Source organism: Phaseolus vulgaris, chromosome 5 (genome assembly GCF_051622355.1).
Source record: "Phaseolus vulgaris cultivar YP4 chromosome 5, ASM5162235v1, whole genome shotgun sequence".
NCBI lineage: Eukaryota > Viridiplantae > Streptophyta > Magnoliopsida > Fabales > Fabaceae > Phaseolus > Phaseolus vulgaris.
The window spans coordinates 20,644,580-20,716,433 of record NC_143502.1 but is presented as its reverse complement, the minus strand read 5'-3'; the positions used below and the strand labels follow the sequence as shown (position 1 = coordinate 20,716,433).

The 71,854-nt window shown below is 44.1% G+C and overlaps 2 protein-coding genes across 2 annotated transcripts; one reads left to right on the top strand and one right to left on the bottom strand.

The window, feature by feature from the left end:
• Nucleotides 1-14,171: 14,171 nt before the first annotated feature.
• Nucleotides 14,172-15,356, bottom strand: LOC137834117 (uncharacterized). Its single transcript, XM_068642180.2, has one exon. The coding sequence runs from the start codon at nt 15,354-15,356 to the stop codon at nt 14,172-14,174; it is 1,185 nt and encodes a 394-aa protein (XP_068498281.2).
• Nucleotides 15,357-49,349: 33,993 nt separating this feature from the next.
• Nucleotides 49,350-54,059, top strand: TLP7 (tubby like protein 7). The gene is made up of 4 exons (XM_068643673.1): nt 49,350-49,957; nt 50,768-50,855; nt 52,418-52,547; nt 53,282-54,059. The coding sequence occupies exons 1-4, from the start codon at nt 49,643-49,645 to the stop codon at nt 53,874-53,876; spliced, it is 1,128 nt and encodes a 375-aa protein (XP_068499774.1). The 5' UTR covers nt 49,350-49,642; the 3' UTR covers nt 53,877-54,059.
• Nucleotides 54,060-71,854: the final 17,795 nt, after the last annotated feature.

The following is a 71,854-nucleotide window of genomic DNA, read 5'->3' as shown; positions in this document are numbered from 1 at the left end:
CCACGTACCAGAGGTTGATGGATCGAGTACTTGCACCGATGCTGGGAAGGAACGTGCAAGCGTACGTCGATGACATGGTCGTGACCTCGCCAGAAAAAAGCAAGCACGTTGCAGACTTGGAGGAATTGTTCACGACGATCGCCAAGTTCAGGCTGAAGTTGAATCCAGAGAAATGCATCTTTGGCGTGGAGGCTGGAAACTTTTTGGGTTTCCTCTTGACTGAAAGAGGAATAGAGGCCAACCCGGACAAGTGTGCCGCCATCTTGGCGATGAGAAGCCCGACCACAGTGAAAGAGGTACAACAGTTAACAGGTCGGATGGCAGCCCTGTCTCGCTTCATGTCAGCTAGCGGAGAGAAGGGACATCCCTACTTCCAGTGCTTAAGGCGCAATAACAAGTTTGCTTGGACGAAGGAGTGCGAGGAAGCCTTCGTCAAGCTGAAGGAGTATTTGGCGAGCCCGCCGGTTCTATGCAAACCGCTAGTGGGAACCCCTTTCAGGTTGTATTTTGCTGTAACAGAGAGGGCGGTAAGTGCGATGCTCGCCCAGGACCAAGATCAGGCTCAAAAGCCTATTTATTTTGTTAGTAAGGTGTTGCAGGGCCCAGAAACGAGATATCAGGCCCTGGAGAAGGCTGCGCTGGCTGTGGTGTTTTCGGCGAGGAGGTTGCGCCACTATTTCCATAGCTTCACAATTTTGGTGATGACTGACCTGCCCATCCAGAAGGTCTTGAAGAAGCCCGATGTTGCGGGAAGGATGGTGAAGTGGGCAGTAGAGCTGTCAGAGTTTGATATTAAGTATGAGCCCTGAGGCCCGATCAAGGGGCAAATCTTTGCAGATTTCATGGTCGAGTTCTCATCTGAGGCGACACAAGTTGAAGGGGATGATTTCCGGTGGGTGCTTTCAGTGGATGGATCGTCGAACCAACAGGGCAGCGGTGCTGGAGTCATCTTGGAAGGACCCAACGACGTGCTGATCGAACAATCTTTGAGGTTTGCCTTCAAAGCCAGCAACAATCAAGCAGAATATGAGGCGCTGATCGCCGGGATCTTGCTGGCAAAGGAGATGGGAGCCAGGGTGCTGATGGCTAAGAGTGACTCGCTGCTAGTCACGGGGCAAGTAACAGGCGAGTTCCAGGCCAAAGATCCACAAATGGCGGCTTACCTGGAGTATGTGCAGGAATTGAAGAGTTCCTTTGCCTCCTTTGAAGTGGTGCATGTGCCCAGAGAGCAGAATGCCCGAGCTGACTTGCTAGCCAAGCTCGCCAGTTCAGGCAAGGGGGGTAGGTAGAGGACGGTGATTCAAGAAACTCTGAAGACGCCGAGAGCATTTCTAGCAGATCACCTGGTTCTTCAGATAAGCAGGTCGACAGAAAAAGCGGCAAGAAGTCACAGGTCTTTGACGCAAGAAAATTAGAGCGTGTCGGGGAGAGAGGGTGAACATGACGCAGGTCTGCGCTACCCATGAGCCAGACACATGGATAACACAGTACAAGCGGTGCCTGGCAGATGGCCTTCTCCCGCTGGATCCGACAGAGGCTAGGAAGGTAAAGAAAAATTCTAGCAAGTACACATTGATTGATGGCGATTTGTACAGGTTTGGGTTCACTCACCCACTCCTGGAATGTGTACATGGCGAGAAGTGCACGAGAATCATGGCAGAGCTCCACGAAGGAATATGCGGAAGCCACGTCGGGGGTCGAGCTCTGGCCGCAAGGACACTCCGTGCAGGTTACTACTGGCCAACGATGAGAGAAGATTGTAAGAGATATGCACAGTGTTGCAAACAATGCCAACAACACGCCGATTGGCACAAGGCGCCTCCCGAGGAGTTGAAATCGATTTACAGCCCTTGGCCGTTTCACACTTGGGGAATCGACATTCTGGGACCATTCCCGCTGGCGATCAGGCAAATGAAGTACTTGGTGGTGGCGATTGAGTATTTCACCAAGTGGATCGAAGCAGAACCAGTGGCCCAGATCACCGCACACAAGATCGAAGGTTTCGTGTGGAAGAACATTGTGTGCCGGTTTGGTGTGCCCAAGCGCCTGGTGTCGGACAATGGGACTCAGTTTGCAAGCCACCTGTTGAAGAAGCTGTGCGAAGGGGTGGGAATTCAACAAGTGTTTGCATCCGTCGAGCACCCTCAGACAAATGGCCAAGTAGAGTCAGCTAATCGAATGTTGCTGAGAGGCTTGAAGAGAAGGCTAGAGAAAGCCAAAGGGAGCTGGGCTGAGGAGGTACCCCGTATAGTCTGGGCATACCACACCACCGAGCAGTCAGGAACCCATGAGACCCCGTTCAGCTTGGTCTATGGGTGTGATGCAATGATTCCAGTAGAAATCCAGGAGAGCTCGCCGAGATTTCAGAACTTCGTAGAAGAAGACTCGAATGAGGAGAGGAGGTTGAACCTGGATCTACTGGATGAAGTCAGGGAAGAGGCGAGATTAAAAGCTGAAGCGGTGAAGAGAAGGATTGAACGGAGATATAATTCGAAGGTGATGCCGAGACAGTTTAGAGAAGGCGACTTGGTGATGAGGAAAGCCCACCAGTACGAGATGGAGAATAAGCTGTCGCCCAAGTGGACGGGACCGTTCAGAATAACCGAGGCGCTCGGGAACGGCGCCTACCGCTTAGAGACATTGGAAGGAGGGGCGATTCCTCGCACTTGGAACGCCACGCACCTCAAGTTGTATTACAGTTAAGAAGCTTTGTAAGTAAAGACAAACACGAAATTATATTACAATGTCTCTGTTAAAACAGTTTGAAGGGGGCACTCTTTTTTCCCTAAGGAGGGTTTTTAATGAGGCCACCCAATAAAGAAGAGTTTTCGAAGCTCAAAGTTGTTTTAGATTGCATGATTGTTGTTTTCAGAAAGTTTTGAAGAAAGACCTTGTCACTTATATGTGATTTAAGGCAAGTAAAGATATATCGCATGCTTTCTAAAAAGTTTTAAGTCCTCATCGTCTTTCGGCGATCGGAGGCACCAGTTAAAGTTTAAGTCCTCATCGTCTTTCGGCGATCGGAGGCACCAGTTAAAAGACCTCAACGCCCACGCGCGTTCTGAGGCGAGATAAAGACCTCCTCGCCGTCGAGCGAGTGCAGGCGAGGAAGAGCGAAAAGTCCTCAGTGTTTCTGGGGGCGAGAAGATGTAACCCCTGGAGCAATGTAGAGGCACCAGTGAAAAGTCCTCAGTGTTTCTGGGGGCGAGAAGATGTAACCCCTGGAGCAATGTAGATGCACCAGTGAAAAGTCCTCAGTGTTTCTGGGGGCGAGAAGATGTAACCCCTGGGGTAATGTAGAGGCACCAGCAAAAAGTCCTCAGCGTTTCCGAGGGTAGAGGAGATGTAGCCCCCGGGGCAATGTAGAGGCGAGTTAAAGACCTTCTCGCCTATGAGCGAGTTCAGGCGAGTTAAAGACCTTCTTGCCTATGAGCGAGTTCAGGCGAGTTAAAGACCTTCTCGCCTATGAGTGAGTTCAGGCAAGATAAAATCCTTCTCGTCTCGAACGAGTTCAGGTATGGTGTAAAGGGTGGAAGAAGTTTGGAGGATGGCTAAGGTAGGTTCGAAGAGAACGCCTAGCCACCCGGTCTCTTGTTCTGAAGCTCAAGGAGGTAGAGAAGGATCCGAAAGGCGCCTCTACCCCCAGATGAAGGAACAATGGCCAAGTTGTGGAGCCAGAAAGAAGCTGCTATCGCCAAGAGTCTTCGGCGACCAGGAAAAGTCCAAACAGTGGCGAGAAAGTTAAAGACCCGTTTTGATGAAGCAGATCGGGTGAAGCGATGTCTTAAGCCATTAGTTGAGTTAAAGTTCGTTGTTTGAAGAGTGATTTTACGCTAAGGTTCGTTATCTTAAGATTACAAGTTGTTGGAGTGATTGTTATTCGAAATCGAAGTGGTTCGAAGCAGTTAAGTATAAGATCGTGCCTACGAAATCGCTAAGTTAATTTCTTGAAGCAAATTGTGCAAGGAAAGTTAAAGCAGGCAAAGAAGTTACAAGAAGAAATACTAAGATCCTGTCGTTAAGTAAATACCAGTTCGGGGCACATGTACAGAAAAAGAAAAAAGTTCATTACAATAATGTGAAAGGAGAAAGCATGAAGGTAGTGGATGGAGGAAATTGATCAGTCTTCAGCGGGAACCACCTTCCCATCTACCACCTCGTTGTTAAGGGACACCATGCTAAGATCCAGATCGGGGAACAAGCAGGCAAACTGTTCCCGTGCGGCCTCGAATCCAGCAGCAAGAATTTGGGCAGAACTCAGATTAAGCTCTTCGATCTGTTTCTGGAGTTCTTCAGCTTGTTTCTTCAGCCCCTCGTTCTGCTGCTCCAGCTCTTCAGCTTGCTTCTTGAGTTTTTCAATGGTTTCCTGAGCTTGAAGAAGGTCTTCAGCAACCTTCTTGGATTCTGCCTGCACCTGGCCCAGTTCAGCGGCGATCTTCCCCTTCTCTTTGTTGGCTTCAGCAAGCTTCGCCATGGTGTCGTCCCTTTCTTTTTCCACCGTCCCCAGGAAGACCTCCCGATCGGCTGACCTTTGCTCAAGTTTCTTCACCTTGGCGGCGTCAGTTTTTATCAAGGCCTCCAGGTCAGCTACTTTCACGCGATAAGGCACCAGCTTGCTCTCTAGCTCGATCTTCTCTTGAGCCAAGAGCTGTACCTTATGGCGGAGATCGGTGGCTTCCTTGCGCGCCACCCGGAGCTCGGTGCTCATTGCATCTTCTACTCGGGAGTGTTCAATCTCCGCGAGTGTCAGATTGAAGGATAACTTCTCCACCTCAACCCTCATAGTGCTATTCTCAGTTCGAAGGGTGAAGAGGTCATCCTGGAGCTTCCTGGTGGAGCTCTCCACAACTCTAGAGATAATGGTGGGGAAGTCCTCTGCCATCATCTTCAGTTTGGCCGAGAAAGGCTCCCACATCCTCGTGACCTCGAGAGAGAGGCTTGCTGGTGGAGGCACCGGGTGGGTTTGTTGTTGGCTCTCGCCACCACCTTCTTTAGTTGGTTGCTCAGCAGGTGCTTCTTGGCGTGGTGGCGATGTCGGGGATTCAGTAATCAGAATCGGAGAGTTGTGGGCAACCTCATCCCCGATTGGAGCAACGTTTGCGGTTGAGGCATTTGAAGGAGGACCCCCTCCAGCTGATACATAAGGCGTGGAGGCGCTCAGGGGGTCCTCCATGAAGTTTGGCTCGGGGGCCTCAACCGCAGGTGGCGCAGACGCCAATGGAATTGCTTGGACTGGTGAGGCAGGAGCTGGCGGAGGGGGCAATGTTGGAGGTGGAGCAGGCGTGGATGGCGGTGTTGATGTTGGAAGAGGGGGTGGAGCAGGTGGTGAAGAAGGTGCCACCCTCTTCCTCTTCGTGACGAGGCCATCTTCAGTTGCCTCGTCGTCTTCCTCTTCCTCCTCGTGGACTACTTGGGGGGCTTTCCTCTTGGGTTTCCTAAGGACAAGTTTTTGGCGTTGGTTGGCGGGTTGGACATCGGGAGGAATTGGGCCTTTAGGTGGCGATCTGCCCTGAGCAGCGGCGATCTCCACCACAGAGTTTGGCACGGTTTGGGAACCCGATGCCAACCCGTGGGTTCGAGCGAGCTTCCTCAGTTTAGTGAGCTTGCCCTGGCCCAACATGTTATCTGCATAAAGCAAAAGTGTGTGGGATAGCTCAGAGAGAAAATAAATGCATAAGGCAGTATGCAGCAAAGCAGATAAATGGTGCAGAAAATAAAACCAAAGTCTTGTGCACAACGCACAAGACGCCCAGAAACAATCAACAGAGATAATGTCAAGGGAATAACTTAGACGATTAAGGTGAGTTCTAACCTATGCGAATTTCGAGTTGATCTTCGAAGAACTCGAAGCAGATGAGCGTGGTGGTGAGGAAGGTGATGTTGGCATCTGCCACACTCTTCCAGAAGAAGCAGAGGTCTCTGTCCAAGGCACCCATGCTATCAGGGCTTCTTGGCCTCCTGAAGCTACTCTTGGACTCCTTGTTCCCCTTGTTTACCCAATACAAGGGGAAACCGTCGAGCAAAGAAGCGTCATTGTCATTGGGGCGCACCTGGACGAACTTGCCCTTCCAGTCTTTGTAGGATTGCTGGAAGATAGAGAGGATCGACCTCCCAGCAATCCCGTTCAAGCTTACCCATAGGCGATCTCCTGGGTGCTTGGCTTCAAAGAGAAATAAGAAAACGTCCACTGACGCTGGCAGCCCCAAGTGGTCGCACATTATTTGGAAAGCCCGTACGAACGCCCAGCTGTTGGGATGGAGCTGGGCGGCGGCGATATCGAGCTCGGTGAGAAGCTCCCTTTCAAAACGAGTGAAGGGAAACCTGAGTTTCACCTTCTTGAACAGGGTGGTGTAGATGAGGCAGAACAACCTGTCGGTGTTCCCCTTATCGTCAACACACACTGGCATGTCGGGAGGGCAAGGTAGCACCGTCATCTTTTCGTCGTGCTCCTTATGGAATGATTGGTGAGGCTCGTCCCCTTTCTTCAATTGCAGAACTGCCCCAGCAGAGTTTACAGAAGATGTTTCCCGCAACAAAGTCGGGGTGGCCCATGGGTACAGTTTTTTGAAGTCTGGGGAGGGAACAGAGGCTCCTCCGGCGACAGGGGGAGTGGCCTGAGCCAAGTTGGGACGAGAGGGTGCAGGCCTCTCAGCCTGAGAAGACGAAGCACCACGTGCTCGCGGTGGGTCGTGTGCTTGTGAGGAGGGGTTTCGTGATGAAGGAGGAGGATTTGGGGTGATCTTTGAGCGAGTCATTGCGGAAGCTGCAGAGGAAAAAGAAAAGGAAAAATGATCAGGGTTCGCAGAGGCTGACTCGATCATGAGAAAAGGGTGAAAAACGAACGAACGTAGGTTCGTTGTGACGCTGACGGAGCCCTAAGTTACGAGAAAGGAGAAATGGAGAAAACAACCCACAGCGTATGCACCAGACAGTTAAAGGATGATGCGAATCGGTTAAAATGCAGGAAAAACCAGCAGAAGAAGGAAAGGGAGTACCTTTTTATGATCGGAAGATTGATGAAGGAAGTTGGTGATTTGGGAAGTTGAGGAACGTTGAGAGCTTTTTTGCAGAAGAGAGTTGGAGCGTCTGAGAATACGAAGAAAGTGATGGAACAGTGGAGCGAAATGGGTTTAAGGGTTTTTCGAAATGGGTTTGGGAAGCGCAAACGTTAACTGAAGGTAACCGTTGATGAAGCCACGTGTCGAACGATGGGGAAATGTTTGGTGGAGCGTCAGAGGAGCAGAAAGTACAACCGCTTGGAATTCTGCGCCAGTGCCACGTGGATGACGTGACTCCTTTAGTCTTTTCGCTGGACAAGTCTTCGCTCAAGACTGGGAGGCTTGTGTACCGCCCTGGTAGTCGGAAGTGATGACGTGGCATCCAGCTACAGTATAGGCGTGTTGACAAGACGCCAGGTTGGCAGAAGGGAAGGAAGTCGGGGGACTCGTGTAGTCGCCAGTTATTAAGTTGGCGTGCTCCGATCTCCAGCATACCAGAACCGGCGATCACCGGGTTAAAGATGAAGTCGCCAGATGTAAACTCAGGCGACCAAGTGATTGGAGATCGCCGGAGCAAGCACATCGCCAAAGATGAAGGTGGTGCAGATTATGAAGGCGGCCGGCGAGACCACAGGGAAGGTGTACGAAGGCACCCTAACTCGCCAGTTCTAGTAGAGATCGCGCTCCCAAGTTAGCTATGCACTGGGCAGCACCATGCATAAGTAACTTAGCCAAAAGAGAGTCAGAAGCAGCGCCCAAGTCAAGGAGGCTCCAGATGATGGCACGTGTACGACTGGATGCGAGCCACGTGTCCAGGTGCGTAACTGCCAGGAGAGAGAAAGTGACCAGGTATAAAAGGGTTTCCCAACGAACTTCTGAGGTACGCACGTTCAGATTGTATTCTTTACGCTTGCGAGTTCTTGAGCATACTGTGAGAGAGAACATTGCACGGTTCCTTGAGAGTTCTTGAGTGTTTGCTCTTGAAGTATTTGGTGGTTCAGTCACTGACTTGGACGTTGGAGTGCGATCAGCCGCAGCGGCGCCGCTCTGTTCTTTTGCAGGTTCTTGAAGTGGATCGTGACGAAGGACGGAGGTAGAAGCGGTGCACACGTCGATCCATTGACAAGGCAAGTTCCAACGTTTTGGTCAACAGGCAGGATCAGTAATTTATAGGGCTTTGTATGGGAGATAGTGGGTAAACCAAGCTTCTCCACTACTTTTGTACTTGCCACATTAGCACAACTACCCCCATCTATTATCATGGAACATAACTTGTTGGTGATAAGGCAGCGGGTGTAAAAAATATTTTCTCTTTGGGTGTCATCCAAAGGTTTTGGAATGGTCCCAAGCATTCGCCTTATTCCCAATATGTCACCTTCATAAGGTATCTCATATTTATTATCACTAGGGGTTTTTGAAGGGGAAGGGGGAGTTAGACCTAAAAGATTGATTACTATGTTCACTTACTACTTGCCCCCCCTTAACCATCATGGTTCGCTTTGTTGGACAATCGGCCGCTATGTGCTCAAAACCTAAACATTTAAAACACCTTTTACTTGAGATTTTGGTAGGAGATTTAGGTGTTATAGTAGAGGGTTTAGAATCCCTAAAGTTGTAAGTGGACTCCTTTACAAGATTGAAGGGAAAAGTCTTAGAAGAAAACTTGGTTTTTGTTCCTGCCGGTTGACCAAAAACGTCTTTGTGCGTCTACGCCACTCTCACACCCAAGTATCCATGCGTTTGTACGTGCTTCCGTTTGAATTCCTAAAAACACAAATACAAAGGGCGCCTTAGAGGCCGTTTGCACTCCGACGCTCAAGTCAGTATTAGGGCTAGGAAACACCAAAACTGTTTAACGTAAGACTGTAACTGTGTGTGCCTTAAGCGGCGCAAATGAATAGCGTACCTTGCTAAGTTTTTACTTCTCTTTACCCAAAATGGGCTTTCTGAGGGGGGTGGGCCTAGCACTGTCGTTACCTTCTCTTAAGATAACGTAGCGCGTAGAGTTCCCTTACTGGAGTGCAACCTCTAACGGGGCGACCACCAGGATGCCTCCTCGTGCTCCTGATCTTTGAGGTCACCCGTCCTTAAAGCGCTCTAGTTGTTCATGTGTCATGCATGTAGCTCACCCCTGGAATACGACCCTCACAAGTCGCATCTTTCCAGTGGCTCGGTACTTGTGTTACGCCTAAACGCGTCATCCACTCTACACACATGGACTCTCGTGACCTGGGCTTCTCCCTTACTGATAACTGGTGTGTGGTCTGGGATCCACCTCCCGTGGCCGAGCTCTGCTATTCGAGTCTCGATGTCTGACCTCTCCACACTAACTAGTGGCACGTCGGTACATCTTGGTGACCGATGTCTGACCACTCTTTGACTCCTTGGTGCTCGTGCCTTGCAGGACATTGACTTACGCCGCTCGTGGGACCCCACTTACGTGGCCCCAACATTATTAGTGGTCAACTACGCCCGAGGACTGGTCGGTACACAAGCCCCCCAGTCTCGAGTTGTAACTTGTTTAGCGAAGAGACTAAGTTCTTGCCCTTGGTGACCTACGTGGCTCTGTATGACAGGACGTGAATAGTGCACCAAAGTGACGTCTCTCTGAGTCTGTCTTAACTGCGCACATGTGTTTTGATCAACAACCAGGGCTTAACGTCGCTTACGCTTCCTCATTTACTTTAAATGTTCGAAAACGCGCGCATCCAATCACTGTTCCATCATTCTCTAAAACACCCTTGATTGCTTCGTCTTCTTCCTCGAGCGCTCTTACGACTTCCCTACAGACTCCAGAACCTTCATCCTACCTGATTGAAAGGTATGAACTTTGATCTTTGATCGCCCTTATCTATCGATTCTAATACTTGATAACTGCATGGGGTTGTTTAACTCCTTGTATTAAGCGTCCCTATTCCTTCTTTCTGGGTTTCCTTCGAGTGTGGGTTTCCCTGAGTTAGGGTTCAAGAAACCCAGGACCCTTGTGGAACTGATTCCTGTTATCGTACTGTTATGCTTGCACATTCTGCCCCTGTACATTCGCATGTTTTATCCCTGTGTTTGCCAACCTTTTGTATCTTGAAATTTGCACGCAGGGATGGTCCTGACTGAGGAGAAGCGGGCCAAGCTAGCTGGTATCCTCACTCGCCGTCGAGGAGTGTCTGGGGGTGCAAACACCTCTAGCCCTCGCGCCCTCTCTTCTGCCACTGTTGTGCCCTCGCATACTCCCTCCGTTCCTGCAGTCGCGGTTTCTCTTGTCGCCGCCCAAGCATCTCCCGCTCCATTTCCTTACGAAAGGAAAGTAGTAGAGATCAAATTTGATGAGGACTTCGCTGAGGGGCCAATCTCTAAAAGGCTTAGGCCTACAATGACGACGACCTCTCATTCCTCCACTATAGGTCGATCGGCATCACCCCGAGTCCAAACGCCAAGCGCTCCCTCGTCCCCTGACCTCTTCGCGCTTGAAGATGGTGGAACGAGTGCTCCTACCACTCCATCTGCCCTCGAACTGCCCGCTGTTCTGCAACATGCCCTTAAAGGCTTTGAGGCGAGGGTGGCTGATAGCTTGAGATCTTCATCTTTGCGTTTTTGATGTGGAATTGGCGGAAGCATCCATGGATTGTTGGTGGACAAGACTCTCCTAGGAGTTATGGTAGCCTTGAAGGTGCATGAGAAGTATGAAAGTGAGAGAGGTGAGGCCTACTCTCTTTGAGGTTGCGGTTTTGGAAGATTAAACACCTAAATCCTAAGAGAGTTTAGGCAAGGAGTAAGAATGGCACATTTTGGCAGCCTTTCATTACTCAAATTAATCTTACAATTTCAGCACCCAAGCTCTCCTTATATAGGACTAGGAGGCCGGAAATGAAGAGTCAAATGAAAGGCAAATGTGAACAAAATGAAATGAAGTTGGCGCCTAAATAAGAGCACACAATGGTGTGTCTCTTAGGTTGCCTAAAGGCCTAAACTGACCGGCCTAAGTTAGCTTAGTAGGTTCTAGAAACCATAATCTAACTTAGGTTGGTTTTTAGGAGCCAAATATCATCCTAATTACAATTTAAACAATTTTACAAAATAAAATTCCTATACTACTTTGGCAAGGATTTAAAGATTATGCTACGCTTGATTTTGGACCTCTTGGAACATGTAGAGATAAGTTTCTCTGCCATCAGTGGCAGTGTCCCAATCTTTATCAAGTCTCTTAGCCAATGCCCTTGTAGTTGGCCCAATATGTCTTTGTGTTTGGCTTTCCTTTGAAGTGGTGCTTGGCCCTCTTCCATCAGTGACGCTGGTAGAGGCCAAGGCTAAGGAAGAAACGACCCTGCTGGCTCGTTCGTTTGCTATCCGCGAGACCGCACTGAAGCAGGAGTTGGCTTGCCTCCGCGGTTCTGAAAAGGATCTCTCAAAGCGACTTCATGACAGGTACCAAGAGGTTCTCGAGTTGGAGGCAAAAATCCTACCCCTGCGAATCCGGGTCTTTGAGTTGGAAGAGGCAGCCGAGGCATCCAAAGCCAAGATGGCAGGGCTTGAAGAAAGGTCCATCAATCGAGAAGTGTAGCTGGGTCGTGTGGAGGCCGAGGTCCGCCAACAATCTAAGAGGTTCGAAGAAACCGACGCTGAGCTGATTGGAGATGTTGTTGATGCTTATGACGCGGGGTTCGAGGACGCCCTCGCTCAGGTTGCCTGTGTGCACCCCAAGATGGACGCTTCACCCTTCGCGGTATCGAAGCGTGTTGTCAACGAGCAGATCGTACGAAGGATTCTTCCTTTTTAGCTTGTAATTGGTTGTCAAACGAACAGTTTATTGTCTGCCTGCAATTTTACTTTCTTAAGCTTGATCTAACTGAAAACTACTCTTTATCTTACTCAACTGTTAACTCGTGGTGCCTGGCACCGTGATGCTTCTACTAGCGCCTTTTGGTACCCCGCCCTCGCTATATGAAGCTAGACAAGAGGGGGGGTTTAACTGTGAACTAGGTCGTTCCACCTTGGCGTTCTCACTCGAAAGGGGAGTTGTTCTCTACGAACCTACCTCTCCACTCACGAGGCCTTTAACGCAAGGAAAACAAGCCCTTAACTGACCTCGGCTTCGCTCAAGGGCGAGAAGGATTTATCTGGCGAACTATTTAGTTCAACCTTGGCGTTCTCACTCGAAAGGGGAAGTATTCTCTATGAACTTACCTCTCCACTCACAAGGCCTCTAACGCAAGGAAAACAAGTCCTTAACTGACCTCGGCTTCGCTCAAGGGCGAGGAGGATTTATCTGGCGAACTATTTCGTTCAACCTTGGCGTTCTCACTCGAAAGGGGAAGTATTCTCTACGAACTTACCTCTCCACTCACAAGGCCTCTAATGCAAGAAAAACGAGTCCTTAACTGACCTTGGCTTCGCTCAAAGGCGAGGAGGATTTATCTGGCGAACTGTTTCGTTCAACCTTGGCATTCTCACTCGAGGGGGGAGGTGTTCTCTACGAACCTACCTTTCCACTCTCGAGACTTCTAACGCAAGGAAAACGAGTTCCTAACTGAATTGTACATAACTCGAGAAAATATTTCAATCGAAATTCATTGGGTAACCTCATTAAAAAAACCCTTATAAGGGAAAAAGAGTGTCCCCTAGTACCATGTACAACGTTACTGCTTAACTGAAATAAAACTTGAAGCCGACCGCATTCCATGCGCGATGAATCGGGCCTCGTTTCAGCGTCTCAAGTCTGCATGCTTCGTTCTCGAGGACCTGCGTTACTCTGAAAGAAATAGTCCATACGGGGAAGATCTGACGTGAAACCAATGGGGCTGCCTTCTCTGGTACCTGGTATCTTTCCTCATGTCCTTGTCGTACTCTGCCCACTAAGCATATGAGTTTTTGAATCTGGTCCTATTCTTGAACAATGACTGAACTGATCGCCTGATCGATCACCGCTAGATACAAACTAAGTGGCGTGCTTGGTTGCGGTTTACACAGGACTGAAGGGCTGGCTATGTACTCCTTCAACTTGATGAACACCTCTTTACCCTCTTGGTAAGGGAGGTCGCCCCCTCCTCCAACTGGTGCAAATCTAGACAAGATAGACATGCGCCTCGTTAGTGCGCACCTTCCTGGGTTTGTTTTCATACCACGCTCAATGAGCAAGAAACCCAAGAACTTCTCTGCTTCTATTCCGAACACACACTTCTCAGGGTCCGGTTTCAGCTTGGACCCGACTATCTTCGCGAACAGACCTTCTAAGTCAATTAGGAGTCGTTCCTTTTCCCTCTAGTGGACGGGTCGGACCTTGTCATTCAGATCCTGCGCCGTTTGGTCGGGGGTGTCGCTAAGCTGAGAGACCTTTCCTCCGATCTCTCTTTCCCCTGGATCGCCAAACAGATTAGGCCTGCTCTCCCAGGCTATCTTTTCGCGGGCAATCCCTGCTTTGGTCCAGGCGGTTTCGGTGTAATTGACCTCGGGCTGGGCGACCTCCTGTGTGTGTGGTGGTCGTGTAGTGACCATGGATACCCCTCTCTTTGTTTTGAGGCTGTTCTCATAACACCTTTTGGCCTCCTTCTGATCTGACTTGATGGTAATCACCTTTCCCGCCAAGTCAGGCAGCTTCATCTTCATGTGCCTCGTCGATGGCACCGCCCCCAGTCTATTCAGCGTAGGTCTACCCAACAACATGTTATAAGCGGAGGGGGCATTGACGACGAGATACCTGATGCTCTCCATACAGGACGCAGTACCATCTGTAAAGGTGGTCCTCAGCTCTAAGTGTTCGGGCACCTCCACCTGGTCTCCCGCGAAACCGTACAGGCAGCTAGTATAGGGCCTTAGCATGTCAGGAGACAGTTGCAGCTTGTTGAAAGTCGTCCAGAACATTACGTCTGCCGAGCTTCCCTGATCCACTTGCACATGGTGCACCTTCCTTCCTACGGTTACCACTAAGATCACCATCGGGTCGTTGTCATGGGGAACAACATCCTGAAAGTTGGCCTTGGTGAAGACAAGGTCGACATCGAAGGCATCGTCGGCCCTTTGTGCTTCTACCGACATCACCACCCGAGCGTATCTCCTTCGCTGAGAGGCGATACAACCTCCTCCCAAAAAACCTCACGCGATGGTGTGAATCTCACCATGCACGGGGACTTCATGCCCCGCGCCGCCGCCTATCGCCATCACGTCCTCGGTTCCCTGCTTTTCTTACAAGTAATCGCCTAGGAAACCGTTCTTCACCAACTCATCTAGTTGGTGTCCCAGTGCCAACCAGTTGCGTATGAGGTGGCTGAATGCTTGGTGGAACTCACACCAGGCGTTCTTGTTGGGCCCGAGCCTCTTGTTGGTCTTGGGAGGTACCTTCAGCCTCTCCGCTACGTTTGGGATAGCGATGAGGTCCTTTAATTCTACCACGAAGTCGTGCCTTGGTGGCACATTCTCCCTCTCGCGTCCCCTTGTTTGAGGCTTCCTAGGTTGATAGGGTTGTTGTTTCACGGGGGTCTTCTTCTCTATCGCTGCCTCATGCACCCTTAGGGGTTGAGGGCGACCTGACACACGTGGGCGCGTGGGAACGACACACGTGTGCTTCTCGTTAACTTCCTCCTTCGTCGCATTATGAGCCACCGCGCGACGCCTTATCTCGGTGAAGGTCTTAGGGTGGTTTGGGATAAGTGATTCGCTGAAGGGTCCTGACACAATGCCCTTCCTGAACGCGTGCACCATCATCCTTTCGTCTTTGAGGTTCAACCTCACTACCTGTGCTCTAAAGAGGTGGAGGAATTCCTTCAAAGTCTCTCCCTGATATTGTCTTATGTCAAAGAGATCATAAGAGATAGACGGGGGCGCCTGATTCGCGATGTATTGTGCCTCGAACAACTTTGTAAGCTGTGGGAACAACGTCACATGGCCATCAGGGAGGCTGATGAACCAGTCCATCGCTGTTCCCACCAAGGTGCTCATGAACAACTTGCATCTCACCGCATCGGAGCCCCCAACCAGCATCATCTGCGTATAGAAAGCCGTGAGATGGGCCTCCGAATCCTCTGTACCAGTGAAGGTCACCTTGGGCCCTATAAGTGTGGCTCGTATCAAGACATCCATGATCTCTTGCGAGAATGACATCGAAAACTCTCTGGGCGGCATCACAGGTTCTTGATCTTCCTCCTCACGCTCACCTGCGTGATTTTGCAGATCCCTGCGTAGTTCCTCATTCGAATGGCGCATTTCTTCGTTCGTTGCCCGTGACGCAGCCAGATCAGCCTGAATGCGTTCTTGATTTGCTCTTGACGCAACCACTTCTTCTTGAAGGGCCTGCATCGTTTCCATAACCTGTTGTAGGGTGAGGCTTTCGCCTCCGTTTGGTGCAACAGGTCCCTGCCTCGTACTTCTCATCTCTTGGATTTGTCTGGTTCTTGCTGGTGGGACAATGTTTTGTATCGTGCCCCACGGTGGGCACCAAATGTTCCTACCGGTTGACCAAAAACGTCTTTGTGCGTCTACGTCACTCTCACACCCAAGTATCCCTACATTTGTACGTGCTTCCGTTGGAATGCCTGAAAACACAAAGATAAAGGGCCCCCTAGAGGCCGCTTGCACTCCGACGGTCAAGTCAGTATTAGGGCTAGGAAACACCAAAACTGTTTAACGTAAGACTGTAACTGTATGTGTGTTAAACGGCACAAATGAATAACGTACCTTGCTAACTTTATTACTTCCCTTTATATAGACTTTAACTAGGGTTTCCTCTTTACCCAAAATGGGCTTTCTGAGGGGGGTGGGCCCAGCACTGTCGTTACCTTCTCTTAAGATAACCTAGCGCGTAGGGTTCCCTTACTGGAGTGCAACCTCTGACAGGGCGACCACCTGGATGCCTCCTCGTGCACCTGATCTCTGGGGTCACCCGTCCTTGGAGCGCCCTAGTTGTTCACCTGTCATGCATGTAGCTCACCCCTGGAATACGACCCTCACAGGTCGCATCTTTCTAGTGGCTCGGTACTTGTGTTACGCCTAAACGTGTCATCCACTCTACACACATGGACTCTCGTGACCTGGGCTTCTCCCTTACTGATAACTAGTGTGTGGTTTGGGATCCACCTCCTTTAGCCCAGCTCTGCTGTTCGAGTCCTGATGTCCGACCTCTCCACACTGACTAGTGGCACGTCGGTACATCCTGGTGACCGATGTCTGACCACTCTTTGGCTCCTTAGCGCTCGTGCCTTGCGGGACACTGACTTACGCCGCTCGTGGGACCCCGCTTACATGGCCCCAACATTACTAGTGGTCAACTACGCCCGAGGGTTGGTCGGTACAGTTTTATATTTTCAAGATGATTGGTAGTAGCCATCACTATGAATATTTTTGGAAAAGGTTTTCTTTGAAAGTTGTGATTCAACCTTGATGGCAAGGTGAACCAATTTTTCTAAAGATGAGTACTCATATAATTCTACCACATCTTGAATGTCCCTTCTTAAGCCACTTACAAACCTAGCCATTTTAGACTTTTCACTTTCATGCATGTCAACTTTAGTTAAGGTTGCTTCAAGTTCTTTAAAATAATCATCCACACTTTGTGTTCCTTGTTAAAGTTGTTGGAGCTTCAACAAGAGCTCTTTCCTATAGTGTGGAGGCACAAATCTAGCGCGCATGCATAACTTCAAAATCCTCCCAAGAGACCATGGTTGACCTCTTGTTAAGTCCAATGTCCATTACAGTTTTGTGCCACCATTGCATGGCATAATCCAAAAATTCTAAGGAGGCTAACTTAACCTTTTGGTCTTCTTGGACCTCATGTACATTAAAAATTTGTTCTACTTTAGCCTCCCATCCTAGGTAAATATTGGGATCACCTTCCCCACTAAATGATGCATTCTCCATTCGTCCTCTTCTTCTTGGCTACCATAGTGTTATAACTTCTTGATTCATGCCTTGGATTCCATCTTCTTCCTCTTTGGAGTCTATCATAGGCCGATTCTAGCCTTTAGAGTCTTTCCTCCATTTGTCTCATCTCTTCCTCCTTTTGTGCTAGTGATCTTTTGGTCGCCGCCAATTCACCCATAAGGAATGCCTTTTGGGGAGATTGGGGTTTAGAAGATTCCCCTGAAGACAAATGAGCCATGAAAACACAAGTGACAAACAGTTAGATAAAACAAGTTAATAAGAAATTCATTAGCAAGGTTGCACCACTTGTATCAAGATCACTCCAAACACACAAAGAAAGAAATTTCTCCCCTTAGCCAAGGTGATGGAGGAAGGCCCAAGCTCACCACACTATGAAAGCCAAGCTTCCAAGACTAAGACCGTCTAGCCATGATGGGAGCGTCTAGCCTCAAAAAGGAGCGTCTAGCCATGATGAGGAGCGTCTAGGCCATGAAGTGGAGCGGCTACATAAGGAGCATCTATGAAGAGTCCTAGACCGTCTAGCTTCACATATACATGGGCCAAGCTACGGTTTTGTGACGAGAAGGCTTTGTTGCATAAAGGCCCATTAGGGGTACTTAGTAGATAGGATAGTGTAGAAAGCACTTTTGGATGGAAACATTCTAGAATCTAGGGTTGTGTGGCCGGTCATTGCACATGGCACATGGCTTAGAATTTAGATTTAATTTTGGTTTTCTTTTCCTTAGAATTCAGCTTAACATTTACGTCCAAGATAGCCTATAAATAGGAAGGCTATCTCATTGTATTTTTCAAGTTTAATTGAGTAAGGTTATGCTGCCATTTTTGTGCACAAGCTTTACTTCTCCTATAAATCTAGGCTCTAAACTTCAATCCTTTCACCTTCTCCCTTGAGCTGGCCGAATTACTCAAACACCATACTCATCATGCACCTACAAGGCCAACACAACTCCTAGGAGGGTCTTGATCATCTCACCCATTGCTTCCGCACCTTATTTTCTACTTTGATTCAAGAAGAACACATGAAAATGTCATCACAAGGTCTTTCTTGTGGATGAAAAACTCTCAAATGAAAAAGGTCAAAGCCTTCAATACTTGATCTCAAAGGAAAATCACCACAAAACTTTAAGGAAAAGAAAATAAAAGACAAACAAGAAAAACTTAAACAAGAAGAGCTAAACTAAATTTGAAAAAGAGAATATGACAAAACTTGAAAAGGAAGACAAACAAGAAAAGGCACACAAAAAGACTCTAAGATACTTACTAAACTTTTAACTATGAAACTTTTTCTTTTTATAAATTATTAAAGCAAAAGGATAAAAAATTCCACAATGGTTGAAAACAATTTGCCAATCAAGTTGAATCCATATTTGGAAAATGTTTTTCTTGGGTAAGTGATAACCAAAGATGCGTTTTAAACTTTTCTTTGCTATTTTCTTATACTAATTTGACCTATGGAAAGAAATGACCATAGTTTTCATCATGCATAATTTCCAAGAACTTTCGATTTTCACAACAAATTTTGGGATTCAATATAATTGAACACTTGAAATCATTTGTTTGGAACTTTAAATCTAGTTCTACTAAAAACAAGTTTCTAATTACTTTTCAAACTTCAAAATTAAAAGCAAGTAAGTAGAATCAAAACAAGGACTCCTAGAACACTAATGAACATAAGTGTACCGACCATTCCTCGGTCATCGGCGCCAGAGAAAGACCTCAGACATCGGCGCCAGAGAAAGACATCAGACATCGAACATCGGTGTCTGATAGTAATGGTGGGCCACGTAAGGTGGGCCCCAGAAATCATATCAAATACCAGTTAAACACCAAGATATAAGAGAAGACCTAAATCACGAGAGGATCATGCATGGGGTATGTATGGTACATTCGGGTACGACACAGGCAAGTGTTCCTTGGAGGCATTAAGGCTCGTTAGGGTTAGGGTTTCCAGGGAAAGACTGCATGCATGGCACGTGAATACTTAGGGCACCCATAGACAGATGATGCCGCAAGCGCTGGTACGTGAATAGCTACCTTGGCGGCTACACTGTTAAGTCTTTGCACTCCAGAAAAGGGAAGTCCTACGCGCCAGATTACGCTAAGATTGTGTGATAGCGACGCAAGGACATTCTCCCAGGAACCCTAGAGATGGGTAACAGAACAGAAGTAACCCTAGTTACAACCTATATAAAGGGTGGTAAGAACCCTAGCAAGGTACACGATTTCTAAGACTGAAACAACTTTATTCACTAACTGTTTCTGTACCGATCAGGTCATCAGGTGTGATGACGTGGCAGCAAGCGACAATATAGGCGTGTTGAACGGGACACCTGGCCGACAGAAGGGAAGTAAATCGGGAAGTCGGTACAGTCGCCGATCGCTGAAGTGGCATTCGCCGATCTCTGATGTGCGTAACCGGCGGTCACTAGAGTTGCGTCACAGTCGCTGTATGTAAGTACTAGGAGATAAGGTGGTTAGAGATCGTCGGGGAATGCCAGGAGATCAGGTGGTTTACACACCGCCGAAAGGGGCACATCGCCGAACGATCAGGAAAGCTTATTTAAGGTTTCCAAGAGGTACAAGTATGGAAGACGAGTGATATGTTTGTCACGTAGCAGCGGAGGATGAGATTATCAGATGATCACACCCTAGCCAGAGGTCGGATCGAGGGAACAGCTTCCCAGAACATGCATGGTGTGCAAATGAAACAGATCGTGATGGCGGCAGGCGAGACCACAGAGATGGTGCACGTGTTGGCACCCGGTACTCGCCACTTAAGGGGTCGCGCTCCAAGGAAAGCCGTGCACCGAGTTACTCCCTGTGTGGATAACTCAGTCGAATGGCGAGAAGAGTAGAAGTGACGCTCAAGTTGTGGAAGCCCCAGATGACGACTCGTGTAGGGTTGGATGCTACCTGTTACTCCAATCCAGAAGATGACACGTGTAGGGTTGGGTGCAACAGAAAAATGACGCTCGAGCTATCCTAGCTCAGATGGTGACGCGTGTACAGCTGGATGTGAGCCACGCGTCCAGAGGTGTAACCGTCAGGAGAGAGAAAAGGCTCAGGTATATAAGGAACACTTAACAGATTTATGAGGTACGCTTTTCAGAACGCATTTCATACACTGAGATTCACTACGCACGGTTCCTTGAGTTGAGATATTCTCTCTGAGTTTTTGGTGATTCCTCTACTGACTTGGGCGTCGGAGCGCGATCGGCCGCAGTGGCGCCACTTTGTTTTCTTCAGGTTCTTGCGAGGAATTAAGGTGTGAAGAGCAAAAGCTAATGTGGTGCGAAGCTGATCCAGAGGAAAGATCTTTGACGTGGCAAGACTCTTGCACTCAAGTCAAGCGGCAGGATCATCAGGCGCCCACCGTGGGGCCGTGTAAAACGTGTTTCCCGTCCACAGCGTGAGTTTCTTGAAGTTTCTACAGTTCTTGTGTGGTTGTTTGCTGGTGCAACCATTTTCTGAAGTCTTTCACCATTCGTTTGTGCATTCAATCGGTGAATCGAGGTTTTCACCGTTCGTTTGAGTTTTCAATCGGTGAATCGAGGTGTTCACCGTTCGTTTGAGTTTTCAATCGGTGAATCGAGGTTTTCACCGTTCGTTTGAGCATTCAATCGGTGAATCGAGGTTTTCACCGTTCGTTTGAGTTTTCAATCGGTGAATCGGGGGTTTTAGTGGAGAAGTAGGAAGTTCGTGTTGAGATCGCGAGTTTCTGTGGAGGTTTGAGTATCCGAGTCGATTGTTCGCTGTCGCGGTTGTTTTCTTGGAAGTTTTTCGAGGTTAGAGAAGTTCTGACCGATCTATTGCTGGATCAGTCGTTCCAGTGGTGAAGGCCCTAGTCGTTGGAGTTTGATCTGTTGATATCTCATGAGAAAGATGAGAAATACGCGTTCAAGTCCCGTTGTGCCACCTGTTGAAGAGAGCGCCGTAACCATGGCGCAAATGATGGAGATGATGCGCACGTTGCAAGAGAATGTGGAGGCGTCGCGCCTCAGGCCAGAAACGAAGAGCTCAGCAAGGTTAATGAGGAGCTGCGTCAGTCTCTTCACGAGTAGAGAGGACGCACAACCATTGAAGAAGTTGCACTGTCGTCACCACCGCGCGTTTTTCTGATGCCGTTTGCTCAGGCGATCATGGACACGGTGGTCCCTGCGAGCATGGTGGTTGTGAAAGCCTCTTTCACCGGCTTGGAGGATCCTGAGGCACATCTCACCGCGTTTCATACGCAGATGATGCTGTCAGGGGGCTCAGACGCAGTTTATTGTAAGATGTTCATGAGCACACTCCATGGAACAGCGCTGGAATGGTTCGTCAGCCTGCCTACAGATCACATAACCAGTTTCCAGCAGTTCTCTAAGCTTTTCGTCGACCAGTACATCGTGAACAAGGCGCCACCTATGGTGTCTTATGACTTGTTCCTCAGGGACTATCTGAATAGGTTTGAGCACAGATATTCCGCTTGCCTGGCAACGACGAGGAGATGTTTGTGCACGCCTTCAAAAAGGGCGTGCTGCCTGGACCTTTCAGCGAGTCGCTGATTAGGAGCCACCCTGCCACGTTTGTTGAAATCCGGCGACGTGCTGTGGCTCACATCGCCGCTGAGAGCGAGGTTGCAGAAAAGAGAGGGATCGTGGCTCCTACTAAGCCACGGGCCTAAACTAGGATTCAGCCGTAGAGGGTGTTGGAGACGGCGACGGCCAAGAAGGATCAAAGGACTCGCCATCCTTACGATCCAAAGAAAAACAAGGGGAGAGGGCTAGGGCGCCCTAGAGAGTTCAACCGCCCCCCGAGGTATGAGTTCATCATGGGATTGGCAGACCTGATCGCCATCCCCAACATAGCCGCCAGGCTTAAAGTGCCTGAGAAAGTTTCAGACAAGGTGTTGGGACCAAAACCGGACACATGGTGCGAATTCCACAAAAGTTTTGGTCACTCCCTTGATTCGGGCTTCGCTGTGGGTTACCAACTCGCCGAATTGGTCGAGTGCGGTTTCTTGAAGGATTACCTGCTGGACAAGAGAACGGGGCAAGCGTCGAGCTCCCAGCCGACGAGCAGTGAGGGCCAGCAGCATGAGGTGCCCATTCACGGCGAGATCCACACCATAGCTGGAGGTTTCTCAGGGGGTGGATGTACTGCATCACAGAGGAAGAAATATGCAAGGTCTGTGATGGCAGTAGAAACGTTCGAGGATCACTCGCCGGATGTGGACATTACGTTCACCAAGGAGGACCTCAGGGACGTTGTGCCTCATGACAACGATCCCATAGTTATCTCGCTAGTCACGGCGGGAAGGAAGGTCCACCGGGTGCTGGTGGATCAAGGAAGCTCGGCAGATGTCATGTTCTAGCCGACTTTCAACAAGCTACAACTACCCCTTGACCAGTTAAGGCCCTATGGAGGATGCTTGTATGGGTTTGATGGCGACCAGGTGGAAATCAGGGGGTACATTGAGTTGAGAACTACATTCACGGACGAGGCGGCCTCGAGAACAGAGAAAATCAAGTACCTCGTCGTGAATGCCCCCTCGGCGTATAACATTCTGTTGGGAAGGCCGACCCTCAACAGGATAGGAGATGTGCCCTCAACAAGGCACATGAAAGTTAAGTTGCCGTCAATGGAGGGAGTGGTGATCACCATAAGGTCTAACCAGAAGGAGGCAAAGAAGTGTTACGAAAATAGCCTCAAGACTAAGAGGTCGGTGAGCTACGTCACCACAACGCCGCCTCCTGGTGTGGAGCCCAGGCCAGCAGAGGGGCGGGTTGTTGACACGGCGATGGAGGTGATCACCGAAAGTGATGAGGTCATGATGGACGCCGAGGCGGGGGGAGAGAACGCCGGTCGGAAGGAAGAAGCGAGAAACCGCCCAGAGGAGGCCAGGGAGTCGGGAATCGCCAGGGCGTTGATCGCCAGCGAAACAAGGCCCAAACCAGTCGAAGAGTGGCTTGAGAGGGAGATCGGGGGTAAGGTCTTCAAGTTGGGGAAATCTTTGGAAGGTGAGACACAAGACTAGATCGCCAAGGTGATAGAAAGGCATCTGGACGCTTTTGCATGGTCTGCTTCAGACATGCCTGGAATCGACCCCGATTGCTTGTGTCATCGCCTAACGAAGGACCCTCAGGTCAGACCAGTGCGACAGAGAAGAAGAAAATTCAACGAGGAGAGAAGACAGGCGATTAGGGACGAAACGCAGAAGCTCCTCGTCGCGGGCCATATCAGGGAGGTCCAGTACCCTTAGTGGTTAGCTAATGTCGTGCTGGTAAAGAAGAGCAACGGGAAGTGGCGCATGTGCGTCGACTTCACAGATCTAAACAAGGCTTGTCCGAAGGACTCGTACCCTTTGCCGAGTATAGATGCCCTGGTCGACAGTGCAGCAGGGTGTAAGTTGTTGAGCTTTTTGGATGCCTTCTCGGGGTACAACCAGATTAAGATGCATTCTATGGATGAAGAGAAGACCGCCTTCATGACTGAGAGATCGTGCTACTGCTACAAGGTGATGCCCTTCGGGCTGAAGAATGCGGGGGCCACGTACCAAAGGTTGATGGATAAGGTACTTGCGCCGATGCTGGGGAGGAATGTACAAGCGTACGTTGATGATATGGTCATGACTTCACTAGAAAAGAGCAAGCACAACTCAGATCTTGAGGAGTTGTTTACCACGATAGCCAAGTATAAATTGAAGTTAAATCCCGAGAAGTGCATTTTTAGCGTGGAGGCGGGGAAATTCCTAGGTTTCGTCTTGACTGGGAGGGGAATTGAAGCAAATCCTGATTGTGCTGCCATCTTGGCGATGAGAAGCCCGGCTACCGTGAAGGAGGTGCAGCAGCTTACAGGTTGGATGGCCGCCCTATCTCGTTTCGTGTCAGCTAGTGGAGAGAAAGGTCATCCGTATTTCCAGTGCTTAAAACGAAACAATAGGTTTGTCTGGACGAAGGAGTGTGAAGAGGCTTTCGTAAAGCTTAAGGAGTATCTGGCGAGCCCGCCGGTTCTGTGCAAGCCTTTGGTGGGAACGCCTCTCAGGTTGTATTTTGCTGTAACTGAGAGGGCGGTGAGCGCGGTGCTCGCCCAAGATCAAGATCAGATCCAGAAACCTATTTATTTCGTTAGCAAGGTGTTACAAGGCCCAGATATAAGGTATCAAGCCTTGGAGAAAGCCGTGCTGGCAATTGTATTCTCGGCGAGGAGGTTGCGCCACTATTTTCAAAGCTTTACGGTGCTGGTGATGACCGACTTGCCTATCCAGAAAGTTTATAAGAAGCCTGATGTAGCTGGGAGGATGGTAAAGTGGGCAGTGGAGCTGTCGGAGTTCGACATCAAATATGAAGCCCGAGGATTGATCAAGGGGTAGATTTTCGCTGATTTTGTGGTCGAGATTTCTTCAGAGGCGTCACAAGTTGAGGGGGACGATTTTCGTTGGGTGCTTTCGGTAGATGGATCGTCTAACCAGCAAGGCAGCGGTGCTGGAGTCATTCTGGAAGGGCCCAACGGCGTGCTGATAGAACAGTCCCTGAGATTTGCCTTCAAAGCCAGCAACAATCAAGCAGAATATGAGGCGTTGATTGCAGGTATCTTGTTGGCTAAGGAGATGGGAGCTAAGGTGTTGGTGGCCAAGAGTGACTCGTTGTTGGTCACGGGGCAAGTAACAGGCGAGTTCCAGGCCAAGGACCCACAGATGACGGCTTACTTGGAGTATGTGCAGGAGTTGAAGGGTTCCTTTGCCTTGTTCGAGGTGGTGCATGTACCTAGGGAGCAAAATGCTCGAGCTGACTTGCTAGCCAAGCTCGCCAGTTCAGGCAAGGGGGGTAGGCAGAGGACCGTTATTCAAGAAACTCTGAAGACACCTATAGCGTTTGTGGCAGATCACCAGGTTCTTCAGATAAGTAAGTCAACGGAGAGAGTGGCGAGGAGTCACAGGTCCTTGACCCAGGAGACCTTGAGAGCGCAAAGGATAAGAGCATGTCTAGGGGAAAGGGTGAACATGGCGCAGGTCTGCGCTACGCAAAAGCCAGACACGTGGATAACGCAATACCAGCGCTGCCTGGCAGATGGCGTTCTCCCGCTGGATCCAACGAAGGCTAGGAAGATAAAGAAGAACTCTAGCAAGTTCACCCTGATCGATGGCGAGCTGTTCAGGTTTGGGTTTACACTCCCACTCCTAGTATGTGTGCACGGAGAGAAATGCACAAGAATTATGGCCGAGCTCCATGAGGGTATATGTGGGAGTCACATTGGGGGTCGAGCTCTGGCTGCAAGAGCTCTCCATGCAGGTTATTACTAGCCAACGATGAGGGAAGATTGCAAGAAGTATGCTCAATGTTGCAAGCAATGCCAGCTGCACGCCGATTGGCACAAGGCACCCCCAGAAGAGTTGAAGTCAATTTGCAGCCCCTGGCCGTTTCATACTTGGGGAATTGACATTCTGGGGCCCTTCCCATTGGCGGTCAGACAGATGAAGTACTTGGTAGTGGCGATTGAATACTTCACCAAGTGGATCGAAGCGGAGCCAGTGGCCCACCGCACACAAGATCGAGAGCTTTGTATGGAAGAACATCGTGTGCCGGTTTGGTGTGCCTAAACGCCTGGTGTCAGACAATGGGACTCAGTTTGCAAGTCACCTGTTGAAAAAGCTGTGTGAAGAGGTGGGAATACAACAGGTGTTTGCATCCGTCGAGCACCCACAGACGAATGGCCAAGTGGAGTCTGCCAATCGGGTGTTGCTGAGAGGTTTAAAGAGAAGACTAGAGAAAGCTAAGGGATCGTGGGCTGAAGAGGTACCCCGCATAGTTTGGGCGTACCATACCACTGAGTAGTCAGGAACCCACGAGACCCCATTTAGCCTGGTTTATGGATGTGATGCGATGATTCCAGTCGAAATCCAGGAAAGCTCGCCGAGATTCCAGAACATTGTAGCGGAAGACTCAAACGAAGAAAGAAAAATGAATCTGGATTTGCTGGATGAGGTCAGAGAGGAGGCGAGAGTGAAGGCCGAAGCAGTAAAGAGAAGGATTGAGCGAAGGTATAACTCTAAGGTAATGCCAAGGCAGTTTAGAAGTGGCGACCTGGTGATGAGGAAGGCCCATCAGTACGAGATGGAGAACAAGTTATCGCCTAAGTGGACGGGACCGTTCAGAATAACCGAAGCACTCGGGAACGGCGCCTACCGCTTAGAGACGTTAGAAGGAGGGGCGATTCCGCGCACTTGGAACGCCACACATCTCAAATTGTATTACAGTTAAAGCCTTGTAAGTAGAGACGAACATGAAGAGATTTAAATAGTTTCTGTTAAAATAGTTTCAAGGGGGCACTCTATTTTCCCTAAGGAGGGTTTTTAATGAGGCCACCCAATAAAGAAGAGTTTTCAAGTTTAAAGTTTCCAAGATTGCATGCTTATTGTTTTGAAAGTTTTTAGAAAAAAGACCTTATCACTTGTACGTGATCTAAGGCAACAGTAAAGTTATATTGCATGCTTTCTAGTAAAGTTTTAAGTCCACATCGTTTTTCGGCGATCGGCGGCAATAGTTAAAAGTTTTAAAGACCTCATCGTCTTTCGGCGATCGGAGGCACCAGTAATGTTTAAAGCCCTCAACGCTCTCGTTCGTCCTGAGGCAAGAGAAGAAGTCCTCCTCGCCTTTGAGCGAGTGCAGGCGAGAAAGAGAAGAAGTCCTCCTCGCCTTTGAGCGAAGTGTAGGCGAGAAAAGAAGAAAACCCCCTCGCCTTTGAGCGAGTGCAGGCGAGAAAGAGAAGAATTCCTCCTCGCCTTTGAGCGAGTACAGGCAAGAACAGATTGAAAGACCTCTTTGCATAAGCAGATTGAGGCAAGATTAAAAGTCCTCAGTGCATCCGGGGGGGAGGAGATGTACACCCTGGGCAAGTTGAGGCACCAGAGAAAGTCCTTCTCACCTTAGAGTGAGTTCAGGCAAGATGGAACTGAAGAGTCAGGGGTGTTCATGACCTTAAGCGGCGGGAAGGGAAGGTTGATGGAAAACGCCTTTTCCCCTTTGAGTGAAACATCAATGTTGACCCAGTAAGACCAGATAAAGCTTCCACGCTTGCGGGCGGTGTGAAGATAGATAAAATCCTTCTTGTCTTGAACGAGTTCAGGTACGGCGTGTAGGATGGAAGAAGTTAAAGGATAGCTGAGATAGGTTCATAGAGAACACCTCACTATCCAGATCATTGTTCCAAAACTCAGGGAGGTAGAGAAGAATCCGAAAGGCGCCTCTGCCCCCAGATGAGGGAACAATGATCAAGTTATGCAAAAGAGGGTAACATCGCCAGAACCCTATGGGGTGAAGGTTGAGATAGTGAGGGGGTTGTATGGCGAGTACCAGATCGGAGGAATTTCCGGCGATGACAGGAGAGGTGTGAACTTCACTTGACAGATCAAGTAAGCTGTGTTTAGAATATTAGATTGAGTTAAAACCTGCTGCCTAGCAAGTGATTTTGCGATAAGGTATGTTACCTTAAGTATAAGTATAAGTCATCGCCGATAATTGATGGTGGCTCGAGTTTACTTTGAAGTAACAGTTTGTTGAGTTTGCTATAAGGTTAACAGTTTGCTCGAATTAAAGCAGTGTGTGAAGGGTTAAGTTCAGGTAACGATGAGTTACCCCAGTTGAATGAGTGTTACCAGTTATGTTGGTCGATCACGCAGCAGATAAAGAGAGAAGACCAAGTCAAGTGAAAACATAGAAGATAGCGCTCTAATAAAAAGAAAAGTCATATATACATCGCCAACAAAGTTGTGCATAGTTCAAATATTACAAACAAAAGACAAATTCAAGGTTTTCAAAGAGGAGGTGATGGGGGAAAGCAGTTAGTCTTCAGAAGGCACAATCTTCCCATCCACCACTTCGTTGCAGATCGATAACATGGAGAGGTCGAGCTCCGGATATTGACATGCTATTTGCTCCAGAGCGGCGTCAAACCCGGTGGTGAGGACTTGAGCAGCGCTTTGGTTGAGCTCGTACGCTTGCTTCTTCAACTCTTCTCTTTTCTCATGAGCCCGAGCCAGTTCTTCAGCAGCTTTCTTGCTCTCGTCCCGAGCTTGGGCCAGCTCTGTAGCAATTCTTTCAGTTTCCTTACGAGCTTCGGTGAGCTCAGTGAGAGCCTTGTCCCTCTCAGCTTCGACCTTCCCCAAGAGGACCTCCCTCTCTGTTGATCTTTTTTCAATCTTCTCCACCCTGGAAGCTTCAGCTTTTTGTGCAGCCTCCAAATCTGCCACTTTGACCCTAAATGGGACCAGTTTGCTCTCCAAGTCAATCTTTTCTTGGAGTTGAGTGTGCAGCTTTTGGCACAGATCGGAGGCTTCCTTGCGTGTGTTCCTTAGTTCCGCTTCCAGCGCATCCTCCAGCCTTGAATGTTCCATCTCCGTCATCAGCGGATTGCATGTGAGCTTTTCAGCCTCAGCCTTTATAATGAGATTCGACTCTTTGAGCTCGAGATTTTCCTGTTGGAGCCTCTTGAGTGAATCCGTCACAGCTCTTGTTACAAGCGAAGGGAAACCTTCCGCCATGGCCTTTAGCTGAGCTGCAAAGGGTCCCAAGGTCTCCTTGAAGGAATCTGGGACACTTGAGGCTGATGTTGGAGGTGCTGGTGGAGTTTGATGTTGACTTTCACCACCACCCTCTTGAGCTTGTACAGTAAGGGGGGCTTCAAGGTGTGGTGGTGAGGCTGGGGCTTCTGTTATAGGCATTGGGGAAGCCTGGGCACCCTCATCTTCTTCTAGTGCAGCCCCAGCGATGGATGTGGTGGAAGGAGGACCCTCTCCAACATATACAAATGGTGTTGAGGCGCTTGGAGGGTTCTCTACATAGTTAGGGCCACTGCTTTCGACCACTGGGGGCGCGGCGGCCAGTGGTGCTGCTTGGACTGGTTCTAGCGGAGCTGGAGGTGGTGGCGGCATTGGTGTTGGGAGTGCAGGTGGTGTAGAGGTGGTTACCCTTTTCCTCTTGGTGATGAGACCATCCTCGGTGTCTTCATCGTCGTCTTCTTCCTCCGACACCACCTGAGGGGTCTTCCTCTTTGGTCTCTTCAACACCATTTTTTTCCTTTCTGGGACGGGTAGGGCCCCAGAAGGAGTTGGACCTCGGGGAGGAGTTTTTCCTTGGGCAGCGGCGATCTCCACAACCGAGTTGGGCACAGTTTGGGAGCCCGCCGCAAGTTTGTGGGATCGGGCGATCGCCCTCAATTTTGCCAACTTTCCTTTTCCCAACATTACGTCTGCACAAGGTAAAAAATAGATGAGTATGCCCCAAAGCAGAAGCAGAACATACAAGTATATACATACAGAAATAACCTAAGCAAATAGCACATGGATGAATGATCAAGACCAGTACAAAACGAACAGAATGCCAAAGACAGAATGGTAGAAATGCTAAGACAGTTTCAACACAAAATGAGAGTCTTGGTGTTGGGGTAAGGGCTAACCTATGTACATTTCAAGTTGGTCCTCGAAGAATTCGAAGGAGATTATTGGAGCAGTGGGGAAGGTGATGTTGGCAGAAGCCACACTTTTCCAGAAAAGACAAAGGTCTTTGTCCAAATCCCCCATGTTGTCAGGACTTCTTGCTCTCCTGAAGTTGTCCCTGGAATCCTTTTTCCCCTTGTTTACCCAATACAAGGGGAAGCCATCAAGTAACGAAGGATCTTGGTCGTTCTGGCACACCTTGACGAATTTTCCCTTCCAGTCTTTGTAGGATTGCTGGAAGATGGAGAGGATTGACCTCCCAGCAATTCCATTCAAGCTGACCCAGAGGCGATCTCCAGGATTCTTTGCCTCAAATAGAAAAAGGAAGACATCAACCGAAACCGGCAGCCCCAAGTGCGTGCAAAGGATTTGAAATGCCCTCACGAATGCCCAGCTGTTGGGATGGAGCTGGGCAGGGGCGATGTCGAGCTCGGTCAACAGCTCCCTCTCGAAACGAGTGAAAGGAAACCTAAGTTTCACTTTCTTGAACAGCGTGGCGTAGACGAAGCAGAACAACTCGACGTTGTTCCCTTATCGTCCGCACAGATTGGTTCTCCAGGGAGGCATGGCAGCACTGTCACATTGTCATCGTGCTCCTTGTGAAATGAAAGGTTGGGTCGATCCCCTTTCTTCAGACGAAGCACCCCCACCTCAGTATTTATCGACGGGGTTTCCTTCAGTAGAGTTGAGGTGGCCCAAGGGTAGAACTCTTGGTAGTCCCGTGGAGGAAGGGAAACTCCCCCGGCTTGTGGTGGAGTTGCTTGGGTAAGGTCGGCACGAGAAGAGGCAGGCCTCTCAGCCTGTGTGGAAGGAGCACCAGAGGCACGTGGGGGGTTGCGTGTTGGTGGAGGGTTTGTCCCAGGGATAACCCTACGAGTTTTGGGAGGAGGGTTTCGCGATGAGGAAGGAGGATTAGCGGTGGACTTTGTGTGAGCCATTGCAGGAACTGCAAAGGAAAGAAAAGGGAAGAAATGAGGATAGCAAAAGAATGACTCGATTGAGGACGAAGAAGATAGAACGAACGAGTGAGAGTTCACTGGGGTAGACGTTATCAGGAATGAAACTCTAAGTTACGAGAAAAAGAGAAACAACCGACAACGTATGCTCCAGACAGTCAATGGATGATGCAAACCGATTAAAATGCAACAAATATTAGTAGAAGGAGTAAAAGAGATACCTTTTGATGATCGGGTAAATGTTGAAGGAAGTTGAAGATTGTGGGAGACGAAAGGTTTCGTAGTTCGTAGAGAGAACGTTTAGAATGCTTGAAGATGAAGAAAGATAATGAAACAGTGAATAGCGCGAAGGGTTTAAGGGTTTCGAACGTTGTAGGAAGCGCAAATGACAATTAAAAACAATCGTTGATGAAGCCACGTGTCGTTTGATTCAAAAAGGGGTTGGTGAAGCGTCAGAAAGGCAAAAGAGTACGAACGTACGAAAGTCCATACAAGGGCCACGTAGATCGACGATGATTTGACTTCTTAGTCTTTTCGCTGGTCAAGTCTCAGCTCAAGACTGGGGGGCTTGTGTACCGATCAGGTCATCGGGTGTGATGACGTGGCAGCAAGCGACAATATAGGCGTGTTGAACAGGACACCTGGTCGACAGAAGGGAAGTAAATCGGGAAGTCGGTACAGTCGCCGATCGCTGAAGTGGCGTTCGCCGATCTCTGATGTGCGTAACCGGCGGTCACTAGAGTTGCGTCACAGTCGCCGTATGTGAGTACTAGGAGATCAGGTGGTTAGAGATCGCCAGGGAATGCCAGGAGATCAGGTGGTTTACACACCGCCGAAAGGGGCACATCGCCGAACGATCAGGAAAGCTTATTTAAGGTTTCCAAGAGGTACAAGTATGGAAGACGAGTGATATGTTTGTCACGTAGCAGCGGAGGATGAGATTATCAAATGATCACACCCTAGCCAGAGGTCGGGTCGAGGGAACAACTTCCCAGAACATGCATGGTGTGCAAATGAAACAGATCGTGATGGCGGCAGACGAGACCACAGAGATGGTGCACGTGTTGGCACCCGGTACTCGCCGCTTAAGGGGTCGCGCTCTAGGGAAAGTCGTGCACCGAGTTACTCCCTGTGTGGATAACTTAGTCGAATGGCGAGAATAGTAGAAGTGACGCTCAAGTTGTGGAAGACCCAGATGACGAAACGTGTAGGGTTGGATGCTACCTGTTACTCCAACCTAGATGATGACACGTGTAGGGTTGGGTGCAACAGAAAAATGACGCTCGAGCTATCCTAGCTCAGATGGTGACGCGTGTACAGCTGGATGTGAGCCACGCGTCCAGAGGTGTAACCGTCAGGAGAGAGAAAAGGCTCAGGTATATAAGGAACACTTAACAGATTTATGAGGTACGCTTTTCAGAACGAATTTCATACACTGAGATTCACTACGCACGGTTCCTTGAGTTGAGATATTCTCTCTGAGTTTTTGGTGATTCCTCTACTGACTTGGGCGTCGGAGCGCGATCGGCCGCAGTGGCGCCACTTTGTTTTCTTCAGGTTCTTGCGAGGAATTAAGGCGTGAAGAGCAAAAGCTAACGTGGTGCGAAGCTGATCCAGAGGAAAGATCTTTGACGTGGCAAAACTCTTGCACTCAAGTCAAGCGGCAGGATCAGTTTCTTTGCCCCAGTACTGACTTAAGCGTCGGAGTGAAAACGGCCGCCAACGCACCCTTTGTCTCTACAGGTACAACATTCTTCAACCAAGAGGAGTGCGTAAGAAGGAGGAGACAGACGGGGCCTAAAGCTGTCGTTGGAGTTAAACAACAACCAAGTCAACCGGCGAGAACATTTGGCGCCCACTGTGGGACCTGATAAAACTAGGTCCCACTCATAATCCTGTTAAGAGCCTCCCGGCAATATGAGAAGTACAAGGCAAGGATCTGCTGCACCCCCAGGAGGGGACAAGATCTCCATGCAACAACTCATGCGCGCCCTTTAGAAGGTGGTGGCAGCGTCTAGAGTCGATTAGGATCGTTTCCAAGTGGATCTGGCTAGATCGCAAGCAAACAAAGAAGAGATGCGCAGAACCAATGAGGAACTACGCATAAATTTGCAGAACGTAGAAGAAAGTACTGTGGATGAGCGAGCCTCGCCGCTACCGATTAAGGCTCCCCCCATGTCGTTCTCTCCGGTGATTATGGACACCGTGATACCAGCCACGTCCATGGGCCCGAAGGTCACCTTCACGGGTGTAGAGGACCCAGAGGCTCATCTCATAGCGTTCCACACCCAGATGATGCTTTCCGGAGGTTTCGATGCGGTGTACTGCAAGCTATTTATGAGCACGTTGGCAGGCACAGCGTTGGACTGGTTCGTCAATCTCCCTAACGGACACATTACTTCATTCGACCAATTCTCAACGATGTTCAAAGAACAATACATAGTCAACAAGGTTCCGCCTACAATCTCTTACGATCTCTTCGACGTAAAGCAATACCAGGGAGAGTCCTTGAAAGAGTTCTTGAATAGATTTGGGGTTCAAGTGGTGCGGCTAAACACCAAGGACGAAGCCATGACGGTGCACGCCATCACCAAAGGAGTGCTACCAAGGCCCTTCAGGGACTCACTGATAAGATGTTTCCCAAGAACGTTTTGCGAGATCAGTCGTCGGGCTATGGCGCACATCACCACGGAAGATCTGGTCACAGAAAAACGCAGTAGTGTCTGACCTTGAGCAATCGATCGACCTCAACCCATGAGGGTGCATGAGGCGACAAGAGAGAAGGAAGACTCGGGAAAGCAACAACCATACGAGACAAGGAAGCCCCAGACCAGGGCACGAACGAGGCAAGACGCACCCCAAGACACAATTTTCGGGTAGAGCTCAAGGAACTAATCACTATTCCTAACATAGCGGAGAGGTTGAAGACACCCCCGAAGACTTGGTGCGAATTCCACCAACCCTATGGCCACGCCATACGCAACTGCTTGTCATTGGGGTACCAGTTGGATGAACTAGTGAAGAACTGCTTCTTGAAGGACTACCTACAAGAGCCGTAGGGGGCTCAGGTGTTACCAGCCCCAGGAGGTGATCAGGGGCACGAAGTGCCCATTCATGGTAAGATCAACACCATCTATGGAGGGTTCTCAGGAGGAGGATGCACTAATCCCAGCGGAAGAAGTATGCACGAAAGGTGATGGCAGTAGAGGTACAGGAGGCAGATTTGACTCCCGATGTCGACCTCGTCTTCACCAAGGTCGACCGTTAGGACGTCGTTCTGCATGACAATGATCCGGTGGTGATTTCGGTAGTGGCAACAGGAAGGAGGGTGCATCGTGTCCTCGTGGACCAGGGAAGTTTGGCCGATGTGATGTTCTGGTCGACCCTCAATAAGCTGCAGTTGTCTCCAGACCAGTTGAGACCTTCTACCGGTTGCTGGTATGGTTTCGCTGGAGACCAGGTAGAAGTGCGTGACACATAGAGCTGAGGACGACCTTCACAAATGACACCACTTCACACACTGCAAACATCAGGTACCTCGTTGTTAACGCTCCATCAGCCTACAATATACTTTTGGGTAGACCTGCTTTGAACAGGATTGGAGCGGTGGCCTTCACGAGGCACGTGAAGGTGAAGTTGCCTTCCCTCGAGGTTACGATGATCACTATCAAGTCTGATAAGAAGAAGGCTAAGAAATGCTACGAGAATAGCCTCAAGACGAAGAAAGGAGTTTTCCCTGTTACCACCCAACCTCCAGGGGAAGAAGGGGTCACTCGCGCAGAGATCGCCCGGGAGAGACGGCTCGAACCTACAGAAGAGGTGTTGGCGAGGAAGTTTGGTGGAAAGAGGTTCAAGCTTGGCAAGTCCTTATGCCAAGAGACACAGGACCAGATTGCTGAAGTCATAGCGCGACACTTGGATGCTTTTGCGTGGTCTGCCTGAGACATGCCTGGCATAGATCCTGACTTCCTGTGTCATCGTCTCACCATGGACCCGTAAATACGACCTGTTCGCCAGAGACGAAGAAAGTTCAATGACGAGAGAAGTTGGGTCGTTAGAGAAAAGACGCAGAAGCTGCTAAGCGCTGGCCACATAAGGGAGATTCGGTACGCTGAGTGGCTGACGAACATGGTGTTGGTGAAGAAGGCTAGTGGAAAATGGAGAATGTGCGTCAAATTCACATACCTCAACAAGGCCTGTCCGAAGGACTCCTACCCATTGCTCAGTATTGATACTTTGGTAGACAGTGCATCTGGTTGAAGACTAATCAGTTTCTTGGATGCATTTTCTGGTTACAATCAGATCAGAATGCATCCCAGGGACGAATGCAAAACAACGTTCATGACAAATTTCTCTTGCTACTGTTATAAGGTGATGCCCTTTAGGCTTAAAAATGCATGTGCGACCTACCAGAGGCTGATGGACAGAGTGTTAGCACCCATGACAGGGCGAAATGTCCAAGCATATGTAGACGACATGGTGGTAACCTCCCAGCAGAGGGAGCAGCACGTAGCGGATTTAGAAGAGTTATTCACCACGATAGCTAAGTACAAATTGAAGTTGAACCCCAAGAAATGTGTGTTCGGGGTAGATGCAGGCAAGTTCTTGGGTTTCCTACTCACTGAGCGTGGGATAGAGGCAAATCCTAAGAATTACGCTCCAATCATAGGAATGAGGAGCCCAATCTCAATGAAGGAAGTGTAGCAGCTGACAGGGCGGATGGCCGCTTTGTCCAGATTTGTGTCAGCTAGAGGGGAAAAAGGCCACCCCTATTTCCAGTGCTTGAAAAGGAATAACATATTCGTATGGACCAGGGAGTGCGAAGAGGCATTCCTCAAGCTAAAGGAGTACCTAGCCAGTCCACCAGTGTTATGCAAGCCGCAGCTGGGTACCTCGCTTCGCTTGTACTTGATCAGTTTGGTCCTTGTGCAGGAACAAGACCAGGTACAAAAGCCGATTTACTTTGTGAGCAAATTACTGCAGGGGCCTGAGGTGAGATACCAGGCCATTGAGAAAGTGGCCCTGGCAGTAGTGTTCTCAACGCGAAGGCTTCGCCACTACTTGCATAGCTTTACAGTGATAGTAATGATAGACCTTCCCATTTGCAAGGTCTTGCAGAAACTAGATGTGGCAGGAAGAATGGTGCGCTGGGCAGTAGAGCTATCAGAGTTCGATGTGCAGTATGAGCCCAGAGCCCTATTAAAGGCCAAGTTTATGTTGACTTCATGGTAGAACTCTCATCGGCAGCCACGCACCAAGAAGGAGCAGGTTTCAGATGGGTACTCTCTATAGACGGTTCCTCCAACCAACATGGTAGTTGGGTTAACGTCATCTTGGAAGGGCCAAATGGGCTATTGATTGAGCAGGCCCTGTAGTTCGCTTTCAAGGCTAGTAACAACCAGGCAAAGTTTGAGGCCCTGATCGCTGGAATTTATTAGCTAAGGAGATGGGTGCGAAAATTTTGTTGTCAAAGAGTAACTCCTTGTTAGTCACAGGTCAAGTCGCCTAGAGTACGTCCAGATTCTGAGGATGACGTTTGAAATGTTCGAGTTAGTACACGTGCTCAGAGAACAGAAAGCCCGAGCTGACTTGCTAGCAAAGATCGTCAGTTCGGGCAAGAGGGGTAGACAGAGGACAGTCATTCAGAAGACCCTGAGGACACCTCGAACTGCCACAAATAATGCAGCAGAATTCTAGCAGATCAACACCTCGGAAGGGGTGAAGAGGTGTCATCGGTCGTTGACTGAGGAGACATTGAAGACGCCCAGAATAAGCACGTACCCAGTTTCTAGGGAGAAGCGTTGCAGGTTTGCCTAGTTGAAGGGGGCGAAACCTGGATTACACCCTAAAAATGCTACTTGGCTGATGGGACATTCTCGTTGGAGCCTACAAAGGCTAGAAAAATTTGAGCAAGTACACCTTGATCGATGGAAAGTTGTTCTTGAAGTTTGAAGAAGTGCTTCTTGAAGCCCTTATAAGACTGCTGGAAGAGCGTCAGCAGCACCCTCCCAACGACATCATTGAAGCTAACCCACAGCTTCTGGCCCGGGCTCTTCGCTTCAAAGAAGTAGAGGAACATGTCCACTGATGGCGTATGGCCAAGGCAGTGGCACAGGATAGCGAAGGCCCTCGCGAATGCCCAACTATTAGGGTGTAGTTGGGCGGGGGCAACGTTCACCTCAGTGAGAAGGGCTCGCTCGAACGGGGTGAAGGGAAGTTGTAGGCCAAGTCTTCAAAAGACCGTGGAGTAGATGAAGCAGAAATGTCCTTCAGGGTCTGAAGACTCGTAAGAACACACAGGTTCACCTACCCTACAGGGCACCATCCTCACGTATTTGTCGTGGTCTTTGCCAAAGACACGAAACTTATGGAAAGTCTGTTTCTTCCTATAAGCAGTTATGCTCACGAGAGAAGAAAAGTTGGAGGTCTCCTTTAAAAGGGCGTCAGATGCCCAACGATATAGGGACTTGTAATCAGAGGTAGAAGAGGAGGGTTTGGTGTCGAGGGTGGAGTTGAGGTTGGAGGTGAAGTTGGGGTAGAGTTTGAAGTTGAGGCCGGAGAAGGGTTCCGTTGAGCCATCTTAAATAAGAGAGCTAAACAAAAGAAGAAAAAGTGAAACTTTAGAGGAAGAAGATGGCACGACTCTGAAAACCAGAAAAACAAAGGATACCCAAAAGAAGAACAGAAAGCGTAAAGTGCAGAAATGTAAACAGTCCCATAACAGTTATAGCATGTTAAGAGCGTTGGAATCATAAAGCAAGAGTGATCATGAAGTAAAAAGTTACCTTTGAATAAATTAGGGTTCGAAGGATGAGGTATTCGAAGAGCGTTTCGGGAACAAGAAATGTTTGAGAAATGCTTAAGTGAAGTAATGAAACAGTGAAGGGAGCGTAGGGGTTTAAAGGTTTAAACAGTATACGAAGGGTTTACGCTAAGATTGTGTGATAGCGGCGCAAGGACATTCTCCCAGGAACCCTAGAGATGGGTAACAGAACAGCAGTGACCCTAGTTACAACCTATATAAAGGGTGGTAAGAACCCTAGCAAGGTACACGGTTTCTAAGACTGAAACTACTTTATTCACTTACTGTTTCTTTACCCCAGTACTGACTTGAGCGTCGGAGTGCAAACGGTCGCCAGGGCGCCCATTGTCTCTACAGGTACAACGTTCTTCAACTAAGAGGAGTGCGTAAGAAGGAGGAGACAGACGGGGCCTAAAGCTGTCGTTGGAGTCAAACGACAACCAAGTCAACCAGCGAGAACAATAAGACTCGAAGTAAAAGGCAAGATTGATAAAAGACATAAAGAGAAACATATCCAAAAGCGAAAAATGCTATAAATATAAAATGGTTGGAAAAAAAATTTGCAAGAAAATAAAGGGCTTGAAAATAAAATGCAAGAAAATAAAGACAAGAGTGTCAAGGCACTTGAATTTAAAGACAAGAATTAAAGGAGCTAGAATGTAAAGAAATTGTAAAGTGCCGAATCAACTCAAGCAATTGAAGCATAAGAACCTAAGCTCTGATAACCACATGATGTGAGTTGATTTTAAGAGTTTTCATTTAGGTGACACTTTACTTTTAGAATTGAGATTTTTAGGAAATTAGGAGTGAGAACCTAAGGAAAATCCCCACTGGACATTAACTTAACCAAGTGATTAAGTAGATGTGAAGGTTCATTTCACAAAGGAAAAAGGAAAAGGAAATGATAAAATGGACATGATGCCAAGATAATGTGCAGAATTAAACAAGCAAAGCAAGGACAAAAGGTAATAATCGAATAGACATAATGAAATCAAAACAAGATAGGGCACGCCCCATGCCGTTCTCTCAAGCAATCATTAACGTTGTGATAGCAGCCACTTCCATGGGCCTGAAGGTCACCTTCACAGGTGTAGAGGACCTAGAGGCTCACCTCACAGCGTTCCACACCCAGATGATGCTTTCAGAAGGTTCCGATGTTGTGTATTGCAAGCTATTTATAAGCACGTTTGCAGGCACAACGTTGGACTGGTTCATCAATCTCCCTGACGGACACATTACTTCATTCAACCAATTCTTAATGTTGTTCAGAGAGTAGTACATTGTCAATAGGGCTCCCCCTCCGATCTCTTACGATCTTTTTGACGTGAAGCAATGCCAAAGAGAGTCCTTGAAAGAGTACTTAAACAGGTTTGGGGTCCAAGTGGTGAGGTTAAACACCAAGGATGAAGCCATGACGGTGCACGCCTTCACCAAAGGAGTGCTACCAGGGCCGTTCAGTGACTCACAGATAAGATGTTGCCCAAAGACGTTGCGAGATCAGGCGTCGGGCTATGGCGCACATCGTCGCAAAAGATCAGGTCACAGAAAAACACAGTAGAGTTGGCTCTGTCCGACCTTGAGGACTGATCGACCTCAACTCATGAGGGTGCATGAGGCGACAACAGAGAAGAAAGACTCAGGAAAGCAGCAACCATATGAGACAAGGAAGCCCCAGATCAGGGCACGAACGAGGGAAGACGCACCCCCAGACACAACTTTCGAGTAGAGCTCAAGGAATTGATCGTTATTCCTAACATAGCGGAAAGGCTGAAGACACCCCCGAAGACTGACAAAAAGTTGGGGCCCAGCAAGAACGCTTGGTGCGAATTCCACCAAGCCTATGGCCACACCATACGCAACTGCTTGTCACTGGGGTACCAGTTGGATGAACTAGTAAAGAGCGGCTTCTTGAAGGACTACCTCCAAGAGCCGCAAGGGGTTCAGGCGTCAGCAGCCCCAGGAGGTGATAAAGGGCACGAGGTGCCCATTCATGGTGAGATCAACACCATCTCTGGAGGGTTCTCTAGAGGAGGATGCACCGCCTCCCAGTAGAAGAAGTATGCACGAGAGGTGATGGCAGTAGAGGTACAGGAGGCATATCAGACTACCGATGTCGACCTCGTCTTCACTAAGGCCGACCGCCAGGACGTCGTTCCACATGACAATGATCCAGTGGTGGTTTCGGTAGTAACAGCGGGAAGGAGGGTGCATCGCGTCCTCGTGGACCAGGGAAGTTCGGCCGATGTGATGTTTTGGTCGACCTTCAATAAGTTGTAGTTGTCTCCATACCAGTTGAGACCTTATATTGGCTGCTTGTATGGTTTTGCTAGAGACCAGGTAGAAGTGCGTGGACACATAGAGCTAAGAACGACCTTCACAGATGGCACATCCTCACGCACTGCAAACATCAGGTATCTTGTTGTTAACGCTCCATCCTCCTACAACATACTTTTGGGTAGACCTGCTTTGAACAAGATTGGAGCGGTGGCCTCCACGAGGCACATGAAGATGAAGTTGCCTTCCCTCGAGGGGACGGTGATCACTATCAAGTCTGATTAGAAGGAGGTTAAGAAGTGCTATGAGAATAGCCTCAAGACGAAGAGAGGGGTGTTCACTATTACCACCAAACCTCCAAGGGAAGAAAGGGTCACCCGCGCAGAGATTGCCCTGGAGAGACGGCCCAAACCTGCAGAAGAGGTGTTGGAGAGGGAGATCGGTGGAAAGAGGTTCAAGCTTGGCAAGTCCTTTTGCATGGTCTGCCTCAAACATGTCTGGCATAGATCCTGATTTCCTGTGTCATCGTCTTACCATGGACCTACAGGTTCTACCTGTTTGCCAGAGAAGAAGAAAGTTCAATATCGAAAGGCGTCAGGTCATCAGAGAAGAGACACAAAAGCTGCTAAGTGTTGGCCACATCAACGAGATTCAGTACCCTGAGTGGCTGGCGAACGTGGTGTTGGTGAAGAAGGCTAGTGGAAAATGGAGAATGTGCGTCGACTTCACAGACCTCAATAAGGCTTGTCCGAAGGACTCCTACCCGCTGTCTAGTATTGATGCTTTGGTAGACAATGCATATGGTTGAAGACTAATCAGCTTCCTGGATGCCTTTTCTGGTTACAATGATGCATCCCAGGGACGAATGCAAAACAACGTTCATGACAGAGCTCTCTTGCTACTGTTATAAGGAGATGCCTTTTGGGCTTGAGAATGCATGTGCGACCTACCAGAGGCTGAAGGACAAAGTACTAGCGCCCAAGATAGGGCAAAATGTCCAAGTGTATGTAGACGACATGGTGGTCACCTCCCAGCAAAGGGAGCAGCACGTAGCGTATTTAGAAGAGTTATTCACCACGATAGCTAAGTATTGAAGTTGAACCCCGAGAAGTGTGTGTTTGGGGTAGAAGCAGGCAAGTTCTTGGGTTTCCTACTCACTGTGGGATAGAGGCAAATCCTGAGAAGTATGCTGCAATCATAGGAATGAGGAGCCCGATCTCAGTGAAGGAAGTGCAACAGCTGACAGGGCAGATGACCGCTTTGTCCAGATTTATGTCAGCAGGAGGGGACAAAGGCACCCCTATTTCCAGTGCCTGAAGAGGAATAACAGATTTGTATGGACTAGGGAGTGCGAAGAGGTGTTCCTCAAGCTGAAGGAGTACCTGGCCAGTCCACCAGTGTTATGCAAGCCGCAGCTGGGTACCCCACTTCGCTTGTACTTTGTGATCACCAATCGGGTGATCAATTCGGTCCTTGTGTAGGAACAGGACCACATACAAAAATCGGTTTACTTTGTGAGCAAAGTATTGCAGGAGCCTGAGGTGAGATACCAGGCCATAGAGAAGGCAACTCTGGCGGTAGTGTTGTCAGCACGAAGACTTCACCACTACTTCCAAAGCTTTACAGTGATAATGATGACAGACCTTTCCATTCGTAAGGTCTTACAGAAGCCAAATGATGTAGGAAGAATGGTGTGTTGGGCAGTAGAGCTATCAGAGTTTGACGTGCAATATGAACCCAAAGGCCCTATCAAAGGTCAGGTTTATGCTGACTTCGTAGCGGAGCTCTCCTCGACAGCCACGCACCAAAAAAGAGCATATTTCATATGGGTACTCTCTATAGACGGTTCCTCCAACCAACAAGGTAGTGGGGCTAGCGTCATCTTGGAAGGACCAAATGGGCTATTGATTGAGCAAGCCCTGCGATTCGCTTTCAAGGAGAGTAACAACCAGGCGGAGTATGAGGCCTTGATCGCTGGAATGTTATTGGCCAAGGAGATGGGTGCAAAAAGTTTGTTGGAAAAGAGTGACTCCTTGCTAGTCACAAGTCAGGTCACAGGAGGATATCAGGCTAAAGACCCTCAAATGGCCACATACCTAGAGTACGTCCAGATTCTGAGGGAGACGTTTGAGGTGTTCGAGTTAGTACATGTCCCCAGATAACAGAATTCCCATGCTGACTTGCTAGCAAAGCTCGCCAGTTCAGGCAAGGGGGGAAAACAAAGGACAGTCATTCAGAAGACCCTGAGGACACCTCGAACTACCACAAATAATGAAGCAGAAGTTCAGTAGATAAGCACTTCGGAATAGGTGAAGAGGAGTCATCGGTCGTTGACTCAGGAGACGTTGAAGACACCCAAGGTAAGCACATACCCAATTTCTAGGGAGAAGTCGTTGCAGGTGTGCCTAGTCGAAGGGGGCGAAACATGGATGACACCCTACAAACGCTACTTGGCTGATGGGATACCCCCGCTGGAGGACACAGAGGCCAGAAAAATCAAGAAAAATTCGAGCAAGTACACCTTGATCGTTGGAGAGTTGTTCAGACAGGGGTTCACTCACCCTATCCTGGTATGTGTAAGTGGTGAGCAATGCACACGCATTATGGCAGAACTCCATGAAGGGATATGCGGGAGTCATATTGGCGGTCGAGCTCTCGCATTAAAGGCCATTCACGCAGGTTATTATTGGCCAACCATGAGGGAAGACTACACAGGGTATCCACAACGGTGCAAGTAGTGCCAGCAACATGCTGACTGGCACAAGGCGCCTTCAGAAGAGCTCAAATCGATCTATAGCCCATGGCCGTTTCATACTTGGGGGATCGACATTCTAGGCCATTTCCCTTTAGCGGTGCAACAGATGAAGTACCTCGTGGTTGCCATAGAATACTTCACAAAGTGGATAGAGGCTGAGCCAGTAGCGCAGGTCACAACCCACAAGATCCAGCACTTTGTGTGGAAGAACATAGTATGCCACTTTGGAATCCCAAAACGGTTGGTGTCCAACAATGGCACCCAGTTTGCAAGCCAACAGTTGGGCAAGCTATGTACAGAGCTGGGAGTAAAGCAGGTGTTCACATCAATCGAACACCCGCAGACAAACAGGCAAGTCAAGTCCGCCAACCGAGTTCTGCTCAGAGGTCTAAAGAGAAGGCTGGAGAAGGCCAATGGGACCTGGGCAGAGGAAGTTCCTAGAATTGTGTGGGCTTATCACACTACTCCCCAGTCCACTACCAAGGAAACACCCTTTAGCTTGTTGTATGGTTCAGACGCGATGATTCTTGTAGAGATCCAGGAGAACTCGCCACGTTTCCAGAACTTCGAGGCTGAAGAGTCCAATGAAGAAAGAAAGATGAACCTGGACCTACTGGATGAAGTAAGGGAGGAAGCAAGAAACAAGGTCGAAGCTTTGAAGAGAAGGGTGGAGTACAAGTACAACTCCAAGTTGAGACCTCGGCAGTTCCAAGTCGCCGACCTGGTGATGAGGAAGACCCACCCATACCAGCTAGAGAACAAGTTGTCTCCCAAGTGGACTGGTCCCTTCAGGGTGACAGAGGCCCTTGGGAATGGAGCATAGAGGCTCGAGACTTTAGAAGGTGGAGTGATCCCTAGTACGTGAATCGCGACCAACCTTAAGTTTTATTTCAGTTGTGTTATTGCATTGTACACAGTTTTAGGGAACACTCTTTTTCCCTTCAAGGGGTTTTTTAACGAGGTCACCCAATAAAATTTCAGTTATTTAGTTAAAGATTTTTCAAGTATTTTGTACAATATAGTTAATGAACCTCTCTCTTGGGTTAGAAGTCTCAAGATCGGTAACAGTGGGGTTTCTCGTGAATCTCCCTCTTGAGTGAGAACACCAAGGTCGAGAACAGTATGGTTCGTCAGCTAAATCCTCCCTTGCCCTTTTGGAGCAAGGTCGAGGTTAGTAATGAACCTCTCTCTTGGGTTTATCAATTAAAACCTCATCTCTTTTAACTTGAGGCATAAAGGGACCATTTTCAATTGTTTCCCAAATACCCTTATCAGTTGAGTGCATAAAGATTTTCATTCTCACCTTCCAAAACTGGTAATTAACCCCAAAAAACAATGGTGGCCTGTTTATGGAAGCACCTTCCCCAAAAGGCATTTTGTCAGCCATCAAAAAGATTTTTCAGAAAAACAGAAACAAGAACTTTTTCAAGAACCTAGTTCTTGATGCTAATTGTAAGAATTAATGACTTAAACAAGAGGGGGGTGAATTGTTTTATGAAAGATTTTCGCAAAGACTTGATTTAGAATGAATCTTTAACAAACAATCCATATAAACAATTAAGGAAAGTTATCAAACAATCCAACAGAAACAATTATCAGAATTTTAACCGGTTAAAACTGCGTTTTAATCGGTTGTTTATACCAGTAGCAGAAATGAAATTATCAAACAGTAATAGAGAGTTTAAGAGAAAGAGAGATTTACACAACAGGTTTATACTGGTTCACTCACACTAGAGCTACATCCAGTTCTCAGAAGAACCTCTAAGTTCCACTAGTAATCAAAACCAGATTACAACACACACAAAGAGGCAACCTTGCAACCCACAATATTCACTCACCCTCTTTGAAACACCAAACACCTCAAGATAGAACAACCTCTGTCTTTACAGGATTTCAAACACACAGAGTAGATAAATAGACAAGGATAGAAAATACCTAGATTTGCACAATACAGGAAACTCCTATGATCATAACTTGTTACCACAACAAAGCTTGAACAAAAATCTTGCACTTTGAAAAACACCTTTAAAAAACAAATCTCTTTCTCAAATGTGTATCAATACTTTTTGTATTTGAATGTTGTTTTTGCTTTGAAAGGAGGGCTATATTTATAGCTCTTGAAATGTAGCCGTTTTAGGTCGTTTTAATCAGCTGAATCAGTTGAAACAAGTTTTCAAAAATCTGTTATGAAAACACACATTTAACCGGTTGAAACCACGATTTAACCGGTTGAATGAGTCAAGCCATTGCATAACTAATTCCAAAAGCAATTTCAAAAACCTCAAGCCAGCTAAGTGACAAACAACCGATTATCTCGATGATTCAACCGGTTGTTTTCCCTTTGCTTGGAAAAACACTTTAATTCTTTTAAAACTGTTTGATCAAGCTTTGTGTAGGATTAAAAATTGATCTTAACAAAGATTTTTAAACACCTTAATCTAAACCCAAACCAAAAAGCAGCACAACTTCAGGATTCATGTGGATTTGATACATCAAAGCTCCCATGTTCAACAATGTTCATGAACATTTTACATTGGATGGCATCCGTTCTTCCAGAGATAATCATCTGAGCGTTGAATGTCGTAAGGTGATTTTCAAGGTCCTCTATCCCCGTGAAAAAGGCAGTTTTAGGTATGATGGAATAAGCTGGCACAGGCTCATCCATGATCTCCTTCGAGAATGGTTTGGGACTATTCCTCGGTGGCAAGTTTAGAGATCGTTCCCTGGTGGAACGTTGGACACGTTGGTGCAAGCTCTTGCGTAATTCCTCATTGGTTTTGCACAACTCCTCATTGGCTTGCACGTGCCCCTCCATTCCTGCCCGAGATGCCTCATTTTTTGCCATCAGACGATTCTGCAGAAGCTTTTGCTCAGCAAAGGCTTTCGCTCGTAGCCTCTCCTGCTCACCCTGACTTCTTCTTGGATCAGCTCTTGGATCCATTCTTGTTCTTGTCTATACTTCTCATATTGGGTTTAGGGTTTAGGGTTCTTGGAGGGCCCTCATGGCATCCATGAGTTGTTGTAAAACATGGGCATCGCCTCCTTTTGATCCTTGTGGGCCTTACCTTGTGTTTCTCATCACGTCAAAAGCCTCAATCACAAATGCGAATGGGATCAAGTTTTATCGTGCCCCACGATGGGCGCCAAATGTTTTCGTGCAGTTGACTTCGGGTAAACTGGATGGGCAAGCTCCATTTCTATTTTGTCTCCTCTTGGTGCACTGGAACAACGCTTCGCTGAGACAAAGGGGACTCTACCTGTTGATCACACTCCGACGACCAAGTCAGTGAGAGAATACACAATAATAATCAGTTTCAATCCCTAGTACTCAGAAACAGCGTACCTTTACCGGGGGTCTCAAGCTCCTTTTATAGATTTCCCTTGAACAACTTCTACTAATGAGAACATAATCTCAACAACAAGCATATAATCATAACAGAAAAACCACCTCTTCACGTGCACCTCTTATCTTTGGGTGCTAACAACAGGAAAATATTTAGTGCACCATTATTCTCGAGTGCTAACAACATTATTCTCAACATATTTTATTTGCATTTAAATTAACGTATGTGTTATAAACAAACATAATATTCTTCTATCTTAACTATCTTTTTCGAGCTTTCTTACCAGTTGATATGATTCCACTAGGTAGATATGATTGATTCTTGACATTCTATGAAATCAACTTGAGTTGGAGATAGCTTAGGCACTTATAATAGAATTGGATCAAGGTTCTATGTTTCAAGAACTCACCAAAACTTGCACCAAACACCAAACTCACATGGAAGATCCATCTATTGTCAATTGAACCGAACAAATTGTGTAAAAATGCAAATGAACCGATTGAAACTCTTAAGAAAGCAAATGAACCGAACAGATTATGAAAAGAAGCTTCAGAACCGAATCAAAACATAAACAAATGAAAACAGCCGAACATAAGTGCAAGAAAAGGAAGATGAACCGAACAAAAGAAACTAAGACATGTTTATGCTTTGTATGATAATGGAGATGAAAGAAAGAAGAACTTATGGAGATGGATGCTTTGGTTTGATGATCACGCCACTTAGAGGATGAAGGCTCCAAGATGAGTGAGCTAGTGCCGCCACTTGAGAGAACCAAATGCACTCAAGATAAGACAAGGTGAAGGAGAAGACAAGTTCTCACAAATTCTCTCTCAAATTGAGTAGAGTTTCTCTATTGCTAATTTCCAATCTGATTTTTACAAAGGCAAGCACCTTTATTTATAGCCTAAGAGGTGCTGAAATGAAAAGCTAATTAAACTCAAATTTCCCCCCAAATGACATAAAAGTGGCGTCAACTTAGAGCATGAGGAAGGTGTGACTTCCTCTCTTAGTTTGGCACCTCCCTATTACGCCTACACCTCTCTACTAAGCTCACACCCCCTAAGCTTCCTATTATTTTCCTAAACTAAAGACCTAAAGATTCTTTTACAAAAGAGGTGTCTTATGTTTCCCTCTAAGCACCTTCTAACAAAGATATTACAAAAAGAGAAAACAACTTTCCATTATTTCCTAATGCCTTGAATTGACTTCTTGTAAGCCTTTGAGGTGGGTACCAACTCCTTGAGCGTCTAGCACTTGAGCCTCTTCCTCTTCTTGTCCTTGAGTATTGGCCTCCATTTGGTCTTGAACTTGATCTCCATCACCAGTGCTTGGCCGAGCTCTTGGCTCACTCTTTGGACCCATGTTGGCCCGAAAATCGAACTGACCATACCAAAGTGCTTGGATCGAGGTCCCAAACACTCCTATCCAGTACAACATATATTATAATTCCTTATGCAAATGGATATTTATTTTAAAGATATTTTTAAGTGTAATATGAATCTTTTATATATATTGTACAGGCCAGACCTCGGGCCTCGGTCGAAGAAGAGGTCGACATCGGACCTTGGTGGTTCAACAGTAATAATGAGCCACATAAGTTGGGCCCCACAAACAGTATGAGTTAGAAAGACCTAAATCACGAGAGGATCATGCATGGGGGTGTGTATGGTACATTTGGGTACGACACAAGCATGTGTTCCCTAGAGGCGCTAAGGTCCGCGAGGGTTAGGGTTTCCAGGGAAAGACTGCATGCATGACACGTGAATAGTTAGGGCACTCACAGAACAAATGACGCTGCAGCGCTGGTACATGAATAGGTACCCTGGCAGCTATGCTGTTAGAAAGATTGCACTCCAGAAGAGGCAAGTCTTGTGCCGTAGCCGCGCTAAGCTTGTGCAACGCGTCACATGATGCCTCACTAGTGAACCCTAATTCAACTTAAGGAAAGAACCTTGAAGGATAGGGAAGTTGACCTAATACAGCTTATATAAAGGGTGGTAAGAACCCTAGAAAAGGTACGCCGTTTCTAAGACTGAAACTGCTTTACACACTTATTGTTTCTTAGTCCAGTACTGACTTGATCGTCGGAGTGCAATTTATAACTAGGGTCCCCTCTGTCTTAAACATAGTCACTCTCAGCTACCCAAGGAGAGAGCGTAAACCACCAGGAGATAGGAGGAGTCACCATCTGCCTTTGAAGTCAACGACGAATGAGTCAACCGGTAAGAACATATATATATATATTTATTTTGTGATGATTAGTAATAATATAATTATTAGTGGAATGTTAAAGAATAAAAAAATTGAATGAAACTATGAAAATGTAAAAAAAATGACGGGTCACTCGAGCGAAAAATAATTCAAAGTTTAATAATAGAAAAAAAGTGCTTTTAATGGTCATTTTGAATGTTGTAGTTTTATGAGAAAAAAAAAATGTTATAGTTTCTTTTTATATAAAAATACGTTGTGAGAAAAGTGATATAAATGTTCTAAATTAACTCACTAGTAAACATATGTGACCACATGAAATATATATAGTATTGTTGTGATTTTCATATACATTAATCTTTTTATATAGATCATACATATCTAATTAATTTTCACGCTACATCTCTATATGAATGATTTTTTTGTATTTTATATGTGAGTGTTTGTTACACGTATTAGTTATTCTTAAGTAAATTTAGACTTATGCATTACAAAATCATTCTAGCCTTTATACATAATTATTTTTTTAAAAGGTTTAATAAAATATTTTAAAACATAATAATCGATTGTAATAGAATATAATGAATTATCTTGTGTATAAATTTTGTTTAACTAGATAATCAATTATCTTATGCCATAATGAATTATTACAAGTAAAATAATTAATTATTTAAATAATAATAAATTATATAAAATTTCGTTCAGATACAAGCATTATAAATAATCCATTGTAACTAGAAATAATTGATTATATTATTCTTATAAAGTTTCAAGTTCAGAAAAAAAAACTATTATTATTATTATTATTATTAAGTATAATCAAATAACTATGCTTTAAACAATTTATATATACGCTTTTTGATGTACATTACAAATCAATCTTACTTATTTTTATTGTTCTTCAAGGACACTCAAAATGCACTTTTTCCCTATAAATCTTTAAATGGAACTTTTACTTAAAGACATCGAAAAAGAGTATTGAATTTTTTTTCTTCTAATATTTTTTGGATAATTTTCACATTAGGTTATATTTGTCCATATTCTTCTTGAATCCTTATGTGAATTTTTGAACCCTAGATTTAATGTTTCTTATAATATGCTTCTATATATATACATGTATAATAAGTATTATAAATAGAATTTTGAAGAAGTTTGCATTTAATGAGATAATGCAATTTTGCACTTCAAATGCGTGTGATATGAATATGTAAGATAACAACACAAGCTCACTAAATTGTGGTTACGTCTCAGAATAATCAAATAAGTATAAAACTTTCTATGTATTTTTTTTCTCTCATTTTTGTATTCTTTATATTTCTTGAAAAGAAAGAGATTTTAGCTTCTATAGTGTTAATCCTGTAATTAAATGTTTTAAGAATTTTTTCTGAATTTCTATTAATTAAATTAAAAAATTTAAACACTAATTTATCGCTTCTAGACAGTTTAATCTATTTTATAAATAACTAATTTATTAAAAATGTGATCAGGAAAAACTGAATTAATACAATAGAAGATAATGTTTGGAAAGGGAGGAACATGAAGTAAAAAAGGAAAAAAAGAGTGTAATTTGCAATTAGAGCTTGGTGACAAGTTGTATGCCCAGTCAATGACACAGAAAATTATCAAAAAAAAAAGAAAAAAAGAGGATAAATACATCATAGACCAAGTCAAATCACAACCCATTCAATTCATCAAATCACTTTTCAACCCACTCCTCCTATCCTCACCCGCCCGTCATTCGGCGCACCTTCACCTCTTCCTCACATGCTCCCCTCAACCGCGGGTAACTTTAAGATCAACCCTCGCCCCACTCTTTTCTCTCACTCGTTACCTTTTCTCCGTAAAACGAACAAACAAACACGCCTTTCTCTCTTTCTCTATCTCTGTTTTTTTTTCTCTGTTTTTACTTTCTCTCTCTACATTTTCCTCTTATGAGCCCTAACTCGCGGACCCATCGTCGTCGCTAGCTATGTCGCTGAGGAAGGTCTTTCGCTCCCGCAAATTCTCGAGATCGTTCAAGGAGGCGCCGGCGGTGGGGACCGCCGAGGGTGGGATCACCGGAAACGGGGGCGAACACGCGCACGAAAATGGGTGGTCCAACATGCTGCCGGAGATCCTCTGTGAGATCGTGCGGCGCGTCGACGCCGCCGAGGAGCAGTGGCCGAACCGCCAGAACGTAGTGTCGTGCGCGTGCGTGTGCAAGCGCTGGCGCGACATCACGCGTGAGGTCGTGCGAGAGCCTTTGCACACCGGGAAAATCACTTTCCCTTCGTGCCTTAAACAGGTTCGAGTTTCCCTCTTCAAAGAATCTGTCCTTTTTTGTATTTTAATTTATGGGTAGGAAGCATTTTTTATAATTTTTAAATTTCCAGCTGGGATTTTGTTTGTATGAGCCCAGAATTAAATTATTAATGCTTTGTGATTTTTATTTTGATGTTTTTTTTTACCGGTTAATCTCTTTAATTTGATATCTTTTTAAGCATTTGTTGTTTGGTTGTTTGTAAGATGATTGGGTTGTGAATGTTTTGTTAGTGAATTTGGGAATTTTGTTTTAGGGATCGACGGGATTTGTGAATTTTGTTTGTGTAAGATATGGAAACAATTGGTTAGTATCTGAAATTCGGATTGTTGCCCTATTGCATTGGTTTGGTAGAAAGGGTGCTGGTGTGTAACTAGGTAATTATTAATTTTTGAATAAGTGGGTGTTAATAGTTGCAGCTTTATCTTGATGGAAGTGGATAAGATGGGAGAATTGGGAATATGGATCCATTTGTGGGAGAAATTTTCATATGCGTAATAGTGGTCTTGTTTGCCTTTCAGAAATGGGGTGGGTGGGTGGGTGGGGGAGTTTCATTTAACTTTTAATGGATAAGAATCATTCGTTTGCATGATGTGTTTCTGCACTTTGGTCGCTGTCTGACGTTTGCTGAAATACCTGATGTTTTCGCTACATTTCTTTCCTCAGTAAACGATAGTAATTTGTAATTTCGACGAGCATTTTATTTATTTATGATTATTAATGGTTTATTTTGCATTGAATACGGGAGTCTGGGAGGTTTGGAATTTGACAATTTGGTTTTGTGATGACCTGCAGCCCGGACCACGTGAGGTTCCCCATCAGTGTCTTATAAAGCGGAACAAGAAGACCTCAACGTTTTATCTATATCTTGCCCTATCACCATGTAAGTAAGTATTGTATTGGTAAACAGGTTTATTTTTTCTATGGTTGTTTTCTAGGTGGATGAAAATGAATTAGGGCTGGAATTGGATTATCTCCTAACTTTTCCTATGGGGTAGAGCGTTGACAATATGTGCATAGACTAGATCTGGGTACATGGCACCGTCTTATTATTGGTCTAGCATAAAATCAAGCTTTTCTTGTTTGACAAAAGCATGTTTTACTTTTGTGCTTCAAAGCCCCATAAGTTGAAATGGCTATGTAGTTTTGTACACATGTAAGGTGACTGCATGTTTTGTTTATAAATGTTAATGGAAAATATTTGTCAAACTGCATTATTCTGGCCACTTGGTTGACCGGACTGAGTCCAAGATGATTAGCTTTACTCAATTTAGAGAACCTTCCTTGTGCAATTTATTCATCCCGTGTTGTTTGATTACTACCAAAATAAGAAATCTGACAACCAAAAAGGACTTGACTTAGTTCAACAGTGTGCTTTGTTTATGAACAATAATCGGAGGTAGTCCTTAGAAATAGAAGGGGGAAGGATCTATTACTGGTGTTTGCTTGTTGAAATACAATTGGGAATGTACATTTATTAAAAGCAGCTTGGGAAGCTTTATTTTTTACGAAGGGACCTGTAGTAATGGAAGAGAAGGTATTATTTAAGCAGCTTGAGTACAGATGTTCTTATTGATAAGAACATTGGGTATTATGGTGGTTCCTATATCCCACATTGAGTAAGCATGAGATGCTCGCTGGAGCATTTAAGTGCTTGCTTCTCCCTCCTTGATAACTAGCTCTGAGGGTGGATTCCCTAAGTGCTTTCATTCTTGTCAGTTTTATTTGAGGATAGATATATTAGTATTGTAGTAAAGCATGGTTTCCAGAGTTGCTTAATATAATATCAAGTTTCACCTTGGTCCTAGAGAATCTTACATTTCTTATATGTAGTGTGTTTATTTTTTCTTAGGAGAAGGAACTTCAAATTATTCTTATTTTGTTAATCCGGTATATAATTAATTTCATAATAATATGCAGGTCCTGAAATTAATGTTCTTTTGTATTTATTTATATTCGACCTTTCTTAGGTAGAGCTATGTTGAGAGGTCTAGAGGACAATGAGGACATGGTTTATTGAGATAGATTAGCTTTATGCTCTGCTTTTTCCTTTCACATCACACATGTAATATAATGGAAAGTCTCTTGTTGGAGCAGTTCTGGGGTGAAACTGAATAGAATATATTGGCCAATTAATGGTACCAACATTGTTTACTGTAAAAATGTGTTTGGTGGAGCTGAAATTTGAACCTTCAATTGGTTGAATAATCTGAGACTTTTGAAACGTTAGTAAACTAATAATATTATGATTTTTGAGGTGTTGTAATAAATCATGTGTAGTTGATTATAGCCATGAGGGAACTTTCAAATGATGATTGTATGAAGATTATTTTTATCAATACTAAATATAATCTTGATAATGCACTGATCTCTTTTAAGTTTTCTTCGATGTGCTTGAGATTTATGCCTCATTTTGTTCCTCTTTTCTCCCCTATCTATTGTCAGCATTCACAGATAAAGGGAAGTTTCTGCTAGCAGCTAGGAGATATAGGTGCGGTACCCATACCGAGTATATAATCTCTCTTGATGCTGATGATTTATCGCAAGGAAGCAATGCTTATGTTGGAAAGTTAAGGTAACACTCTATCCGAAATAAAAAAGCATTTTTCTCCTTTGTTTTAGTTTAATAGTGAAGTCTAGACTAGACATCTAATATTTGCAAGTAACTGCCATTCTTAGCCTTTAATTATGGACACATACATTTATTGTTTTCAAAATGCTTTAGCTTAGAACTACATATGCTTTAATTGAATCTTTTTTATTTTCTCTTTTGTAATTGAATTTGTTTCTGCTAAATCATGAAACTATCAAATGAGTTCCAGTTTATGTGTTGTCCTTTACTAAGCTGTGTCTAAAGTATTTAAAAAACAAGTTAACAAATGAACTTTTTTTATTTCCTTTGTTTTATATGATTGAGCATAGAGACCTGTCTGAATTACATCCTTCCATTCCATCTACTGTCAAACCTCCTCTTCAAACAATAGAGAAAAATAAAACACTCTTAAACTTTTGAAGGAAATAAAAATGTACAGAGACTGCGGCTCTAAATCACACCTTCAAATGTGCCAGAAAGAGAAACTGGTTTAGAAATTTGGAACTATTGTGGTTGGTCATGATTTACAGTTTGTTTGTCTTGTATTACAGTATTTTGAATAATATGGTTTATATCTTGGGCCAAGTTATACTAATCCTTTAAACCTTCCTAGTCCCCTCATAAACCGAAAGCATTTAATGTTAATGTTGGTCAATTCTTTTGATGCTTCTTAAGTTTCTCTACTAATGAAAGTTGTTACTAAAAAATTTTCACAGCTCGGATTTTCTTGGCACCAACTTCACAATTTATGACAGCCAGCCACCCCATAGTGGTGCAAGACCATCAAGTGGCAGGGCCAGTCGGCGGTTTGCCAGCAAGCAGATAAGCCCGCAAGTTCCTGCAGGTAACTTTGAGGTGGGGCAGGTATCCTACAAGTTCAACCTGTTGAAATCAAGAGGGCCACGGAGAATGGTTTGCTCTTTGAAGTCTCCCGTGACTCCTGTCACACCTACGGGTGAAAGTTCAGATAGCACATCTCTTGATGGCCATAAGATGCACGATAAAGAACACGCTGCTGCTTCTGGCTACACAATCTTGAAGAATAAAGCTCCCAGGTGGCATGAGCATTTGCAATGCTGGTGCTTGAATTTCCATGGTCGTGTGACAGTGGCCTCAGTGAAGAACTTTCAGCTGGTTGCAACAGTGGACCAAAGCCAACCTGGAGGGAAAGGAGATGAGGAAACAGTTCTTCTCCAGTTTGGTAAAGTAGGGGATGATACTTTCACCATGGATTATAGGCAGCCCTTATCTGCTTTCCAGGCTTTTGCCATTTGCTTAACTAGCTTTGGCACTAAACTTGCTTGTGAGTAATATAATTTTGGTGTGGTCACTGCTTATTTATTCCGTGGGAAATGGATGTTTTAAGTGAATAGTTATTTTTTACTCGGCTTTGAGTCCACACATTTGATTGCAGGAAGCTTGTTGTTGTAAATGTTATATCATCAATAGGACATGACATCTTCCATAATCAAATATATTACCTATTCACCCCAATGGTCCACAAATTTTATTTTAATTCACGTTAGTGTAAGCATGTTATGGAACTTTTCTAAGTTCAGTTTCTTTTGCTTAAGGACCACGCACTCGGATTGTGATTCTATTTTTCTGGTAAAACAGATTAGACCAAATAAGGTGGCATTTCAATATTCAATTTCTGTTGTTGACAAATACACGTCACACCAATGTAGTACACGTTCTATTAATCATAAAGCTTTATTTCTTCTCTTTGGTATCCGGTACCTTGTGCTTAGGCGTGGATTATTCTGGATCAGCAATAAAGTGAACAGCATGTGGATTGTTCTAGACAGAAAAGATGTTTCATTTGAGCCCTATATAAGTTCTGTAGTCTAATCTAGTAAATAATTTAGTTATTTTATATCATTTAATTGTAAAAATATGTGTATATTTTTGTAAGAGAAAATATCTTAGGTACTAAAGAGTACGATCATGCTTTATTATGACAAGTAAGTTTGCTGATAAAAAATAATCAAATTCTAATATTTAATTAAATGACAATGTAAAAGTTTTAGGCTTCGTTTCCATTTATTAAACTATATTAAATAAAGTATTCATAATGTCTTTGTGCATTCAAATTTACGTAGGGTTGTTTAGAAAAAAATCTTAAGTTGGTAAGAAATTATAATTTTAAGATGTGTTGAAGCAAAGACAGTACACAACATGGTTTACCTTAGTGCAGAAAATTGTCATGATTGAAGCTGAAGCAACATCATCTGCTTTATGAATGACAATGGATAATGGGTTGGTTGTGGCATAAATGATTTATGAATATTACAGGTATAATTTAGTCTTTTCTAATAACTTTTTTTTTTATTAGGGTTGTTCTAGAATGGGAGTTGGAATTTAGAAAACTATTGAGATCACTCTTCTTCTATTCTGTCAGTCAAACGTATTGTATTTCAACTTTCCTTCTTGTTAGCTCCTTCTTTCTCTCCACTCATTGTACCTCTCGGTCTTTTAGTAACACAGGTTCAAATGGTATCCGCAGAAGGCACTCCGACGCTCAAATCAGTAAAAGTATTCGACGCTCGATTGTCAGAACACGATAGATGATGACGTATCTAGATCTTGAAATAAGTGTTATTTATATTACATTTGGTGAATTTTTCTTATTAGAATAGATCAAAGAGTTGAACCACTTTTAGATATGCTTTACCTATTTTTTAATCACAAATTAATTTTATTTACTTTGTTTATACATAATTGAATGTAAAATATCAATGAGCGAATTGAGAGATGACAATCATATCGGTCAATCCATAGTTGGAATCGATACATATGATCAATCATATGACCTCAAAGGCTACATGGCCATTCCCTTTGCTTAAGGGAAAAGTGATTGAAAAGTTAGGTCCCACCATTTAAATGAAGCTGATTCCATTTAATGAAGAAAATCCATTTAGCAAAATATCTCATAGAGGAGAGAGAAAGAATGACATTTAGAAGCAAATATTTTGTCGTTAGGTCTCTTCGCAGATTTGCTGTCTTCTGATTTGATTTCAAGGTCATTCCATTGTACTGCAACGGTTGGTAAATGCTCACCTTATTTCATTAGGTAGTTCATCTTTTGTCATTAATAATTATTTATCATTTCGAGTTATTCTCTCTCTATATCGGAATCTGTATATATACCAGTTAATGAAAATAACAATGAAATGTGATTGATTGATTTTATTATTTTTTTATGACCAGATTTTGATTATGTTATGTGTTTTATAAAGATATTTATTTAACAATCGCCTAAGAGCAGCTCCTAAAATTTGCTCGAGATTTTTGTTGTTGGATATATTAGGTTTTGAAACAGGATAACAAAAAGAAAATAAATCTTATGGTTTTCATTTTACTTAATCTTCGTCAGTAAACACATAATGTTAGCACATTTTTTTTTAGAATTGACAATTTGCTTTGCAACTTTGGTAAATTAAATTTTACGTTTGTTCTCACATGATTACTTTTAAAATTTAAGGTTGTGTGATGGTCAATTTCTGTGTCAAATCATAATTAAAATGTTTGGCCTTAATTTGTAGGTATGTATGTTTCGTTGAATAGTAATAGTGAATTCTTTTATAAATCAATTAAACGAGTCTAATATTGAATCAATAGCTTCATTGGTTAGTCACTAACAAATGTACTTTTTCTCTTTTAAAAATATTAATTTGAGTTTACCCCTTTCGATTTATTTTTTTATAAAAAAACACATGCTACAAATTACCAAACTAAATGTATGTTAATAGTTTGGTGCAAGCTTCTCTCTGTTATTCTCTCAAGACTTATTTATTTATTTATAACTTTTTGCCAAATTGAGTTCCAAGAGTTATTTATTTATAACTTTGAATTTTATTCAAGATTCTATCCTTAAGGACATCATATATATGGTTGCACAAACTTGATTTATAAAAGAAAAAAAGGGTCATCACAAAGTTTTAGATTCCAAATAAAATGGTACCAGAAAATTCCTTCAAATCACAAGGAATTGGGTGCTGCTGATGAAAGGGAGAAATAAACAGAATTGCTACTGTTTATCTAGCAGAATGTAACTGAGATGCTAAAAAAAAATAAATTCAATTAAAGTATGTGTGTAACTATAAACAACACATTATAATTTGAAGTTTGCATACTCATAAATATGAAACTTTTCCACTTTATTTTCTGGTTTATGAAAAAATAATCGAAGATTTGAAATTTTTTAAAATAATTTATGTTAAAAATACTTAAGGATTATGTAATCTTAAAATTTTTTTTTATTAAGAAAATTTTTTTTAAGATTTTTTTATACTTTTGAATAATGTAATTCGAAAGTTATTCTTTATCGAAAAAATAGTTATGGATTGTAAATTTTGAAAGTTATTTTTTAACTTTAAGATTTTATAATCTAAAAGTAAATTTTCACTTAGAAGTATTTTTTTTTTATGAAAATGATTTTGAAATTACACAATTTTTTTTTTAATTCTGTAGTCCTGTAATTTTCTGAATTGCATAGTCTAGTTTGAAAGTGATTTTTTATTTATTTTGAATTGTCTAATAAAATTTTATTTTAAATTACATAATTTAAAAAGATATATATAAATATTTTTTTTAATTATACAATCTAGATTAGTTCTTTTCTTAAGTTCATCTATGAGATTATATATATATATATATATATATATATATATATATATATATATAAATAAAAAAGGATGGACAACAATGATAAGGAGGTGGCAGCCGAAAACGACAAAAGAACAACCAAAAGAAGTGACGAAAATAAAATAACAGTTTATCGTTTAACCACCTTTACAAAAATCATATAAAAATTATAAGAGTACACAAATAAATAAATGTTTCATCTCGTGAGAGGCCAATTATATATAAGATCAAATAATAGGTGAATAAAAATTAAAAATATCTCTATATATAAACATATAGACATATAGTTGGAAACCTATATTTATTTGATACCTGAATGTTTTTTTCTTTTTAAATAGTTGAAGTCGCAAGATGATTTATGAAAATTCAAAATCTTACAAAGATATGGTTTTATATTGGTTAGACCTCGAACATCAGCATCATATCGGTATCAGATAAATGTTGACGAATTTTTTCTATCAACAATAATAACATTTGTGTTCATGATTAAAAAACATACTGCAAACATCAATAAAAAATAATAAGAAAAAAAAAATCTAATTCACATCTAAAATAATATACTAAAAACGAAAAGTTTTAACATAAGTTATTTAACATATATGTTTATATAATTTTAAGAATTGATTTAACTAATAATTTTTTTAATTTTCGTTAAATTTTAATTTATTTTTTTTAATAAAATAATAGAGGTGTTTTTAACCTTCGTTTAATTTCAAAGGTTTATTTAAAATTTTAGGAATTGATTTAGTTAACGAATTTTTTTTAATTTTCGTTAAGTTTTAAAAATTATTAAATTTTTTTAATAAAATAATAGAGGTGTTTTTAGGTTAAATTTCAAAGGTTTATTTTAAAATTTCAGCAAAATAATAGAGGTTTCATTAACCATCATTAAATTCCAAAGGTTTATTCTAAAACATCAGCAAAATACGAAGTTTTTTTTAACCTTAGTTAAATTTTAAAGGTTTATTCTAAAACCTCAGCAAAATAACGAAGGTTTTCTGAACCTTCGCTAAATTTCAAATGTTCATTTTTAAAATCTCAGCAAAAGAATAAAGATTTTTTTTAACTTTCGTTAAATTTTTAAGATTTATTATAGAACCTTAATAACTCCAAATTTTTCAAACTTCAATAAATAAATCAATATAATTAAATCTATTTATAAATAAATAATTAAAAACTACACAGTTTTAATATATTTTATAACTAAATTCTCTAAAATTTTGAAAGTTCCTCATGCACTTCTCGCAGGCGATAATGGATGCAGTGATACCATCCACATTCGTAGGGCCGAAAGCTACGTTCACTAGTATGGAAGATCCAAAGGCCTATCTCACCGCGTTTCATACGTATATGATGCTGGTTGGCGATTCTGACGCCGTGAGGTGCAAGTTGTTCATGAGCACGTTGGTAGGGACGGCGATAGACTGGTTCATCAGCCTCCCAGACGACCACGTGACTTCGTTTGCACAACTTTCACAGTTGTTCAGGGAGCAATATATCGCGAACCGCACCCCCCACCCAATTCTTACGACCTCTTTGACGTAAGGCAGTATCAGGGGGAGACGTTGAAGGAGTCCGTGAATCGTTTCAGGGCGCAGGTGGTAAAGGTCGCCACCAAGGATGAAACAATGATGGTTCATGCGTTTCGGAAAGGGATTTGTCCTGGCCCTTTCAGTGAATCCCTCATCAGAAACCGCCCCAAGACCTTTGCTGAGATTAGGCGTCGTGCGGTGGTGCACGTCGCAGCAAAAGGTGAAGTGAATGAAAGCGCGCGTGTGTTGTGCCCACGCGCCCACGTGCGCAGCCCATGAGGGTGCATGAAGCTGCAACGGACAAGAAGAGTTAGGGAAGGAAGCGACCCTAAGAGTCTAGAAAGCCCCAGGCTAAGGGACGTGCGAGGGAGAATAAGCCAGTGAGGCACAGTTTCGTGGTGGAGCTGAAGGATCTCATAGCCGTGCCCAACATAGCAGAAAGGCTGAAGATCCCAGCGAAGACTGACTAGGTGCTGGGACCCCACAAGGATGCATTGATGAGAATCAAATAAAGGAGGCTTTTATTAATGAAGGAAGAGGGCATTCACCCTCACATTTGAAGTTCTTCCTTCTAGTCTTCTCAAAATTAAAAGAAGACATAAAATAAAGAGAGGATCAAGCCTAAAGCCAAAGAAGTCTACAAGCTTTCAAGAATGGGCTTCAATTAAATATCTCTCTTTATAGTTTCTTTTAAATTGTAAATAATATAGAATAGTGTTTAGAAAGATGCTTAGAGGGAAACATTAGACACCTCTTTTGTAAAAACATCTCTAGGCTTTAGTTTAGAAAATTCTAGAAGCTTGGGGAGTGAGCTTAGTAAGGGGGCGTAAGCTTAGGAGCATTTTGGGTAGCTTAGGGAATAAGCTATGTAAATTACCAACCCTTGCTCCTATAAAAGGAGGGCTTAGGTCTTTCATAATACAGATTTGAATTTTGAATTAGAGAAACTCTACTCAATTTGAGAGAGAATTGGAGAGCTTTGTGCCTTCCTCACTTAGTCTTATCTTGAGAGTTCTTTGGTTACCTCAAGTGGCGGCATAGCACACTCATCTTGGAGTCTCCATCCTCTAAGTGGCGTGATCATCCAACCAATCCTCCATCTTCATGAGCTTACTCTTCTCCTTCCTTCCTTCTCTTTTTATGTTCATGTCTTAGCTTGTTTCCTTTGTTTTTCAGTTCGGTTTTCTAGTGTTCTTGTTGTTTTGCTTCGGTTCCTTTTTCTATTTGCTGTTCCTCATTGTTTCTTCTTCTTTTCTAGCTTAATTGTTCGCTGCATTTCTGTTCTTATGCATTTTGTTCGGTGCTTTTGCCTTTTCATTCAATTTGTTCGGTTCAATTTGACAATACATGGAACTTCCATATGAGTTTGGGTTTTGGTACTAGTCTTGGTGAGTTCTTGATCATAGAACCTTGATCCAATTCTATCATAAAGTGCCTATCTCATATCCAACTCAAGATGAGTCCATAGAATGTCAAAGAATCATCTCTTCTTTGCTATTGGATTCATATCATGTGGTATCTAGAGTTTAGGTGTGTTCTTGTTTAATTTTGAGTTGTGTTGCACTTTAATTCAAGAGCTCTATAATTCTTGTTGTTTACATTTATGTTTTTAGGCTTATTTTGAGTTTTCTTGCTGTTTTCTTAATTGTGCCTATCATATGTTTGAGTATTTTCCTTTTTGAATCCATACAAGTTTTGTCCTAGTCATGTTTTTTCCATAATTGTCATCACTTCTTGTAGTACTTTTATTGAATTTTTTGTTTCTTGCTTTGGTGTCATATAATTTTTTCTGAGTTTGATATTTGATCCTTTGTGCATTTTCTGTTTTAGATTGAGTTCATACTTGTATTTTAGACCTATACAAGTTCCTATACATCATTTTCCATTATGTCTTTGCTAGTTCTTAATTCTGTTTTTCATTCCTGTTAGGATTTCTCTGTTTTCTGAAAACGTGCTTCTTGTTTTTCCTTATTGCAATTGTTTTACTCACTGGAAAATTCTGAAATTATGGATTTGTGTTCTTCAAAGTGTTAGAAAAGAGTAGAAAAAAGAAGTACTCAAAAATTCAAAGTACACAAAAAATGATAAATAAAATACAAAAAGTGTACAATTCTGCCGAAAAAAATACGGTAATCTGGCAGCGATTTTGAAAAATTTATCTCAATTAATTGGCTTACTTTTTTTGAGTAATTCCAGTGCCATTGTTGAGCTAAGATCTTGAAATTTATGTGGTTAAAATTTCATAATCCAGTTCACTTTATATCGTTCCGGTTAAATCAGTGAACATCAAGCACAGTTTGCATAAAAAATATTTTCCAGTAGCTCTGTTTTTGTTTTCTTCATCCACTCTAGTGCTTTTCTTTAAGTATTCTTTTGTGTGCCTACTTTTTCATTGAGTTCCTTATTTTCTTGCTTTTCTTTTATTCATTACTCTTTGAGTTTGTCATACATCTAGTATTCCTTTTGTTATAGCCTTTTATTGCTTATACCTTTTCTTGCTTGTCTTTCATTTTTTCATTGGTTTTGTGGTGAAGTGCTTTGAAGATTGTGTGCTCTTGCTTTGACATATTTCATTTGAGATTACTCAAGGCCTCAAGATCAGCTTGGTGCAGAGAGTATTCTTTCTTTGAGAGTGATTTTCAGTGCCACTTCACTTCGGCAATTGGTTCCACATTATTTTAGCTCACTTTGTTTTCTTAACTTTGTTTGCTGTTTTGTTGTTTGCTGTTTTCTTTTCCAAATGGCTGCATATTCCAGTGATGAGTATTACAACCAGCATTCTCCTAGCAAAGCTTCTGTCCTTGGTGACTTAAAGGAGGCCAAGCGAGCCCTTACATAAAAAGATGAAGCTATTACACAAAAAGATGAAGCTATTAGACGGTTGGAGGAAAGATTGCAAAGTGCAGCAAGCTAGACCTTCTCATTCTCCCCATGGTTCACGGCATTCTCATAGACCTTCATCAAGAGGATCTTCCAATGATCATGGACGTGAAGAAGAACATAGAAGAAGGAGGCCTCAACCCAACTTTCATGGATATAGACCACCTCATGCTCATGAAGATAAACGTGAAGTGGCTACTACCGTGATGCAAAGGCCAAGCTCCCTTTGGTCAAAATTCCTAGTTTCAATGGGGATAGTGATCCTAATGTGTATCTAGATTGGGAGGCTAAATGTGAACAGATTTTTGACCTCCATGAGATCCTAGATGAGCACAAATATAAGTTAGCCACCTTAGAATTTAGTGACTATGCCAAAGAATGGTGGCATAAAATTGTAATGGACATTATATATCGCAAGAAACCTCCTGTGGTTTCTTGGAATGATTTTAAAGAGTGTATGCGCGCGAGGTTTGTTGCTCCTTCTAGGAAGGAACACTTGTTGAAGTTCCAAAGGCTTCCTCAAGGACATAGTGATGGCATTCTCATGGAGCTCTTCTTGGATGTTGTGAAAAATGGTGCGGAAGCTATGGATTGAGATGTGCAAGATCCTCCTAGGAGTTGTGGTGATCTTGAAGGTGCATGATGAGTATGGAAGAAGGGAGGTTCGGCCAGCCCTTGGATAGATGGTGAAGATGAAGATTAGGTCCTAGAAACTAGGCAAAAGCAATGTATGGCACAATGTGGGCAGCATAACATTACTCTCATTAATCTTGAAAATACAAGTGATGGGCTTCTCCTTTTATAGGCTAAGGAGGCCGTAAATCCTAAGCTAAGAGAAGATGAAATGCTACCTAAATGAAATGGAAATTACTCCACATGGAGCACATGGGCACATGGCCGGCCATGTGAGGCAATGTTCTAGAATATGCACAAAATCTAGGGTAGATCACATGTAAGACAAGTTTATGCTTTCTAACACTACACTAACTACTAAGCCACCCCTAATGGGCCTCCATGTAGCATGCATAAGTTCTTCTCCCTCCAATCCGTTGCTTGACCCATTTGTGCGTGAAGGTGCTTGGTCATGGACCTAGTGATAGGTCCTAGACGGTCTAGGCTTCCTCCTAGACGCTCCTTTTGTAGCCGCCCCTCATCTTATGCTAGACGCTCTCCTCTTGAGTCTAGGCGCTCCCCACATGGGTCTAGACGGTCTAGACTTGGAACTTGGCTTTCATAGTGTGGTGAGCTTGGCCCTCCTCCATCATCCCCTCCCCCTTGGAAAGGATTTGTCCTCAAATCCAGCTCGTCCTCGTCGTCATTGGTACCTACAAATGGAGAAAGATCAATTACATTAAAAGTGTCATGTACTCCATATTCAAGAGGTAGGTCCAATTTGTATGCATTGTTATTGACTCGCTTGAGGACTTGAAAGGGTCCATCACCTCGGGGACTTAGTTTGGACTTCCTTTGAGTTGGAAATCGATCTTTGCGAAGGTGAAGCCAAACTAAGTCTCCTTCCTAAAAAATTATTTCTTTCTTCCCTTTATTGTTGTATTTGGTGTACTTCTCATTTTGTTGTTGTATTTGGATTTTAATCTTCTCATGCATTTTCTTTATAAAATCGGCTTTAATTACTCCTTCCTTATGCACAAATTCTTGTGGATTAGGGAGAGGTAACAAATCCATAGGTGTGAGAGGATTAAATCCATATACTACTTCAAAAGGAGAAGCATTAGTAGTCTTGTGGACTACTCGGTTGTAAGCAAACTCAATGTGGGAAAGATACTCATCCCAAGATTTATGGTTTCCCTTCATGATAGCCCTAAGCATAGTCCCAAGAGATCGGTTGACTACTTCAGTTTGGCCATCCGTTTGAGGATGACAAGAAGTTGAAAATTGTAGTCTTGTTCCAAGTTTGCCCCAAAGAGTTTTCCAAAAGTGGCTTATGAACTTGGGATCTCTATCGGATACTATACTTCTAGGGAGACCATGAAGTCTCACCACTTCTCTAAAGAAGAGTCTAGAAATATTTTGAGCATCATCTACCTTGTGGCAAGGAATAAAATGGGACATCTTGCTAAAACGGTCCACTACCACAAAGATAGAGTCATGACCTCTTGCAGTCTTAGGGAGTCCTAAAATGAAATCCATGCTAATGTCTTCCCAAGGAGCATTTGCAATCGGCAGAGGGGTGTAGAGTCCATGAGGCATTATTCTAGATTTTGCTTTTAAACATGATATGCATCTAGAACAATGTCTTTGGACATCTTTTCTCATGTGTGGCCAACAAAATTTTGCTTTCAAAAGGTCTAGAGTCTTATCAACTCCAAAATGGCCCATGAGTCCCCCCTCATGTGATTCCTTGACAAGGAGTTTCCTATGTGTGCCTTGGGGAATGCAAAGTTTTCCTTCTTTAAAAAGATATCCCTCGGCCACATAGTACCCTCCTTGCGCTCTATGTTGACATTGGGCATAGATGGATGAAAGTTCTTGATCCTCTTGGTAAAGCTCTCTTATGTGATCAAATCCAAGAATTTGGGCACCCAATTTTGAAAAGAGTGTATGCCGTCTTGAAAGAGCATCAACCACTATATTGGCGCTTCCTTTCTTGTATTTGATTACATAAGGAAATTGTTCAAGAAACACCATCCATTTAGCATGTCTCTTGTTGAGCTTGTGTTGGCCCTTTAAATATTTTAAAGACTCGTGATCACTATGGATGACAAATTCTTTGGACACAAGGTAGTGTTCCCAAGTCTTCAGGGCTCGCACAAGAGCATAGAGCTCTTTGTCATAGGTGGGATAGTTGAGGGTGGCACCATGGAGTTTTTCACTAAAATATGCAATGGGGTGTCCACCTTGCAACAATATCGCACCTATGCCTACTCCTGATGCATCACATTCTATCTTAAACGTTTTGGAAAAATTTGGAAGAGCTAGAATTGGTGCATTGGTGAGTTGAGCCTTTAGCCTTTGGAAGGCTTGCTCATGCTTATCATTCCAACATAATGCAACATCTTTTTTTACAAGTTCATTCAAAGGAGAAGCTAGACTTGAAAAATTAGGCACAAACCTTCTATAGAAGCTAGCTAACCCATGAAAACTCCTTACATCACTTACATTTTGTGGAGTGGGCCACTCTCGGATGGCTTTGATTTTCTCAGGGTCAACATGCACCCCTATTTTGTTGACTATGAAACCTAAGAAAACTACACTATCTACACTAAAGGTGCACTTATCCCTATTGGCAAAAAGACTATTTTTCCTAAGCACTAGAAGAACTTCCCTAAGGTGACTTAGATGGTCTTCTAGGGTTTTACTATACACTAGGATATCATCAAAATAAACTACTGCATATTTACCTATGCAATCTCTCAAGGTATGATTCATGAGCCTCATGAATGTACTAGGGGCATTAGTGAGCCCAAAGGGCATCACCAACCACTCATATAATCCAAATTTGGTCTTAAAAGCGGTTTTCCATTCATCACCCTCTTTGATTCTAATTTGGTGATATCCACTTTTAAGGTCAATTTTAGAAAATATGGTTGACCCATGTAGTTCATCAAGCATGTCATCAAGCCTTGGGATTGTATGCCTATACTTGATGGTGATGTTGTTAATTGCTCAACAATCACAACACATGCGCCATTTTCCATCTTTTTTGGGCACCAACAAGACAGGTACAGCACAAGGGCTTAGGCTCTTTTAAACCCAACCCTTCTCCAACAAGTCTTTAACTTGTGATTCTATCTCCTTGGTTTCCTCGGGGTTTGTTCTCTAAGCGGGCCTATTTGGTAGGCTTGCCCCCGGAATGAAGTCAATTTGATGTTCTATACCTCTAATGGGAAGGAGTCCAATGGGTCCCTCATTAGAGAATATATCTTCAAATTCACTTAAAAGTTTTTCTATTTGAGGAGGTAGATTCATGAGTTCATTACTTGTGGCAGTGCATGTAAGTGTTCCTTTACAAAAGACCAGGCTTGGTTGTTCAACAAGAAGCAAATTTTCCAAAACGTTTTCAAAAGGCTTTTCTTGTTGAGCAACCTTGTGGGAAAGAACACTCTTCTCCCACGCCTTCCTATCCCTAAGGATTTTTTCTTTTTCTAGCGCTTTTTTTTTCCTCATCCCTCTTATGTTTCATTTGTATTTGGTCTTTCACCACTTGAGAATGTGGTAAAGGACTAAGTACAAATTTCATATGCTTGTGGGTGAAGGAAATCTCGTTAGTGAGACCATCATGCAAGGTTTTCTTGTCAAATTGCCATGGTCTCCCTAATAAGATGTGGCAAGCTTCCATAGGCACTACATCACATAAAACTTTGTCTTGTAGTTCCCTATGGAAAACTTGATTTCCACTTGCTTATCTACACTTAGTTCCCCATTTTCATTAAGCCATTGTAGTTTGTAAGGTTTTGGGTGAGGAACTACTTGTAGGTTAAGCTTTTCCACCATTCTAGCACTACAACAATTACAACTAGATCCACTATCCACAATGAGGGAACATATGTTTTCTAAAACATTGCATCTTGTATGGAATATGTTCTCCCTTTGTGTTTCTATGGATGTGCTAGGGTGATTGTTGAGGGTTATCCTAATCATAAGCAATTCTCCCTCTAGTGGAGCTACCCTCTCATCCTCTCCCCCTTCCTCTCTTTCACTAACCTCATCCTCGCCACTAGTGTATTCATCTACACCCTTTAAAAACAAAGTCCTTTGGTTTGGGCATTGTGCTTGCACATGCCCTCTACCATAGCACTTAAAACACTTAACATCTCTAGCTCGGATGGGTGGGGTGGAGGTTTCTTTGGTTAAGGGTTTGGTAGGTTCTTTTTGTTTTTCTCTTGATGTGCTACCCTCCCTTCTATATTCTTTCTTGGGATAAAAGCTAGAGTAGGAACTCACCCTTTGACTTGAAGTTTTGCGCAAAATTTGTTGTTCAACTTTAATGCAAAGTTGAACCAAGTCATTCAAGTCTTGGTAGGGAAGGAGTTCTACCCTATCTCTTATCTCAAGTGATAGGCCACTAAGGAACCTAGCAATGGTGGTGTCCTCCTCTTCCCTAATGGATGCTCTCATCATATAGAGCTCCATTTTTTGTCTATACTCTTCCACACTCATGTTCTTTTGTTGGAGTCTTTGGAGCTTGTCCATCAACTCCATATGGTAGTAGGAAGGTATGTGGCGACGTCTTAGGGCTCCCCTAAGGTCATTCCAATATGCAATGGGAGGTTCCCTATGAAGACGTCTTTCTCTTTCGAGAGAGGTCCACCGATACATGGCGTTCCCTTGGAAGCTAAGGGCGACTAGGGGTACCTTGCGTTCTTCACTCACCCTATGGCAAGCAAAGAGTTGTTCTACTTTCATCTCCCAATCTAGGTAGATTTCTACATTCTCCTTACCATGGAAGTGAGGTAGGTCTACTCTAACATCCCTTGGCCCCTCTTGCTCCCTTTGCCTATTTCTTCTAGGGGGTGGTTGGTAATAGTCATTGATTCTAAGGCTCCCCTCCCCTAGAGACTCATTACTTTTAGATGCATGAGTATGAGATTTTTTTGATTTTTGTGACTTCTCTTCTTGGGCTTAGTCAACTCATTAATTTTAGTCTCATTCTCCAATTGTCTAAAAGAAATCATTTTCACAGCTTGTGAAACTTCTTTCAAAAGAGTTTTTATATATTTTACTTCACTTTCAATAGACTTTGGAGAATGAGAAGAAGAAGACATGACTAAAGCTTTGTGTATACAAGTATTTTACCTTGAGAAAATTTAGGAAAGTCAAAGAAGGTAGTTTTCCAGGTAAGGGAGGTGAGTCACAGTGGACTACTTAAATACCAAGCCTTTGCCTTAGCCAAAAACTATCCCTCAATGTCTTCACAGAAAGCTAAATCTTAGTAAACCACTTAGAACACAATTAAGTTGAGAAATCAGATTTTAATGCAAGAAAACAATGCAAGCTAACTAATTAACCAAGCAAGGATTGACAAAGCTTAAACAAAGCAACACAATTGAAAAAGCGAAACTAATTAAGCAAGAGATGCAATTAAAAACAATTAACAATTGCTAAACTAGATAGTTCTACACTAGTCGGCCCTAGGTGAGGCTTCTTGGACACTTGGAGCCCTTGAAGACACACTCACCGTCTAATCACGTAATTAAAGAAGTAATTAACAAAAGTTAAGTTGCAAAGAAAATTAAGAAAACTCCCTTTGTTGATCTTTTTTTGCTATTGGCACTTCCTTGGTTGTCTTTTCTTTGTTGGGTCCTCCAAGTGTTTGTGGTGTTTTTGGTAGGTATTTGTTTCTGCCCTTGCCTTTGTTCCTCTTAGAATTAAGGAATTAATTCTCCAATCCAGCACCTATCAAGCAAGCTAGACCTCACTCAAGTCAAATTTTCACTCAAATAAGCACCAATTGAGAAACAATCCAGCACCAAATTTAGAGGCCAAAGAATTAAAGCAAGAAACAAATTAATTGAAAAAACAGTACCACACAAATGGAGTTAAATTGTGACAACTAGAAAGAGTTCCAAAGAAATATTAGACAAGCAAATAAAGGTACTCAAAGAAAGGTAGGCACACAAAATGGATCCTAAGAATAGCACTAGAATTGATTTCAAAATCAAAAACAGCACCACTGAAAAATTGTTGTGGGCCAGAGAATGTGATTTTCCCCGATTTATGCTGAGCTGTCCTTTTAATATTTGCTTCTCAAAATTTATATGCAAATAATTCAAGATCTTAACTAAATTCTGGCGTTGGTTTCACTCCAAACGCATGAACCATTATTTTTTAATAAATTTTATAAAATCAGTGTTCAGTTACGCCAACTGTAGCGCCAGATTTGCACACTGTTTTTATAATATTTATCATTTTTTTTCTATTGACTCTTTTGAGCTGATTCGTTTTTTGTATTTTCTGTAACACCTCAATCTTGCATAATCCAGAGAATCAGAAATTTCCTATGTAGGAAAATAATTTTCTTAAACAAAACAGCCAGCACAAAGTTATGTAAAACAGGGGATTCTGTAAAAACTGGAAAAAACAGCAAGATACCAAAAGACAAACACAATGGAATTGATGAAAAGGAATTTGTGTAGATCTAAACACAAATATGAACTCAAGCTAAAAATAAAAGGCACCAAAGGATAAAAAACACAGCAGATTTAAATCAAATATTTAGACCAAAATCAAGAAACAAATAAGCCAAACAAAGTACCACTATGATTTGATGACATTTTGGAAAAACATGACTAGACAAAACACATATAGATTCAGAAATTAAAAGACTCAAAGAGCATAAAATGAACCAAATAAAATTGCAATAAGAACTCAAATACCTAAAATAAAAACAGCAACACAAAGTGTATGGAATCCTACCAAAAATTGCACAAAGATTGCTCAAGAACAATTGAACAAGATGCACCGATTGGAATTTCCAAACAGAACACCAATTCAAAGCAAAACTTAAAAAAACAGTAAGACAATATGGAATGTAAAGAACAACAAGGAAATAAGAAGAACTCAAAATGAAAATGACCAAGAACTACTCATCTTTGAAGAACCTATGCTCATGATACCAAATGATGGCATTCTCATGGAGCTCTTCTTGGATGTTGTGAAAAATGGTGCGGAAGCTATGGATTGAGATGTGCAAGATCCTTCTAGGAGTTGTGGTGATCTTGAAGGTGCATGATGAGTATGGAAGAAGGGAGGTTCGGCCAACCCTTGGATAGATGGTGAAGATGAAGATTAGGTCCTAGAAACTAGGCAAAAGCAATGTATGGCACAATGTGGGCAGCATAACATTACTCTCATTAATCTTGAAAATACAAGTGATGGGCTTCTCCTTTTATAGGCTAAGGAGGCCGTAAATCCTAAGCTAAGAGAAGATGAAATGCTACCTAAATGAAATGGAAATTACTCCACATGGAGCACATGGGCACATGGCCGGCCATGTGAGGCAATGTTCTAGAATGTGTACAAGATCTAGGGTAGATCACATGTAAGACAAGTTTACGCTTTCTAACACTACACTAACTACTAAGCCACCCCTAATGGGCCTCCATGTAGCTTGTATAAGTTCTTCTCCCTCCAATCCGTTGCTTGACCCATTTGTGCGTGAAAGTGCTTGGTCATGGACCTAATGATAGGTCCTAGACAGTCCAGGCTTCCTCCTAGACGCTCCTTTTGTAGTCGCCCCTCATCTTGTGCTAGACGCTCTCCTCTTGAGTCTAGACGCTCCCCACATGGGTCTAGACGGTCTAGACTTAGAACTTGGCTTTCATAGTGTGGTGAGCTTGGCCCTCCTCCATCACATAGGATGGTAGATGAATACTTTAAAGATTTTGAAACAACTTTGACTAAAATGAATATGCATGCTAATGAAGAGTCAAAGATAAAATGGTTTATACGTGGTTTGAGAAGCGATATTAGAGAATTTATAGAATTAGATGAGTACTCTTCTTTAAAGCAAGTGCTTCGTATAGCCATCAAGATGGAATTATATCTTTTGAAAACCACTTCTCCAAAAAAAGTTTCTACTACAAATCCTTCTACTCCTAAGTCACCTACCGAAACTTCAAATATCAAATGTTTTAAATGTTTAGGTTTTGGGCACATAGCTCTTCATTGTCCACAAAAGCAAACCTTAATGATAAATGTACCGCCCTGGTAGTCGGAAGTGATGACGTGGCATCAAGCTACTGTATAGGCGTGTTGATGGGACGCCTGGCTGGCAGAAGGGAAGGAAGTCGGGGGGCTCGTGTAGTCGCCGGTTATTAAGTTGGCGTGCTCCGATCTCCAGCACACCAGAACCGGCGGTCACCGGGTTGAAGATGAAGTCGCCAGATGTAAACCCAGGCGACCAAGTGATTAGAGATCGCCGAAACAAGGACATCGCCGAAGATGAAGGCAGTTAGACACTTCCCAGCTGGCCAGAGGATGAGGTCGGGGAACAACTTACTTGAGCATATACGGTGAAACAGGTGGTGCAGATCATGAAGGCGGCCGGCGAGACCACAGGGAAGGTGTGTACGAAGGCACCCGAACTCGCCATCCATAAGAGATCACGCTCCAAGGCAACTATGCACTGAGTAGTATCATGCATAAGTAACTTAGCCAAAGAAGAGTCAGAAGTAGCGCCCAAGTCAAGGATGCTCCAGATGATGGCACGTGTACAGCTGGATGCGAGCCACGTGTCCAGATGTGTAACTGCCAGGAGAGAGAAAGTATCCAGGTATATAAGAGTTTCCAACGAACTTCTGAGGTACGCACGTTCAGATTGTCTTCTTTACGCTTGCGAGTCTTGAGTATACTGAGAGAGAACATTGCACGGTTCCTTCAGAGTTCTTGAGTTTTACTCTTAGTAATTGGTGGTTCAGTCGCTGACTTGGGCGTCGAAGCGTGATCGGCCGCAGCGGCGCCGTTCTGTTCTTTTGCAGGTTCTTGAGGTGAATCGCGGTGAAAGACGGAGGTTGACGCGGCACAGAAGTCGATCCAAGTTTGACGAGGCAAAGCTCCAGCGTTTTGGTCAACAGGCAGGATCATCAGGCGCCCACCGTGGGGCCGTGTAAAACCTGTTCCCATCCGCAACGTGAGTTTTTGGAGGATTCTGCAGTTTCTGTGTGGTTGTGTGCTGGTGCAACCATTGTCCGCTGTTCATCTAGGTTCTTATTCGGTAATTTCGCGTTTTTCCACCGTTCGTTTGGGTTTTTGTTCGGTGAGGTGAAGTTTTCTGCTGCTGACGCGAGATTTGTTCGGTGAGATCTGAGTTCTTTGGCTCGTTTGGTTTTTCGTGGAAGAAGTGTTGGTTTTTGGTGGAGTTGCGGGTTTCTGTGAAGGTTCGTTGTGTTCTTGAGGTTTCTTTCGAAGTGTCGCGAAGTGCTGACCGATTGATCGCTGAATCGATCGTCGCTGAAGAAGGTGTTGTTCATTGCTCTCTGTGATTCGTCAAGATTTCATGAGGAAAATGAGAAGCAACTGCTCAAGTCCAGTTGCGCCCGTTGCTGCTGAAGGCGCCATGACTATGGCGCAGATGGTGGAAATCATGCGTTCGTTGCAGGCGAATGTGGAAGCCTCGCGTATAGAGCAGGCAAGAATGCACGAGGACCTGGTCGCCTCTCGGGCCAGGAATGATGAGCTTAGCAGAGTGACTGAAGAACTGCGTCAAGCTCTTCAGGAGCAGCGAGGGCGTCCAGTCGCTGAAGAGGCCGCGCCGTCAACGCCGCCTCG

Excerpts from the sequence above, each read along its gene's own strand:
- LOC137834117 (XM_068642180.2), bottom strand. The coding sequence starts at position 15,356 with ATGAGAAGTACGAGGCAGGGACCTGTTGCACCAAACGGAGGCGAAAGC.
- TLP7 (XM_068643673.1), top strand. The coding sequence starts at position 49,643 with ATGTCGCTGAGGAAGGTCTTTCGCTCCCGCAAATTCTCGAGATCGTTC. Across the intron at positions 49,958-50,767 it reads TCCCTTCGTGCCTTAAACAG|CCCGGACCACGTGAGGTTCC; the intron begins GTTCGAGTTTCC and ends GATGACCTGCAG. Across the intron at positions 52,548-53,281 it reads GCTTATGTTGGAAAGTTAAG|CTCGGATTTTCTTGGCACCA; the intron begins GTAACACTCTAT and ends AAATTTTCACAG.